The sequence below is a fragment of the Sarcophilus harrisii genome, chromosome 6 (genome assembly GCF_902635505.1).
Source record: "Sarcophilus harrisii chromosome 6, mSarHar1.11, whole genome shotgun sequence".
Classification (NCBI taxonomy): Eukaryota; Metazoa; Chordata; class Mammalia; order Dasyuromorphia; family Dasyuridae; genus Sarcophilus; species Sarcophilus harrisii.
In genome coordinates, this window is record NC_045431.1 from 104,782,639 (window position 1) to 104,845,388 (window position 62,750).

Below are 62,750 nucleotides of genomic sequence, written 5' to 3' on the forward strand. Positions count from 1 at the left end.
AAAAAAATCTGAAGTTTTATAATCAATGTTTCACCCTCATAAGCCCTCACCTCTGTGAAAAAGGGGTTGGGAAAGCACCTTCTCATATCAGCTTTTTGAAGGCCAGTCTTGGTTATTATAATTTCCCCATGTTCCATTTTGGTAGTTTTGTGCTTGGTTTTTCCAGTTGCATTATCATAGGCATCATGAATCTTGTTTTCCTGGCTGTCTTCAAACTTTTCTTTTCAAAGCTTGGTATTAGTGGATTTGGATTGAGAGGACTTAAGTTTGAATTCTGGCTTAATAGCTATATATATGATATTGGATGGTCACTTAATCCTTTTGGATTTATTTCCTCATCAGTAAAGTGAAGGGGTTGGAAGATATTGTTCTTATGGTTCCTTCTTGCTTCTTTTAGTCCTGTGAACCTCTTTACAGAAACTCTTGGTTTGCTGGACTAGAGAATTTGAACTTCAAACTCTCAATTAAAGGGAGAATCTCTTTAAGAAAACAGCATTGTTCTAAAAAGCCAGTGTGTTGGACATGCACCACTCACTTGCTAGTAAGATAGCATGCTTTTCTTTGTCTATCTCTGACCATAGAATCTGCAAGAGTGGAAAGCAGAGACAAAACCTTGCTTTCTCATGTAATTTCTCCCCAGAGCAGATCAGGATGAGAACATCTTCAAAGAGGGAATGGAGTTGCTATAAGAACAGAAGGATTGATGAGAGAATGCCTGGTTAGTTCTAAAAATTTGAGCAGGAAGCATGTAAAGGTAAAAAGCAGCATGTAGGCTGATAGACTTAAGTATTCCATTTGATTGTTTAAGGGAGGAGTTCTTACCCTGGGGTCTGAGAACTTAAAAAAAAAAAAGATAACTATATTTCTCTATGTGTAACTATGTAGAATTGTTTTTCTTTGTAACCCTATATATTTTATTTCATGCATTTAGAATCATGATTCTGAGAAAGAGTCCATAGTCTTCAACAAAATGACAAAAAAGAACCATGATGCAGAACAGATTAATAATCCCTGGTTTAGAGTGAGCCCTGTCAACAACTCAAAAGTTCAAATTCCTAGAAACTGTGAATATAATTTGAAGAGAGTATTCACAGTTTGACTGAAAAGCTGGGTCCACAGTGTTTGCTACACAGTTATAAGCAGAAAATGAAATTCTGAATTTATCAGAATTGATTTTTTAAAAAGTCTTCTATACTCTAATACTTCAGGAATGAACTCTAATTTGACATTAGGTTTTCAAGTGAAAATTTTATTTCCTTTTTAACAGTCCAATGATCTTCCTCCTAGGCTCCCTTCCCGAGTCTTACTAGCCCTTATGCTTCCATTTACTGGAAATACTGGTGGTATTAGTCAATTCCTCTTAGGGCTTCTGTACCTAGCTGAATCCTTGACTCATTTTAATAAAGAATGGCAGTGCGTCATGTTGATAGGGATCAGAAGCACATTAACCCAGGCATAGCTATCTGGCAAAATTGCCTTATATCTATTGCTACCGCTATTAAGCAAATGTTGTCACTGTTCCATTTTGAGTCTTCCAAACATTTTCCTCTTGCCACTTCAAAATCACTCTAGAGTAAGGTATTCTGATGGTTGATTTTTTTCTGGAGAACTACTGGTTTTAATTACTGTAATAACTAACATTTCTATAGAGCTTTAAGAGTTGCAAAGTATTGTGCATCAGAATCATTAGATCCTCACAACAACCCTGTAGGGTAGATGTTTTTATTATCCCTATTTTATAGAGATAGATAAATGATAGATCGATAGATGATAGATACATTTTTAAGCACTTACCATATATCAGGCCCATGATAAGTACCACAGATATTATTACAAAGAAGTCTTTGTCCTCAAGAGCTTATATTTTAGATGGGGAGGGGTAAAGAACACATAAAGAACAAGGCAGCAAGGGAGTTAATCTACCCTTCTTTATGAAAGTTGTCCAAATCTGTTTATTGTTTATCTTCATTCAGATACTTAGCTACTTCTTTAAGTTTAAATGTGAGAGATATTTGACTCGTTATCCTTTGGAGGGTGTAGCTGACTTTATGGAATGCATATTGGGTTATTTTCAGCCACCTTTAAAATTATCCAAATATGCTAATATGTCACTGCTCATAGAATAACTACAGTTTTTGCCCAAAGAGCAAGGAAGAGGAACATGGTGGGTGCGAGTAGACTGAATCATATTACCAAAAAAAGTCTTCATTAGGAAAATGGATATGAAAATTATCAAATAAATACACGCCTACAAAAAAAAATGAACCTGTTTTATAGAGAAAAAGGGCTGAAATGGAGAGTTTAAATGCTCTATTAGTACTCTTGAAGTAGGAAGGGATGCAAAGGAAGATCCCCATCATATTGTAGTATATTTTCTATGAATGGTTTATAAGAAGACAGAGTATCACATGGAATGAAAAGGTATAGTTGGGGTACAATTTACAGAGTAGGAACATGGATTAGATTCATTAAAAAATTTAGATGACAATCTTATGATCCCAGCAAAATGTAAAACTCATTGAGGTTGAGAATTGTTTTGTTTTGGTCTTTATGCTTATCCCACTATCTGGTACATTGTCCCCTCATTTTCTTTATCTCTCTTTTCAGAATTTAAACACACACACACACACACACACACACACACACACACACACAGAATATTTCCATAGACACAACAGAAGAAACAAAAAATGATCCTATGGGAAATAGCAAATCTCCATTTCATAGGACTTACACACACATACACACACAATGCAAATTATACAGGGAGAGTTTTTCCTTATTACAATTGTGAAAGGTGAACTACTACATGTGATAGTCAAAAGGAAGCATTGGGCTGATAAGCAAAAGTGACATAATCAATCAATCAGTAATGATTGATTAATCAATACTTGAGGATCTTTGCTGGATTTTCTTGTCATACTCCCTGACTATGGGTATCACTCATGGCTCTTTCCTGAGCCTCCTCTTTCCATACTCTCTCACTTGGTGATCTCTTCAATTTCCACAAATCAATTATTAGCTCTATGCAGAGGCTACTTTTGCTTTCCTTTATATCCCCCAGGTTGCTACAGTGCTTGACATTTAAAGAATTACTGATGCCTGAATAAATGACCAACACTCTATTTAGCAGTTCCTACCAAGCTTAAAAGGCTAATTAATAATTCTGTTCAAAGACTTTTGTGAGTTCAATGCAAAGACTCATTGCCAGAAGGCTGGATACTATGAGGACAACTTTAATTTTCCCTTTTCAGACAAACTGAAAAATATAGGGAGGTGATTTGAGACCAAAGACCCAGTTATGGAAAAATGGATCTTTTAAATATCAGGATATATTTAGAAGATGGATACTTTAAATTAGAGGTAGTGAGTCACCAGACTTACTATAGTTTAAGTTTAAGTTTAGGTGATATCCAAGAAGATAAAAACAATCTCTGTACCCAAGGAATTCATATTCTGCTAGGGAAAAAAACCTGATAACTATATAAAAGAAGTTTACACATAAAATAATCTTAGAAGGAAGATATTACTGGTATAGCAGAAAGGCATGGTGGGTAGTTGCTGATCATGTTTGATCTGTGTTTAAGTCTTTACACATTTTCTTTGTGGAACTCTAGTCAGATCCTTTAATCTCTCTGTGTCCCAAGCAGCTCTCTAAAATTCTTAAAGTGGAAAAGGTTTTGACATGTATTCATGATGAAAAGTCCTTGCCAGGAGCTCCCTATTCAGATATAATTACAGGTTCAGTCTAAAGAGAAACTGCTCACATGCAAATGCAAACACATATAATTTTTGCATATTCCCCAACCTAAATGAATACCAGCTAGGGAAGGAATGGTTGATAGGGAAATTAAGTTAAAACACACACACACACACACACACACACACACACACACAGACACAGACACAGACACATACACACACACCCTATATCTGAGGCTAATTTCAAAATTGTTGACTTTTTTTTACATGTGTATATACTGAGGCAGAAATACCCTGCAATAGAATTTAAAAGATGTTCTGTAGTCATAGCTTGTCCTCAATAGTAAATTAAGAATGCTGATGCTGTAATATCTTGGAGCTTGTGTTGATCAGAAACATTTAGAAATTGAAGCCATTTTTGTTCAATTCAATTTAATTCAATACAGCAATACAGAATGGAAATCTTTACTTCATAGTGGAGCTACAAATGCAAAGCCATATTTAAATCATTAGTTAGGCAATACAATTAACTTCTATGTAACTTTTTGCCTATTTTTCTAATCTCATTGGTTATTATTACCCTCCTGCAACCAGTGATCTAGCCAAACTTATCTTTCTGTTCCTCAATCTATCTCCCATTACTGCTCATCCCCTATACATTGCCATTCTTTAGGCCTGGAATGCACTTTCTCCTTACCTCTGCCTTAGAGTTTCTTTCCTATAGATGAAATTCAAGTGACTTTTTTTTTTTTTGCATGAAATCTTTCTTGATCTCCCAAATTGCTGCTGTTTTCCTTCATAAACTGCCTTATCGTTTATTTATTTTGCATACATTTGCTAATTTGTTTGATATATTATATATATATTTATCTCTCTCATTAGAAGTTTCCTACAAACAGGGATATTTCATTCTTTGTACTTATATTAGCTTACTGCTTATCCTTGGTAAATCACTTAACCTTTCTCAGCCTTGGTTTCCTTTCATACCAAATAAGTACATTTGTGATACACTCTAATGCTCCAGATTTGTTTCCTCCCAAATTAATAAGCAAACTGATAAAGTTTAAGTGATTTTCTCAAAATCATACAATAAGAAGAATTAGCTTCAGGACTTACACCTCAGCCAGGAATCTTGTTACCTCTTGTTTTCCCTGTTATACTCTATGTTTGGTTTTCCTTTTTATAAGTGCCATTACATTTATTCATTCAGTGCATTCAATAAATATTAACTTTACCTTTGTATAAAGCTCCATGCTTCAAGATAGGAGTACAAAGACTTACCTGCTGTAAAGGAATTTCAAATAAAATGAGAGAGAAAAGTAAATGGAGTGGTAGGGACAAATACAAAAATAACTAGGTCACAGACCAGAGAAGAAGTGTAAAGAACATGTTTAGGCAGTATGCCATGAGAAATTTAAAGAGAGAGCACTTTCAGTTGGGGTTTGGGTTGGGGAAGTTGGGAGGTGGGGTGCTGTAAGAGAGTAAGTAGGAAAGGCTTCCTTTTAATTTCTTATTTTTGGAAAAAATTCTTGAAACCAGATACAGTATATTAATTCCACTAAATTTTATTCAAAATTTACATCTTTAATCCACTTCAGTTTTTAATATTCATTCAGCAACAAAAGAAAAATTCTAAATACTTAAGATGAACAAATTTCCATTTTGATCTTTTCCCCATCCAACCTATATAGTCAGGTTAGTTACACAGAGAAAAAATTAGGTTGCTTGGATCCTTTGTAACTTGGAAGTAGGAAGAGGATCTGAGAATTTGGAAGAAAGTCCTGTATTCACAGAAGAAAAGAGAAACAGGGGAAACACTTATCTATATTGGAATCATCACTGGCAATATAAAAAATAAGAGGCAACCGTATTTAGAATATACAGGTTGGGGTTTTCCCAACATAGTAAGCTATTTCTTTCCCCTATTCATAGGCTCACATAGTATATCAGTTGCAGGATTATGAACACTATTTACATACTTTTTTTTAAAGGTGAACAGACTTTTCTTAATATATACACTCACATTTTTATTTGGTGCTGCTCAAATATTGCTTCTTAATACCTGCTATGGATAGTTCTTTGTCTTGAGAGTATTTCCATCACAGAGTATATTTGCTGAGAGCTGCCAGGATGCATGCATGGTAGGTCTAACACATTTCACACATACACACATTTCAAAATATGACTTCATGTCACAGGGAGAAAATGAAAAAGGACAAAAATAAAATATGGTTTACAATAGTGACATTCAATGAATGTTGTGGAAAGGCCTATACCTAGATGTGACATAGCTTATTCCCAATTTATCTCCAGCAAATCGAATTTTCTTCCACTGGAGTTCTGCATTGCTGAGGCTGTCTGTCCCAATGGCTTCCTTGAAGAGTTCCACAAAATAGCAGGAATTTAACTACACAGAATTTTAGTCCCAACATATATGGGACCCTATGGATGAAAACCCTCCTAATCTTTATCTGCTGTCCTTTAGAAGATACATCAATCATTTGCTTCACAGTCCAGAGAACCTGACTCAATGGAGACCTATAGGTCTCATTCATCAGGCAAAGTAGATTCACTGGCTTCCAGATGTCAGTGACTAAGTTAGGAATCTTGGGCTTTCACCATTGAGTGGTAGTGGAGTATGGATTACTTTAACTTAGTGCAACAGAAAACATTTTTGTACACCTCAGGTAAGGTAGCCAGTTCTTCCCTTCACTGTATCCTTTACTGGCCCTGGAGAGTGTAGTTATGCTAGTAACGAAAGGGACACTGTTTCATAGCAGTTTTTATTATTGTATTTTGTAGCTTTTTGCTATAGCTATTGACAAATCAGCTCCTGAATAGTGAAACAAATGATTAATTATCCAATTTGAGAGTAATTAGTAATATCTTAGAGATCTGAATCAAACGATTTCAGTGAAAGCCAGGCAATTTTGAAATCCATGAAATTAACATGAAAATTGAATCTGAAATACATATTTCAGTTACACTTAAAAAATAGTATATAAAGTAAAATTTTTAGGGGGAAGGTTTCTTTTTTTATTATTTTTGCTCCATGTCACTTCTAAAAGCTGAATTGCCAATACTAAAAGCACTGCCACTAAAATCTAATATTAAAGCTTCTGAAGTTAAAGTTCAGAATTTTGAATTCAAGTGGACTGACTAATCAATAAGAAACTAAAATTTGTGACTGACAAATGGGAAGGCCGTGTATCTCCTATGACAGGAATCTGAGCTGAGAAATCAACAGTTCCAAGTTCTATTTTTAGTCAACAACTTTAGTCCTCTCTGTACTAAGTATATCAATTGCAGTTGATTCTTATACTTCCTACAAGGGTATGCTGTCATAATAAATACACTAAAAATTTTAAGAATAGGAGTTACTCAGATCAAAGAGTATATATTAAGTATTAAAAGTATTATGATTGGTCATTTGCTATTTCATGTAGCTTTACTCATTTAAACCAATCATGAACACAAATACATTTTTTATAACATATCTCTATCAGCCTTGAAAGAGCAATTCAAGTATTGAAAAAAAATCAAACAAAACATGATGGATGTGAAAAAAATGTATCATTTGTGCACTGATGACTTAATTAGATTTTTGAAAATGCATATTAGTATTTCAACACCATTCTGCATTTCTCATAGCTTAGGTTTTCATGTCCATCTTTTGGTTCATGCTATGTATCAAAATTGCTTTAACTATTAATCACAAGTTTAATATACCACAAGGAAAAATGGCATTAACACATTAACCTTTTCCCATACAAATACAATTATTCTTCACTATAGATTTTCTCATGAAAGGACTTAAAATTGTAAAAGATCTTTAAAACAGATAGCTTCTATATTATGAATCAAATCCAGAAATGTGTGTATCCATCAACTGTATTTCTATTCAAATGTTGTCAATTCATGAAATGTTTACTGAGTTTTAGACTGATAAGGAATTGTATCATAGTTTTGAAAGTGAATTCCCTGAGATGTTGTGATCTTCATAATTGCACCATTTAAAGTGTCATCTTCTATAATGGTTATCAATCCTTTGGCAATGATTGATGTGCTAAAAAACATAAATGAGAGATGAATTTTAGAAGTTAGGATGACTTTTCTTTTTTTTTTTTTTAGTGATTTCTAAAGTACTCACTTATTTCTAGGCTCCAGCATTCTATTATATGAGAGAAGAGTAGCAAATGTCAAATTTAATTAATAAGGGGAGTTTCTTCATCTGAGGGTGTTCTAAACCAATGAACATAGATTCAGTTCTGTTTGGTTCTTTCTCCATCTTCAGAGATAATCAATCAATTAATCATAGAGAAGACCCTTAGATTATATTTATTTTAAAAAATATATACTGATGATATTCCCTTTTCGCAGCTGGTTACCAGGTAAGATATTAAACAGTTCTATTTTGGAAGATAGCTGACTTCTTTCTCTCAAATAAAATTTTAACATTAAAAAACTCAGATGTCATCCCTGGCTTCATAGGTAGAGCCAAACACAGTCATTTAGGCCCCAAATTGTCTGCTTATTTAATTATTTATAAGCTAATATTATTTAATTAAAATGAATTAATAACTAATTATTCAGTGATATATTATTAAATAACTTAGAAGAGAAAATATGAAGATCTCTACTTACTCTAATATTCCATAAATTTTCATCATATCTTTGATACAATCCTTGTATTCATAATATTGTCCCATGTTTTCTTCTTTATCGATGGACTGGAGGATTGGTGTATTAACAAATCCTGGACAAATGGCATTTAATCTCACTCCAGTCTTCATATTGTGAGCTGCAATCTACAAGAGAAAAAAAAAATAATTGATTTTTTAAAAAAATAATTAATTTCCAAAACTACTATCATTTTGAATAGAATTAGTATACAATAACATCTGCAAAATATCACAAGAGATATCATGGTTTCATATAGAGTGAGCTAACTTCAGAATTCAAATCCTTTCGCATATACTTACTGTTAATCGGACCCAGGGCAAATACTAAACTTCTCTGCAATAATAATTGCATGAAGGCACAAGGACAAAACAAAAGTGTTCCTGCCTTCAAGACCTTCAAAATAATCCACCAGATTATGTTTCTAGAATAATGCTCTATTAAAGCACTCTAAGTCCAACCCGACTGTCAAGCTAATGCTCAATGTTTCAAGAAGCCTTCCATAATTCCTCCCATAATTAAGTGTTTTCTTCTCTATTTATGTTGTATATTTGTGAAGCCAAACTTCCAGAGAAGAGGATAAGAGCTATTTCATTTTTGGATTTGTATCCCTAAAGGTCATATAGTAATTAAAAACATGTTGATTAATTGGAAACTAATATTTCAAACTATGAGAAAAGGACTCTGTTCTTCTTTTAAGAATAGGAGTTACTCAGATCAAAGAGTCTATATTAAGTATTAAAAGTATTATGATTGGTCATTTGCTATTTCATGTAGCTTGTACAGATGTAGCAGAGAGTCCTGGAAAACAGTAAGATAGTCTGCCACTGTCTTTATTCTCCCAATGAGAGCAATTCAAATGCTTCAAATGAAAATACAACCAAAAGTGGTTGCCTTAAGTGTCAGGGTTTCAGATTTCACATCTGTAAAATAAGGCTGGATTTAAATCAGAGCTTCTTAACTTTTTTGTATGTCATAAAATATTTGGCAATCTTAGCTTATGAACTCTTTCTCAGAGGAATTTTTTAAAATGCATAAAGACATAGAATTACATAATCAATATTAGAGAATTGAAGTCAAACCAATTTTATTGAAATAGCTATCAAAATAAGAAAAAAACATGTTTATAAACCCCATGTTAAAAACTCTTGGATTATATTTGTATCTGAGGTGCTTTCTCATATATCTCTAAGGTTTCTGATCTTCTGTTTCCCATAAATACTTTTTTGGCTTTATGGGGAAACAAGTTGGATGTGTTAGTTATGGCTAGAAAAAAATTCTCAGATGTTGCTCTTCAATAAGACTGACTCAATTTAGGCCACTAATCCCTCTTGCTTATGAAGTCAGCGTTCCACAAAGCTTCTTAAACTGTGGGTTTTGACCTCATATGGAGTTATGTAACAATGTAGGGGCCACAAAATTATTATTTATTCTCAGTATCAATATAAATTTGATGTATATATTTACATGCTTGGGGTTACATAAAATTGGGGGGGGGGCAAAAAGAGGCATGGTCAGACAAAGTTTAATAAGCTTGTTTTATATTATTAGAAACTACACCTAACATCAGGGGATGAGGAAGGATGATCCCAGTTAGTATAAATGTACATTAATTTGTTGAACTGAATAAAATAAAGCTCTTATGAAGTTCATTTGGTAGTTTGATACCTGGACTAATTACAACTTTGCATAGAGAAAAAAAATTCTGTTTTTTGATTTCAGACTACACCCTTCATATACTATTTATTGGTCATCACGGGAAATGATGAGAATGATTTGGGCTGAGTCATATACACTAACAGTCACAATGGAAAAATAATTCAAATCACATGTCCTACTGATGGGAGGGCAATAGCATCAATTTCCCATAGGAAGGGCAACATGTTGAATATCCAAAGATGAAACATTAGTAGCTTTTTTTTTTAATGCCCTAGTCTAATCTTGTTTGTTTTAGTGCAATCATTCTATATCATTTGCAAAATATATTGATTGTGCTAGCTTTGAGCTTTTCAGAAAAAGTGTCATTTTTTTAAAGTTCTTATGTCATAGTGCTTTTTCATGTTGGGATTTTCAGTTATGTAAATTATAAATTGATAATTTTCAAAGCAGATTATTTGGCACACACATGTGGTGACAAATATTAAACAACTCAAGGATAGATGTCAAAAACTATTAAGTCATTCTATTAATTGTAATTAAAGAGATACTGGTTTATAAATAAGGCAAAAAGTAGAAAAGAAATATATTTGGTAGAATTGGTCTGAAGATAAATTATCTAATAATTAACAAATAACTTAGCAGAAAACAAAACAAAACTTAGCTGATTTCAAAAGTTCCAATTTCTTTATCCTAGCTACTATTACCATCCTGAATTTACAACAGATGAGAAAAATGAAAAAAAAAAGCAGAATATTAGGGACTTGTTCAGGGTCAGGTGTCACACACCTAATAAGTGTCTGAGACAGAATTCAAACTCTTCTCTTCCCAGCTCAAGGCCAGTGGTTTGTCTATTACGACATTTAGTTACCTTTTTTCTCATGTAACTTTATTAAAATTCAGAAAGGAAGCTAGAAAGAGAGGGAGAAGGAGAGAGAGAGAAATAAATCCCTATATTAAGTAGTGGTAAGTTTGAGGGCAGTAGTATATTTACTCACAGCAGCAGATCGTGTGAATCCAATTATTCCATGCTTGGAAGCACAGTATACAGGCTGGTGTTCAGCAGGCATAAGTCCTTTAAAAAAGAAAAGCCAAGGGAGGAAAAATTAAATAAACAAAGTTTTACTAGACAATGATTAAGTGCAACCAATCTGTACAAGCTATAGCTAAGAGAATTTTTTTCTTTTTGGTAAATCTTTTAAATAAGAAAAAATATCCACTTGAATTAACAATTTAGATAAATTTACCAATTTATCTTCTATTGCTCTTCCTCACCCAAATACACAAATACACACATCCTAATGGCGAGGGCCCTGAGCAGCCTATAGGTCTAATTAAATGTTCAAGAGATTAAGTAAAGGGTGAGACTCTAGCTTCTTCACTGACAAAATGAGGATAATAATATAATAATGTTTACCCTATCTATGGTGATGAGGAAAATAGAGTTCATGTAGGAAATTACTCTGTAAGAAACCCCATGAATCATTTTATGAACTAAAACCAAAGTATCAATTTATTATTCTGCAAATCTTCTTCTCCATCCTCTTTTTAAGGAATGCTTGAGTGTTAATCCTAGAGAGTAGAGCCAAGGAGAGATTCAGCACCAACTCCTCAAACAAAAACCTAGTTTGGATGTGGTTCTCATTACCAACCATATATGCAGTCCATTTGTCAACATTATGTTTTTCAACAATTTCAACTCCATATCCCCATTAAAATTTCACATCTAACAAAGAAAAACAGAGAAGAGGGAAGCCCTATATTTGGGAGCAGAGTTGGGACCCTTCTAACTTCCTCTAACCAAGTTACCCTATGTTTCTCCTCCTCACACAAATACACACATTCTACTGACCAGGATCTGGGACATCCTATAGATGTCACTGAATGCCTAAGAGATACAGTGAAAGATGAGACACAAGCTGCTTCACTTACAAAATGAAAATAGTAATTGCCCTTTCCCCTCCACCAGCTCTGCCTATCACCATTAGCAGGAATCTGAGGCCAGTTCCCTTAGGGAAACTGGCTATCCCCCATTTCTAGAATGTCCCTTTTCCTCATTTCTTCCTAGTTTCTTCTCTGGTTTTCTTCAAATCTCAACTAGTATTCTATTTTCTGCAAAAGCCTTTCATACATCTAAGAAAAAACTAGATTATGAAAAAAAAAGTTAATCAATTAGAAAAGGAGATAGAGTTTTAAAGAAGAAAATGAATGTGAAACATAAGAAAAGGAACAGATCTCAAGAAAAGAAAATATAAGAATAACTGGACTACCTGAAAACTATGATCAAAAAAAGAATCCTGACACAATAATGCAAGAAATAATCATTTCTGGAGTGACAAAATAGAAAGGAACATAGAAATAGAAAAAAAAAAAACCCTGTCAATCAACACCTCCAAGAGATCTTTTATGAAAAACAAATAAAAACAGTATTGCCAAATTTTCAAACCTCCCAAGTCAAAGAGAAAAATTTCCAAGAAATAAAAAAATTCAAATTTGCTGGAGCCAAAAATATCATATCCTGGAAAATTATAACTAATTTTGAATGAAAAGAAAGGCTATTCAACAAACTTACAGATTTTCATGACTTTGATCTTAACCAAATCTGAACTTAATAGAAAATTTAACATATAAGAACTAATAGTAAAGATTAATTTCAAGGAATTCAACATGAACCAATTGTTTTCATGTTGTGCATGGAAATGTATACCATGGGAGGATTCTGGGAAGACAGTGGAGTAGGTTGGTAAATTTCATGTTCTCCAATTTTTGCCCAAATATAGAACAAATTTGCACCTCTGGGGGAACAGACTGGTAAATAATAAGGAAGACTTGGGGCAGAACAGAGATCTTCCAGGTACAACCCAAAAAGATCTGAAGAAAGATCCCCAGCCAGGATTAACCTGTGTGAAGTGCAAATACCTTCAGTTCAGCTCCATAGAAACATCAAGTAGGGACAACCTTGTGAATACTAGGCCCAGATATGCCACTGAGAAAGAACCAGCACCTGGTGAGTGCAGAAGCAGTGGGGCAGGGATCCTGCTGGCTATGGGCACTTGCAGGAGGATGGAGCTCTTGGTTTGGGTTCCTGATCAGAGGAGAGAATTGAAGTAAAGCCAGAGGCATCATTCTCCCACCCCAGATTAAAAGAGTTTATATTGATCCTTTTATTTCAAAAAAATTGAACCAGTAAAGAAGTACCCAACCATAGAAACCTATTATGAGAACAGGAAGACTAGGGTTAATCTTGAGGAAAACACTGAAACAAAAAAAGTTTCTACCCCAAACAGTAAGATGAAATGACTCCCTTCCCAGAGAGAATTTATAGAACAACTTAAAAGAAAAAGAATTTAAAAATAAAATGTGAGACATTGAAGAAAAACTAAATAAAACTATCAAGAAAAACAAAAAGATTATTATTAAAAAAGCTAACCAACTAGAAAAGGAGATACAGAGTCTCAAAGATGAAAATAATTCTTTAAAATTAGAATTGGGGAAGGAGAAGCCAGTGAAGCTATGAGAGACCAAAAAATAAAACAGAGTGTAAAAAATGAGAAAGAACAAAATGTGAAACATCTTATAAGAAAAATGACAGATCTGGAGAACAGATCAAGAAGATGAAATACAAGAATAGTTGGATTGCCTGAAAGTTGTGACCAAAAAAGAACCTTGACACAATAACGCAGGAAATAATCCTAGAAAATTGTTCTGAAGTAATAGAACATGAGGGGAAAGTAGAAATAGAAAAAAGTCCACTGACCATCATCTCAAGGAGATTCTTTGTGGAAAACACATAGAAATATTACTGCCAAATTTTGAAACCCCCAAATCAAAGAGAAAATTTTTCAGGAAACAAACAAAAAATAAAATAAAATGTGCTGGAGTTGCAATTAGAATTGTACAAGTCTTAGCAGTTACAATAGAAGACTACAGGTCCTGGAATCATATCCACTGATAATTAAAAGAACTAGGGTAGCTGAAAATATATCCAGCAAAATTATCCATAATATTGAATGAAAAAAAATGGGACATTCAACAAACTTTCAGATTTTCACGACTTTCTATCAACCAAACTTGAACACAAAAGAAAATTAAACATATAAAAGATCAATTTCAAGTAACTCAACATGGACAAATTGTTAAAAAATTTTTTATATGGGAAATGATACTATACTTTTTGTATAATACATACTAAATCTATAAAGAAATGGGGAGAGGGAATAAGATAAGGTAGGGTATAAAAGGATGTATAGATTTATGATACGGAACAAGATGTGTAGATAAAGAGGGAAGGAAAAGATGGAGGGAGAAGATAAGGGAGAAATCCAAGAGTGGAGGAAGGTTAAATTAAGCTTAAGACAAGTAAGAGGAACAGAATTAAATATATATTATATTTTTAAGGGTAGCTCAAAAGAAAGATTGGCAGAGTTAAGATAAAAAATAGTAATTATGCTATACAAATGAGGTGCAGAGGAAGAGTAGACACAGAGGCATCAGAGAGTGGAAGGCTTGTAGTTCTGAAAACTTACATCTGGAATGTGTTTAATAGGCAACACTACATATATACCATGAAAAGTATAGCACCCTCCAAAATCTATAAAGAAATAAGGGAAGAGGGATGGGTGGATGGGAAGCCAAAGGAGAGATCCTTGGATGGGGGGAGGTTAAGTAATAGCAAAGCAAGTTAAGGAACAGAATTAAGCAGAGTCAGGAATAGAAAAGATATATATGTGTATGTATGTGAGGTGTTTGTGCATATATGTACATATATATCTATAAATACATATTTTCTTAACTAAAGCTTGCTTGGGGATAGGAGGATTAAAGAGGGGGGAAAGAATATAGTAAATAAGGTATATAGCAGAGAACAAAAGAGAAATTTATAAGGAAGTAAAAAATACATATTCATAAATATAGTTTTCTCTATTTATATACTTTCTTGATTTGGTAATTTGTTGTTATATAATTTGAATCCTCCCTGATTTGAATCTATGGGCACATGACAATGTTCTCTTTTTATTTGTTTTCCTTTTCTGGGTTTTTTTTCTTATTCTGTTTTTAAAGTAAAATAAATTTAAAGAAAAACAAAAAAGAAATGTATACCATATATTTAAGATTGATATCAGTAACTGGGTAGCTTAAAAGAGACTGGGGCAGAGTTAAATATGATCCAATTCTAAAAAGCAATACTGTCTAGAAATAAAAACAGTAAAAATAGTCATTATGTCATACAAATGCAAAGATGCAGAAGAAGAACCAATCCAGAGACATTACAGAGAAGATGGCTTGGAGTTCTGAAAATCTATTCACATTGGAAAGGTTAAATAGGGAACACTACATATATGTAACATAAAGGGTATAGCACTCTCCAAAATCTATAAAGAAATAGAGGGGAAGGAATAGGATAAGGTAGGATAAAGAAGGATGTGTAGATTAATGATATGGGACAAGATGTTTAGATAAAGAGGGAAGGAAAGAGTAGTGGGGAGAAGATAAGGAAGAGATTCAGGGTAGGGAGAGGTTAAATTAAGTTTAAGGCAAGTTAAGGAGCAGAAGAATTAAAGTAGAAATAAGAGATACAGAAACACTGTAACAAGGATCAGGAGTAGAATTTATTAGAAAAAAAGGTAGAGCTAGTGATCATTTATCTTAGACAGAGTCAAAGTTAAAGATTCAACCAAAAGACAAATCTATATTGTATGTCAGCCACATTAATATTGTTTTAGATGCATGTTTACATATGAGTAAAAATGCATGTATGTGTGTGTGTATACATACACACATATATATGCATAGAGGTTTTTGTATAGGTGTGTGGGTCTGTAGATAGATGTGCAATATACATGTGTACCTGTGCTTAATTGTAGCCTGCTTCAGTATGGTGGTGGGATGACAGCGGAATAAAAGAATAAAGTAAAAAGTGCACAATACAGAACAAAAGAATAACCTACAAGGAAGTAAAGATGGCTACTCATGAATATAAGTTCTTGTATATTATATACACTTTCTTGAAATGAGATACTTATTGTTATTTTGTATTTAGTTTAATAAATATTTTTTTAAAAAGAAGTATTTCCCAATACATCTCAATCTTAGTGCCTTACCTCTGAAATTATCTCTAAGTTATCCTATTTTCATCTTGTTCGGACATAATCATTTACTTGTTGTCTCTTATTAGACTGGGAACTCATTGAGGATAGGGACTGTTTTTGTCTTCTTTGTCAATGACTTGCACCATGTTCAGCACACAATAAGAACTGAAAATGTTTTTTGACTTAAGTAAAAGTCAGATTTTTGACCCAGTAGTATTTGTTATATTATGTTTTTACAGTCTCCCATCTTTGTTTTGAGAAGAGAGAAGTGTGTTAGTTTTATCATCTGTTCTTTGGTCTCAATGTTCTACAACCACTTATACTTTCAACAAAATAGAAAAATGTAACGGGAGTTTGAAGCTTATAGGATTTTTAGAACTAGTAGGTTTCTTAAGAAATCAAACTTTTTTTTTATAAAAAGGAAGATTATTCCAAGTTGTCTTAATAAAATAGTGTAAAAACAACTTTCTAAGAATGGATGTATGCTTTTTAGAAGCTACATCCAGAAACTTCATCTAGTCTCTTTGATATGATGGTAGCAAAAACCCAAACTCACAAAGTAATACTCCAAAGTCAAAACTCTATAAGTGGAAGTGGAAGGATACTTTAGATCATCATATCCAATCTCTTTGTTTTTCAGAAGAACCTGAGGTTCAGAAATAGAAAATAATTTGCCCCAATATCATTTAAATAGTATCTATTAAAGTCAGTATTTGAACCCATTTCTAGTGGTTCTAACACTACTACTCTGTTCAGTGGGTTAACTAATATTTATTCAGTGCAGCCTCAGAATCAAAAAGCAGAGGATTTCTGTTTAATCCAGTGGCTTTATCCATCGTTTCTGAGGCAATCTCTTTAGGTCTGAGAACTGCCATTAACCCAAAAAATGCAAAGACGAGTTTATACAGAAATAAACTAGTTGATACAGCCACAAAATATACAATAAATCAGAATGTTCTCCCAACTGAAAAAAGAAAGTAATCTAAAGACCAGCAGAAATGCCTTTCAAAGAGCGATTTGGAATTAATTTCTACTGTCATAAGGCTGAACTTCTGAACTCACCTCATTCAATATTTAAGTAAGTAGTGAGTGAAATAAAGTATTCCAAAACAAGTTTTATTGGCTTTCTCAAGAGGCTAGAGACAAACCCTTTTCTTCCTATGGTATAATTTTAAGGCATCCCTGGTTTCTTAGGAAACTTTTTTAATTAGTGGAGGAGGATTTTATTTATTCCAAATATGATGAGGTGTAGAAGGTCATAACCCAGAGAATCTGAGACAGAGCTGGGAGGGACCTTATCTTGAAAATCATTTTATTCAACCCTCTTAATTTTTTATTTTGAAGGAAACAGAGAGGTGTGATTTAAAAAATTTTGGTTATAGATGTACACTCATTTTTTTCATATTTCCATGAGTCATACATATTGTAAGAGAAAAGCAGGACAAAAGGTAAAAGCCATGAGAAAAAAAAAAAAAAAACAGAAGAAAAAGAAAGGTGAAAATAGTGTGCTTTGATCCACATTCAGTCTTCACGGTTCTCTCTTTGGATGTGTATGGCATTTTCCATCCAAAGTTTATTGGAATTGTCTTAGATCACTAAATTGCTGAGAAGAGCTGAATGTGCTATAATTGGATCATCACACAACCTTGCTGTTGCTTATAGTTTTTCCTGGTTCTGCTCTCTTTTCAACATCATTTCATGTAAATCTTTCTAAGCTTTTCTAAGATCAGCCTGTTCATTACTTTGTATAAAATAATAATATTCCATTACTTTCTCTTTTTTTGATTACTTTCAAATATCATAACTTATTCAGCCATTTCCCAATTGATGAGCATCCACTCATTTCCAATTCTTTTGACACCACAAAGTGCATGTGGGTTCTTTTTCCTCTTTTATGATCTCTTTGGGATACAGACCCAGTAGTGGCACTCTTGGATCAAACTAAACCCCTTTTCCCCTTTATTTTTTAAGAGAACTAAAATTTTCCCAAGTGCTTGGTAGAGTCATGAATCATACTCAACTCTATACTATATTTCCATGGCTCTTTTCATTATACCATATTTTAATTCAGTTCTTTAACAAGATGGATTCATGGCTAAACATGGTATTTTAATAGATTGTATGAAGCAACTATAATATGGTAGCTAAAGGAATTAATATGATCTGGAACCATATTAAGAAGAGAACAGCTGCCCTGCCCAGAATAATGAGCGTATTCTGCCCTGGTCAAAGACTATGGCTGGATCTCTGGGAGCCACAGTTCAGGAAGGATAACCTGAGGAGTGTCCAAAAGGAAGACAATGAGAATGGTGAAAGTCTAGAGTCTATGCTATATGCTTATATAACTGAAGAAACAAAGATACTAGCGGGGAAGAAATTCAATGGAGTCAGGATAGTATTTTTCAAATATCTGAAGGGCCCTGATATTGTCTTAATTCTGCCTGGCCACAAAGAACAGGTCTATTAGCAATGGGCAAAAGTTGTAAAGAGATAAGATGAGGATAAAATTGCAGGTAATATTTCCTAATACTTAGCATTATCTCAAAGTGGAATATCCTCCTTTGGAAAATACTGGTTTCCCTTACATCTCAGATCTTTTACCAGAGACTGAATAACAATTTTTCAAGTAATCAAGATTTGCAATGCATTGTGGTGAAGTAATCAAGTTACAAACCCAAATAGGTCATCATTTACACTCAAAGGATGTTTTATGTAAAAAGGTCAAAATAAAAAGAGTTTTTTTTTTTTTTTTTTTTTTTTTTTTTTTTTAGTGTTTTCTGATATTAATTCAAGGGTTCTTAATCTCGAATCCATGAACTTTTTAAAAAAAAAATCCATTATTATATTGATTACTACATATGAACTGCTAGCAGGGCAGTGCTTAGAGCAAAGGGGTGGAGTAAGTATTCCAGGTATGAGGACAATCAGAGAAAATGTCCAGAGCTGAGAGATAGGGGAATCTTGTTTGTGGGACAACTGCAAAACTGGGAATATTTCATTTCAACAAATACTTGTTTTTCTCCTTTTATTTTTTAGTACATTAAGAAGGTATTGAATTTATAGTCCTAACTGATAACAAATATTACTATCTTGCCCTTTGAACATCTGATGCAAAGTTAAAAGGGAAAACACAAGAAACTCAGCACCATTAAGTATGGTACCACAGACTGGCATCTAGCACAGTTCTGAGAATATGATCCCCAAATGCTTCTTGATATGATTTAAACTTCAAAATCTTTTACTTGTGCTGTGCAAATAAAAAGAGTGCTAATAATATAAAGCACAATGCCACTTTCTAAAACAGAATATGTTATCAGGAATATCCTGTAGGGCTTTTTTTCATCCCTTTTTGGTAAAGCTTTTTACTTTCACTAATAAGCTAAGATAATCTCCCCATTTTTACAGGAATTAACAAAATTGCAGAGGTTTTAGAAAATCCAAATTCATTTCTGAGATGAATTTACAGGTCTGGTCCTGTAATCTTTACATAGGCAAAACTCCCAGTAAAGTCTAGATGGAAAGATTTGGCTGTTAAACCAACACAGTTCAGTGTAACAACAGCAGCATTATTCTAAGTGTTTTTAGTTTTGAGTTGCTTTTTTTTATTTTTTTAACAAGATTAAAAATCTGTTAAAGGAACGGTTTAGTAAGGCCCTTCAGGAAAATGTTACTCTGAAGTTCCAAGAGGTTATTACTAGGGTCCTTAAAGGCCATGCCAGCAGGAACACAACTTTTACAGATCTTCCAAGGTTATAAATATTTCAAGTGGAGTTCAGTGTTTTACAGTCTACCTGAGGAACCAGCTGAGGCAAGTTCCAGGAGGCTCTTGACCAAAAGTTGGTAAAGAATATCATAGCCATAGTAGCTAGCATTCTGTTTATTAAGGTATGCTGGGGATGGCAATCTATCTTAGTGAAGGCAGTATCATATCAATAAAAAGACCATCAATCTTTTGAAGTAGTAAAGAACTGTCAAATTTAAAAATTAGGTAATTATTTATACTCAAAAGGATGCTGATTCAAAAGCTCAAAAGATGTTTTATGTAAAAAGTTTAAAATGAAAAGTTTTTTTTTATAGTTTTCAGACCTTAAATTCTTAAAGCTAGGGTTCAGTTTTTTTAAAACTATATTTCAGTATACCTGAACAGTGAGAGTGATAAATAGTTTAAAAAGAGCTTAAATTCTGCTTCAGATACTTATTAGTTAAAACATACTGGTCACTTGATCATCTTCCTTGGTTTCTTCATCTATATAATAAAGATAATAATAGGACCTATTTCTCAGGGCTGTTCTGAGGATCAAATATTCTATTTGTAAAGTTTTTTACAAACCCTAAAGAGCTATATAAATGTTAGTTGAATTCTTTGTTATCATCATCATCATCATCATCATCACTATCATCATCATCATTTGGTTACTTTGTAATACTATGGATTCCATTTTATACCTGAATTGACAGGACTTTTAATCTAAGTCCAGTGATATATTGTGTATCTGTTTGTCTTCTGAGTCCTAGTATAACTAATTTTGCAAGCTCTTCAACAGAAAGTTGGTTATCAAGCAGTTGAGATTACAAGTAATAATGGAAAATGGATAATGTCATCTTTGGACTGATTTTCTATTAAATCCCTTTTATTTTTAAGCTCTTTTCATTATTAATGTGAAATGGTATGTCACTAATTTTATGCTGTTAGCATGAAAATTAGGTCTAAGTTGTTTTTTAAATGTTTCTAAAGATTTGCCTTCTCTCTTTAGTGTGTGGATAGAGAAGACCTGGATTCAAGTCCTATTGCTATCCTATAATAAATAGCTACATGATCTTTGGTAAGTCATAGAATCTCTCTGTTATAGGCAACTTTCAGCATTGCACCTGAAATCTAGAAACTATAGAAATGGTGTTGCAGGGTTTTAGTGGAAGGAATGGTTGGTTAGATCTCTGTACCAATGAAATCACAGACCTACTCCCCATTCTCATACTTAACAGAGAAGGAGAATCTTCAGAAGTATTAAAAAATAAAACCCAAACCTAATTTTCATGCTATCAGTATAAATTTAGTACCACAGAATTTCACATCATAATTAATGAAAAGAGTTTAAAAAAACCAAAAGTCCACAATTCAGTAGAGCAGAATGTAATAAGCATTAAGATGAAATGGTCCATTTTCCTTTATTGCTTTTCATAACTTTAATCTCCTTTCTAGATTCTGCATTTTTAAGTCCTTTTCATTTTCTATGTTCTCAAGGATTACAAGTCACAAAGTATTTAGTTCAGTCAAAAAAAAATACACAAAACCTCTATTTCCCCCCAATAGGAGCATTTGTTTTGATTCCAAGAGGATGATTATTTTCTCTCAGAAGCATTATTATTAATAATAACTTATAGAATGCTTTAAAATTTGCAAAGCAGTTTATCTATGTTAACTCATTTGATCTTCACCAAAGTGCTGTTATTTCCCCCATTTTACAAATAAGGAAACTGGAGTGGATAAGAGACTTACTCAGGTGAGTTTCAGGATTTGAACTCAGGTCTTCCAAGTCCAATAGCTGCTCTATGGATTATCCCTTTTCCACCACATTTTACAATTTGCATATACTCTAACTTTATTGAATTCAATTTATTGGTTTGCCTAAATAGGAATGATTATGTTAGGTATTCTTCATATAGTTACACATACATAGATATGTGACATTCAACATCTACATTATCTACAAAGTGAACATCTGCAAATAAATGAAGCTTCAGAGCATAACTCACTGGATCTCATCATAATTGCTCTCCAACTGGAGTACCTTGCCTCTCCAATACATCCATTTCATAGCTACCATATAATGTTATATATTTATATTACAATATTGTACTATAATAATTATAATATTCCTAAAACACAGAGAAACTGCTGTTGTTTTGTCATTCTTCAGTCATATCTGACTCTTCATGACACTTTTTGGGTTTTATTGACAAAGAAACTGAAGTGGTTTGATATTTCATTTTCCAACTCATTTTACGGATGAGGAAACTGAGGCAAACAGGGGTAAGGGACTTGCCCAGGGTCACTCAGATAGTAAGTATCTGAGGCCAGAGCTGAACTCAGAAAGATGTTTTCCTGACTGGAGGCTCTATGCACTATGGGACTATCTAGCAGCCCTCAGTAAGCTTGAATGACTCCCAATGCCTTCAATATAAAATTCTCTGATTTTTAAAGCACTCCATAGTGTGGATCCAGGCTCCTTTTCCAAAGTTTTGCACATTCCTCTTCTTAATCCAGTGTGTTTCAGTCAAACTGGTCCACTTTCTGTGGTTTTCTATTTCCTCTCTCATGCTTTGTATAGGCTTTTCCCCGGTCTGCTTAGCACTTTTCTTTCCTACTCATAACATCAGAAGTCTCATCAAGGATCTTCTTTCTAAGCTAATTTCATGTGCCACCTGCTACATGAGGCTTGTTCTGATCCCACCATTGCACCCCTTGTGCCTTCCTTCACTGAAATGACTTTAAATATATCATATAGTTAAGGCAACACAACTTGTTTTTTGTTGGTTTGTCCCTAACACCTATCACTACGGAATGTAACAGTTTGGCTGATAAATACATCTTGAATTAAATTTCATAGAATAGGAATTACTCCTATAAATGTTGAGCATTTTTAGCTACAGAACTTTCAAGAGGGGGATGGGTTAGATCTTTCCCCAACAATTGTCTTTCTATCAATAGTAAACAACAAGTAATGTCTCCCTATGGCACAAGTGATCTCCACATAATCCAAACCAGTTTTTCCCTTATGATATAACTGATACATAGAGGGATTGAAAGTTGGCAAGGCACTTTATGTACATGACCTCATTTGAGCTCCACAGCAATCTTGTGGAACTAGTACTACAAATGTTATCTTCATGTTATTAATGGGGCATCTTTAGATTTTAACTGTTTAAACAGTTTGCTGATATCAAGGTCAATGATGTCCTAGAAAATGAGCATGGGCTGGTATCAGGAAGACCTTGGGTTCAAATACTCTCTAACTTATGATCCTGGGCTTTTGACCTCTGTATGGTACTTATGGTACTTAACCTCTGCCTGTCTCAGTTTCCTCAACTGTGAAATGAGGATAATAATAGCACTTATCTTCCAGGGTTGTGATGAGGATCAAATAAGAAAATATTTGTAAAGCACCTAGCACAGTTCCAGGAACACAGTAAGTGCCTGATAAGTATTTATTTTCTTCTTCCTTTTCTTTCCTTCTTTCCTTCTTCCCTTCCTTTCTTTACTTATTCCTTTCTTCTCTCCCCTCTTTTCTTCTTTCCTTCCTTCTTTTCTTCATTTCCTCCCTTTCTCCCCTTCCTTTCCTCACTTATTTCCTTCCTCCCTCCCTTATTTTTCTCACATTCCTTCCTTCCCTTCTTTTCTTTCTTCCTCCCTTCCCTTCTCTTTCGCCTTCCCTCTCTCATTCCTTCTTTCCTTTGTTCCTTCATTCCTTCCATCTATCCTCCCTTCCTTCCTTCTTTACCTTCTTTGTCATACAGCTACTCACTTTCATAGGTGATATATAAGCCCAAATCTTCTTGCCTCCAAGTTCAGGATTCTGTGTTCTTAGTCTACCTGGCCTCCATCAGAGAACCAAAAACTACATGACCCGAATGAATGTTTAGATATCATATATTGTTGACAAGAAGTCTGTATGGAAGTTTTTGTGTCTGGCAAATTATCAGTATGATTTCCAGGTCTCCAGACTTGAGCACACCCTTCCCTCAGCACGCTGAGTAACCAACTACTCAGTCCCTGTTGGTTAAGATCCTTAATTGCATTCCATACTCTCTCTACGTCACTGACCATTACTCATTAATCTTCCAGCCCAACCCAGCTGTCTAAACCAACCTATTAACTGGGATACTAAAGGACTCTGCTATGTACCAGGATTAATTAAGATAGACTCTGGCAGAATTGAAGACAACCATAGATATCCATGACAATCAGATGAAGAGGGAAAAAATTGAGGTTAAATGAGAAAAGATGGGGGAGGGAGAGAAGAAGGGCAACACTGAACATGGGCACAAACTTAAAATCTCTAAAGAGCTCTTTTCAATTCATATTATCAAGAATACCCTAGCAGAGGGAGAGTAGACTGCCACGTACAAATTGTGATTTAAGAGATACATCAAGATCCCTTGGCTCTGTATTATAGAGTCTATAATCTTTCCTTTTATGGAATATTCCTTTCAGTCTTCACAGACTGAAATTACTGTCATCATAGGTACTGTTTTGCTTTATGGGGAATTAGGGAGTATGAAGGAAAAACATGAGTACATAAAGAAAGCTATTGCCATATTGTATGTAAGAGAGAAGGTATAGTCAAGGACAGGTTTGGAGACCAGAGATAACTGCCCAGCTTTCTCCTATTATTTCACTCTCAGATTTATCCATTAAATCAGGGAGCTGTCACCAGTTGTAAGCAAGAACCTGATCCTAAGGAAATAAGACACAGTATTGCTGAATTTCACTAGAGTGTGGCAAGGAGGGAGATTGATTAGAGGAGGCAATCACGGGGTTTTAAGTACCAAGATCTCCATAGAAGCCGAGATATTGTGAATAAAGATATCATGTGAGGTGGAATTGAGGGCTCCCAAAATAGGAAACAGAGGACAATGACAAACCTGGACTACTTTGCAGTTTTATTGGGATCTGCTTTGTGACTCATAATTAATGGAGCACTAGCATTTATCAGATCACACACACACACACACAAAACCACCTTAAAAGGAAACAACACAATAGAGAAGTGAATGCCAAATTTCAAATAATGTGCATTATTTGTGAAAGCTCATTCCCCAGATGCTTTTCAAACACTGAATCTTTGGGATGGAAGAAGAGGACTTTATTATTCAAGAGCTCTCATGGTGATAGAGGTTTCGCTTTGGAGGCAGAACAACCTGAGTTGAGTGCCATATTCTTTGTCACGTACCAGTTCTATGACTGGTATCACGAAGCACTCTCATTGCTCCAGGCAATTGTCAACACTATAAGCTTCAGAAACATGAAGATCTGCATTTCAAGAGGGGACTCATCCTGAATTCTTTATGCTGAACAAATCAGGGCCCAGTTTTATATATATATTCACATTATCCACTATCATTATAATGATGTCGATATGAAAAGATATATATTGGTAAGGGAGAAAAATGCTTTATCATTAAGGAATTGTTACAAACATAAGCAGACAAAAACATCCATTGACTTAGAGGTAGAAAATATAATGTAGTCTTAACTCTCTAATTTTGCAGATGAGAGATTGATTAATTATTAATCATTCATCTAGGTCATACATCTAGTCATGGGAAAGGCAGAATTTTAACCCAGGACCTCTCTGCTTTCTCTCCTATACCATATGTATACACACAGAAGCACATACACACAGACCCACATAATTAAATTGGTGTTTATCTAATATCTTCTTTACTAAAGTCATTATGATATTTTTGCACTGTACCACATGTGTATGTATATATAAATATATAATATATATATATATATATATGTATACACACACACACACACACACACACACACACACATACTTATGTACATATAAAGTTACACATAAAAATATATGAGAGGGCAATTAAGAGTCCAGAGGATAAAGTGGTGGGTCTGGAGTCAGTCAGACTCCTTTTCCCAAGTTCAAATCTGACCTCAGGCTCTTATTAGTTGTACAACCCTGTGTAAGTGATTCAACCCCTTTTGTCTCAGTTTTCTCATTTGTAAAATGGGCTAGAGAAGGAAATGGCAAACCTCTCCAGTATCTTTGTCAAGAAAACCCATGAAGAGTCAGATATGATTGAAATGACTGAACAATAACAAAACATTTATATGTGTGTCTGTGTGTGTATATATGTATTATCTATCTATATGTATATATACATATATAGATATAGATATATAGACATGCATATGAGTAGTATCTTCAGTAAATTTACTCTGTGGTTTGAAGGTAATTTGGAGTTCATAGATTCTCAAGGACAGTGGAACATATGATCTGGCAGTGTCTAATCATTTGGAGTCTAGTTTAACCAAACATGAAAAATTATCACCATCACCAAAAGATTAAGGAATGGTAGGTGATTGATTAGTTTTGATCATAGCAACTAATGAAGGTTACTTTAATAAAGTATTGGAATTTATATTGCTCAAGAAAGTATCTATCTTGACAAAATCCAAGATTAGTGAAGTATTTATAATATATATTACACAGATATATTTTTCATACATACACACATATATGTATTTATATATGTAGAATATATAGACGTGTAGATATATGCAGATATACATATATGTGAATAAATATTTGTAAGTGTACATAAGTGATATTTACATATCTTTGAATTATATAGATATAAATATATTGAGACAGAAATAATCTTTTATATGTTGGTAATACTGCAATATGGCAATAATATCAATGCCATATTGTCACATTATACCATATATGAAATATGACATTCTTTATAATCCCATGTACATATGTATATATACATACATATGCACACACACCCATCTATGACTAAATGACTCCTCAGTAAAGAAACAATTGTGAATAGCTTAGCTTCCTCATTCTTATTTGTAAATGCTTATCTTGATATTTGACTACAGGTAAAAAACACCAAATAATTCCCATGCTTCAGCATATTTATTACACTAGGCTTTATTTATACCTAAGATCTTTGTCAAAATATAATGTAGTTTTGGGAATAAGCCCCACATTTATAGTACCCAAATTTCTCTGTGCTATTACTTCTGCAACTAGAATACATTTTCATTGACTTCCAGATGCATCTATCAGCAGGCAATGTAATAGACCAGAACACATTTCTGATTAATTGAATCTTTTAACTTTAAAGCTAAAAGAGAACTTACAGACCATCTGGACCACTGCTTCTGAAACTTTTTTCCTTGCAGCACAATTTTTTTTTTTGGTAGGATGAGTTACAAACATTGACAGTTTTTAATTGTTAATGCTAGAGGAGATTTGGAAGATTTTTGATGTACTCCTTCCCCTTGGGAAAGATAATGATTTTGTGGAGCTCTCTGAAGAATTCAGGGTCTGATATGTTTAAGGTTAGGGTTATATGTAATAGAAAAGATTTATTGATTTTGCGAGTGCAATTCTTTCTATACTGTATGTGCTGGGTAAAAGTTTTATTAATCAAACATCATTTATAATTTTTTAAAGTTCCAAAAATATGATATGGAAATTTCCCAGCATACCTTTTGAAATTTGCGGCACATTAATGTACTGTGTCATATCCTTTGAGAACCATTGCTAATAAGTTTAACCCTTTGTTTTATAGATGAGGAAATTCAGTCCTGAAGGAAGTTAATGACTTTCCAAAGAAGGCAAGAGGAACTGTTTGGTTCCAAGGCTATGAATGATCTTTCCTTTGGGGTCAGATAGATAAAAATCTTGTCTCCTTTTAAAGACCTAAAAAGGAAATAAATGGGATTTCTGATGTCAAGATAAAGAAATGAGGAAGTAAACCTCTGAGACTCTCCCAAATTCCCCTCCAAATAAACAGAAAACTGCCTCAGAATTGACTTAGGAGTGTGGAAGCAGCTTAGAACTGGGCAGGAAAACTTTCACTGGTATAGGAGGAGATAGAGTCCAAGAGCGGCTTGGTCCCAGCTGCCTCTCAGCAGAGGCCCCAGGGATCCCAACACCAGCACAGACCATCAGCCAGGCCTTGACTCCAATACTGACCAATAGTGTAGCCCCACCTTGGGACTGGCCAATAAGGAGATTCTGTCCCTGGGGTCTGCTTGCAGAGAGAATCCTATTTCCACAAAAAACAGTGACACCCCCATCCCAGGGGCAGACCACAACAAGGTCCTTCACTGTTCCTTCAGGTCTACACTGAAAGCCACAGCAACCCTAGAGCAGGTCAGCAGTAAACCCCATGCCCAGGGGAGGCCAAAAGGGAGCTCTTACCCCACCAGTGCAAGACAGAAGGGAAGCCTGCCAGAGAAAGTAAACAGCTAAGCCCTGAAGCCCAGTGAAAGCCAGCAGTAAGATCCTGAGCCCCAGAAAAAACAGCTTGGGACAGTATAGGATCAGAGATCAACTCTTCAAAAAAAAAAAAAAACTCACAAAAAAGGCAAGAAAAAAGAGCAATAATTTTTTTTTTTTAAAAGGGCTTGACTATAGAAAGTTACTATTGTGATAGGAAAGATAGAGACATAAAATTAGAAGAGGACAACATTGTCAAAATGGTTACATGTGAAGCCTCAAAGATAAATCTAATCTGGTCTCAGGCCCAAAAGAATTCTTGGAAAAACATTTAAAAATGATTTTTAAAAAATAACTCCCTAAAAAAATAGTCGAAAAGAAATTTCAAAAACTCACTGAATAATTCTTTAAAAATTAGAAAGCAACAAATAGAACCTAATGAATCTATGATATATGAAGATAACAAAATCCAAAAAGTTGAAAAAAAAAGTGTAATTTCTCATTGGAAAAACAATTGACCTAGGAAATAGATCCAGGAGAGATAATATAAGAATGACTGGGAAAAAAAAAAAGAATGACTGGACTACCTGAAAGCCAAGATCCCCCCCACCAAAAACATCTAGATAACATCTTTTAAGAAACTATCAAAGAAAACTGCCATGATGTTAGAACAGAGGGCAAAATAGAAATTGAAAGAAACCAATGATCAATGCCTGAAAGAGATCCCAAAATAAAAACTCCCAGGAACATCACGTCAAATTTCTAATCTCACAAATCAAGCAGAAAGTATTGCAAGCAATCAAAAAGAAACAATTTAAGTCTCATGGAGTACCAGTTAGGATTACACAGATTTTGACAGCTTCCAAATTAAAGAACTAAAAGCCTTGGACTATAATATACTAGAAGGCAAAGGAGTTAGGACTACAACCAACAATCACATATGCAACAAAATCGAATCTAATCTTTTGGGAGAGAAAACAAAATAGAGGATTTTCAATTATTCTAATTAAAAGCCCCAAGCAGAATTAAAACAAAACAAAACAAAACAAAACAAAACAAAAAAAAAGACCTCCAAATACAAAACTCAAGGGAAGCATAAGAAAGGGGAAAAAAAGGAAAAAGAAATAGAAAATAAAAGAAATTCAGTAAGATTAAACTGTTTATATTATATATGGGAAGATAATCTTAAGAACTTTATTACTCTAAGAGCAATTAGAAGGAATATATGTAGACAGAGGGTGTGAATATAAGCAAACTTTTATGGGATGATATCACAAAAAACAAATAAAGGGGTGAAGAAAATTGCACTCAAAGGAGGAGGGAAGATTGGGGTAAATTATCCCACATAAAAGAAAAAAGTTATTATAATGGAGAGGAAAATAATGAAATAGGGGGCGGAAAGTTGGTAGTTAAAACTAAAATTTTACTCTCATTAAAATAGGCTCAAAGAGAATAATATATACACTCAGTTGGATATAGAAATCTATCTTACCCTATAATGAAGCAAAAAGGGATGGGATAATAGAAGGGGGAGGGGGACTGATAAAAGGGAGGGTAAATTGGGCAAGGCAGTGATCATAAGTAAAACTCTTGTGAGCAGGGGAAAAGGGAGGGGGGGTAAAAGAAAGAGAGACAAAAACAAGAGGGAAATAACATGGAGGGAAACACAGTTAGCATAGCTATAAATTTGAATGGAATGAATTCACCCACAAAATGAAATAGATAGTAGAATACCTTAAAAAAATACACAATAATATGTTGTTTGCAAGGAACACTTGAAGCAGAGAGATACACACAGGGTAAAGGTAAGGGGCTAGGGCAAATCATATGCTTCAGCTGAAACAAAGAAAACAGGGGCAGCAATCGAGAGCTCAGACAAAGCAAAAGCCAAAAAAAAAAAAAAAAAAAGTAGAATTAAGAGAAATAAAAGAGGAAACTATATCTTGCTGAAAGATGCCATAGACAATGAAACCATATCGATACTAAACATATATGCACCAAATAGTATGGCATTCACATTTTTGAAGTTGAATGTATTATAGGAGTTAATAGGCAACAGGACTATACTAATGGGGGACCTCAACTTTCACTTCTCAGAACTGAATAAAGTTAACCAAAAAAATAAACAAGAAAGTTAAGGAAGTAAACAAAATTCTGCAAAAGTTAGATATGATAAATCTCTGGAGAAAACTGAATGGGACAAGAAAGAAATATACCTTTTCTTAACAATACATGGCACCTTCACAAAATCTGACCATATTGGGGCATAAAAACTTCACAATCCAATTCAGAAAGGCAAAAATATTAAATGTATCCTTTTCAGATAATGATGCCATAAAAGTTACATGTTGTAAAGGGCCATGGATAAATAGACAAAAAAATTAATCAGAAACTAAATAATCTAATTCTAAAAAATGAATGGATCAAACAACAAATCATAGAAATGTTGATTAATTTCATCCAAGAAAATGCTACTAAATGAGACAACAAAACAAACATTATTACTTAGGGGAAATTTATATCTCTAAATACTTACATGAATAAAATAGGAAAAGTCAATGAATTGGTCTTACAATTTAAAAAGTTAAAAAAGGAACAAATTAATAATCTTCAATTAAACATCAAATTAGAAATTTTGAAAATCAAAGGAGAGATTAATAAAATTGAAACTTAAAAAAACCAGTAAGCAAAACAAAAAGCTAGTTTTATGAAAGAAAAGAAAGAAAACCAAATTACCAGTCCCAAAAATGAAAAGGTTAACTACACCACCAATGAAGAGGAAATTAAAGCAATAATTAGGGGTTATTTTGCCCAAATGTATGCCAATAAATCAGACAATCTAATTGAAATGAATGAATATTTACTGAAGTATAAAATGCCCAGAGGAAATAAAGTACTTAACCCCATTTCAAAAAAAAAAAAAAATTGAACAAGCCATCAATGAACCTCCTAAAAAAATCTCCAGGGCTAGATGGATTTACAAATGAATTTTACCAAACATTTAAAGAACAATTAATTCTATTCTACTCTATTCTATTTATTCATTTTTGCTGAGGCAATTGGGGCTAAGTGACTTGCCCAAGATCACACAGCTAGGAAGTATTAAGTGTCTTAGGCCAGATTTGAACTTGGGTCCTCCTGACTTCAGGGCTGGTGCTCTAGACACCGAAACATTTAGTTGCTCCAAAAACAATTAATTCTAATACTGTATATGCTAGGTGGAAAAACAGATGAAGAAGGAGTCCGATCAAATTCCCTTTATGACATAAATATGGTGCTGATATCTAAACTAAGAAGAGCCAAAACAGAGGCAGAAAAATATAGACCAATTTTCCTAATTGATATTGATGCAAAAATATTTTAAATAAAATATTAGCAAAGAGATTTCAGCAATTTATCACCAGGCTAATACATATGATGAGATAGGATTTATATCAGGAATGCAGGGCTGGTTTATTATCAGAAAAACTATCAGCATAACAGACCACATCATTAACAAAGCCAATAGAAATCATATGACTTTGGCTGATTTTGCTACAACTCATAGTAGATGTTTAAGTTTCCACCTTATAGGAGTTCTAATGATCTGAGAAGAAAAATCCAACACAAATACTAGACATAAAATAAGTAAATTGAAATAGTATTAAGGGAGTCATCTAAATTATTAAAGTGCCAGCTTTACTTTTACCACTCAACAAAATCAAAGAAAATGATGAAAAAAATTAAGTGCAAATAGTATTTGGGAGCCTGAAATTTCTAGGTTGTCTAGAATAATCTATTCAAATTTTAATTTCACATTAACAAATGTAGCTGTGTAAAATCACATATCTGGAACTAAAAAGAACACAAAAAAGACCAGAGTTCATCCCCCTTGTTTTCAAATATGAAGAAACTGAATCTAGTAAGCCTAAGTGATTTCCAAAGTAAATAGTAGATAGCATCAGTGCAGTATTTGATCTCAGACATTCTTGCTCCAGAGTCAACACCTTCTCCTATATCACATTGCCTCCATACAACTGAAATATATAAAATCAGTTGGAATTGACTGAGTAATTTCTACCACAAGTTCATAATTGCTATGGAATTGATCAAGTAGAAATCCATCCACTAAATGGTAACCCAGTGATTCCCAATTTGTAAACAGATAGGAAAGGAAAAAAGATGGTTTATAATTCATGAATCAAGCAAGCATTGTGCTATTGATCTTTATTTAGCTTCAACAAAATATGCACCATGACTCAAATGTAATAAATCAGCTTCTGTAGACTGACTAATATCTTGCAAACACATATGTATGAGGGTAGATAAAAAGGAAACTTTCAAATTAAGACATTTCCTTACCAATGCACATGTACACTGGTTCTGCAACACAGAGTCTTAGAGAATTGTTTACTACAACAAGAGATTACATCTTTTGCCCAAGGTTATACAGTCAGTATATATGAGAAGTACTTGAACCTTGCTCTTTCTGACTCCCCAACTCACTATCTGACTTTCACTGCCTGTTTTTTTGGGGTGTGTCTATAGATGAAGATTAATTATGAAGCATAAATTCATTTAAAAATGCTACTGGAGCTATAGAGGTTTTCTCCTTAGAATTCTGTTTTTTTTTTTTTAATTCAATAGATATTGATTTTATAGCTGTCATCATGTGGGAAATCTGCAAATATTTTTACTATAGAAAAAATTATCATACCAGCAAAATTTTGTGCTACATTAGTGGTTTCCAAAATAGAGTTTGTGGAACTAAGGCTTACCTCTCGCTATTGGCCTCCCATGTAGCTGCTTTCTTAGCCATGTGGAAGCCTTAAACCCATCCAACCCCAGGCATCCACAACCATGATGGCAAAATCTGATTTCACTACATCTTTCCTCTATGTTCTCTATTTTCTGTTTATACATGCATAACTCCAATTCAGACCCTCATCACTTCCTATCTTTTGTCATTTTTGATGATTAATGAAATAAGTCTTGTAATTGTCCTTCCTGTTTCTCATCTTGGGGCAGCTAATGTTGCTTAGTGGATAAAGTACCATGAGGCAAGGAAAATTCATCTTCATGAGTCCAAATCTGAGCTCAGACACCTACTAGCTGTGTGACCCTGGACAAGTCACTTGTTTGCCTCAGTTTCCTCATCTTAAGGAAATGGCATATTACTCCATTATCTCTGCCAAGAAAATCCCAAATGGGGCCACAGAATCAGACACTACTGAACAACATAAATAATCCCTAAATCTGCCCCCAATCCTATCTTCTAAAAATTGCCAAAATGATTTTTGTACCACACCAACCCTACTCCATACTTCCAGTGTCTCTGTTAATACTAGGATCAATTTCATCATTATCTCATCCTACATTTCTGCCCTGCATTACAAATATAATTTTAAAATAGGTAAACATACGTATGTTTGTGGTTTGTGTTCAAATATTTTTTGTTGACAAGGAAGGGCATGCAGTAACCACTTCTGACTCTAAAGAACTTATTATTAAATTTTCAGAGGAATATAGGTAAAATTTACAAATCCAGGCTTTGTTTTATTGTTGATTTCTGAATGTAAAATGATGAAGCAAATGTTTAAAATGCAGAATAAACTTTAAAGTATGTCATGTGCATTTTTTTCTTTTCTGTTTCCCCCCAGAGATCTGGTTGTTAAAACATTTGCCAGCTGTGTTATGCAACCAAAAAAGTTTATTCTGAACAATCCTATAGCTAGGATTAAGGATCGAGTTTAACACCATCTGTCAACTCTTAACTTTACACAGAAATCTTGATGGTCTGTCAACCCACTGATCATTTCATCAAGATTTCTGTTTTAATGTTTTCCCCATAATTTTACACATAAAACTAAGGCTACTACTCCTAATAGCCCTTGAAATGAATATGTAGTAAGGGCTTTTCAACTGGAATCCATAAATGGATTTCAGGAGGTCTTGTGAACTTGATGTGGGAAAAAAAAATTACACCTTTATTCTTACTAACCTCTGACAAAAAATTAACATTTTCTTCAAATATGAATGTAGGCAAAACATTCTTCTGAGGAGGAAGCTACAGATTTCCATAGACTGTTAAAGGATTACTGACATGGGCAAGGTCAAGAATTCCTGCCCTTGATAAAACTGCATTTCAAGTGTTTATAAGCAGAGATGGGAACACAAAGCTCAAATTACAAAAACAAGTACAGTCTAAAACAAGGATATAATGCAAATACATCAATGCACAAGAACATTAGGAAAATACAAATGCAAATTTTTGTTCTTTTTCAGACAGATGGCTCTTTTTTGGAAATGCAAGTAAAAGCATGCATGTGGCTAACTTTTGGGAAAAATACACTATTATACTATCTGGGAAGAAAAAAATGTATTTATATCTTTTATGGCATTTCTTACCTGCCAGAGATGACATGTTGATAATGACTCCTCCATCACCTCCATTTTGTTTGCTCATATAGTCTAGTCCAAGATATGTTCCACTAATCACAGAGACCTGATAGAGAGAAAGGAAAAAGAAGAAATTAATGTACAGGCAGATTTTGCCAGTTGTTGTTGTTTAGACAGGACTAGTAAAGTAGGTAATATACTTTCATATTTCAAGAGGTCTTTGAACATTCCTTGAAACAGAAGAAAAGCAATCATTTTTGAACCTGAACTTTAAGTATGACAAATAATTACAGTACTTACCATGATAATGTAAATCTTAGGATTTTCCGAAAAAGCCTGCTGATGTCATTCACATGTTATTAATTTGTTAAAATGAAAATTATTTGTAAAGTATTTTGCAAGCCCTAACATACCATATAAATGCTGCCCATTTATTATGATCATTCAGTTCACTTATTTTTGCAAAAGAGGAAACTTAGACTTAGTTAAATGACTTGGCTATGTCACATGGTATGGCAGACCTAAGATTTGAACTCAGGACCTTTGATTCCAAATTGCTGTATGAAATATCACTTAAAATACTTTTTTCCCCCTGAAAATACTATTGCATTTTACCTAATCTTGCCAGGGAGATCAGTTATGTAATGGACTTTAAATCATGCTTAGTTTGAGAATCAAAAAATATCAAGTGGCCTTATATGTTTTTGCTTTTTTTTTTTTTTTTTTCCTGAAGCAATTGGGATTAAGTGATTTGCCCAGGGTCACATAGCTAGGAAATGTTAAGTGTCTGAGAACAGATTTGAACTCAGGTCCTCCTGACTTCAGGAGTGGTGCTCTATCCACTGAACCAACTAAATGCCCCCCTTATTTGGTTTTTCCCCCCTAAATTTTATTGCTGCCTCTCGATTATCTGCAACCATAATGCCATATAATTATATACCTATCTCCTGAGTATTTCTTGGGTTCCATTATTCTTGTATTCCTTATCTATGGATCAGGAACTGTCCATTCATTCATTTGCTCATTTTCAGGTAATCGCTATACTCTTTTTGACCTATGGCTAGAATTTAATATTTCACCAAAATCAATAAACAACTTGTGAAATCAAATTTATGCCTTAAATATATTCATTTTCCCCTTCTGTTTGGGGCATTTTCATACCTGTGACTTAGTTTTGGGGAGACCAAAATATATTTAAGAATTCATTGTTCCTGACTTTCAAAGACTGAATTAAGAAGAAAATTATCTTTAATGAGTCTGAGGAGGTGAGGATTTGCTTTCCTATCTGACATGGCTCTTGTTTAAAAAACCTTTTGGGGATTCCCAAACAAGCACTCAGAGAGGCTTATCTTACACAGTAGTAGTTTTGTAACACAAAATTAAATTGCTGTCCTATTCGTTTGAGCAATAAATCAATTTGACATTAAGCTGACTGTAGGGTAAATGAGCAAACCCTGAGGGCCTTTCCATCTCCCCACTACCCCAAGCCAAAACATACAACTTAATTGTTTATATAAGAGTAAAGAAAAAAAAAAAAAGAAGGAAGGATAGAATTACCAAAGTCTGTTATATTCTGCTGGTTTCTGCCCAAGCCTCCTACATGCCTGAACAACATCTAGGTAATATGTATTAGCACTTTGCCTCTTACCTATAACTGTTTTTATGGATTTATAACTTGGTTGAGAGATAACTTCAATATTTTCAATATACATGGGTACACACGTATATATTCAGAATATGTCAAAGGTGGTACTTGAATCCAGGTTTTTCAGGCTTCAGGAACAAGTCTCTCCATCCATGATTTCATGCTGTCTTTGCCCCTCAACAATCATTTTGTTGTTGTTCAAACAGGAGTTATATCTGACTCTTCTTGACCCCATTTGGAGTTTTCTTGAAAAAGTACTGCAGTGGTTTGCCATTTCCTTCTCCAGCTCATTCTGCAAATGAGAAACCTGAAGCAAGGAAAGTTCAGTGACTTGCCCAGGGTCACACAGCTAAGTAAATGTATGAGGCTGAATTTGAATTCAGGTCTTCCTGAGTCCAGGCTTGGCACTCTATTGTGCCACCTACCTCCCTAAACAATCATTAGCAGACTTCCAAGTGTCTTTAAAACGAACATTTGCTATGGTTTGACTAACTGGAACCCTTTCTAGAAATTGAATAGAATTCTGGTCATGGAATTAGAGAAACCTGGATTCAAATGTGACTATGTGACTATGACTAAATCACTTAACCTCTTCAAGTTTCAGTTTTTCATCATCTAGCTCTATTATTTTGTTGTCATGGAGACTACTTTGGACATGAATAAGTTTTAGAAGTCATATATGCACAGCATTAAAATTTGATTTAGGATAGTTCCTAATAAGCAATTTTTTTCCTCTTTAAGTAAAATATTATAAGTATCATTAGGTATTATAACCTCTCCATTTCTCTCACTGTTCTGCACATGGTAAACAATTATTCCAAAAGTGCCCTAAGGTAAATGAATGCTCTCAATATAATTCCTAACATTTTTGTCTTAGAAGAAATCTCAGATGCCATTCTCTCCAACATATTGCCTGAAGTATTTCCCTCCAGCATTCTAATATGTGACTTTTCAATCTCTACTTGAAGATATCTCCACATTGTTGTCTTGAGACTTTCTATTCCATTTTTTGGGTATAGTTCTAAAGGTTAAAAATTTTTTTTTTTCTTAGTGTTCATAAAAATGTTCCATGGGGGAACAGCCAGTATTTAAGTCCAGAATTTTATAAAAATACAAAGAACTTTTTTCTCTGAGCTAAAATCATCTCCCTTCTAAAAAAAATCCCAGCTGTCTCCATTCAAATTGTTTTCCACTTAACTTAAATGTTTAACAAAAGACTGGAGGTGTTTAACCTACATTTAGTAACATTTTCTCTATCCATTTCCTAAGTCTGGACAATCAATAAAATAACAAATGGAGCCTCTGATATATAGAACTGATTTCCAAGAGGCATAAAAATTCACACTGAAAATTTCAGAATTACTCTCCTGAGGTTATACAACCAGACTCCAACATAGTCCTGCCTCTTTTTTTCCTATCTATATCCACTGCTATAATCTCCCAATTTACCATTTCCCTTTTTTAATATAAACACGATACATAGGTATTTTCTTTTACATTGTCCAAACCTTATTTCTCAACTTTCTTGGCTTATCTTCTCAGTTGTTGAAAATATTGCTTTTATTCAGATATGTATTACCCTTTGCTTCGTTTCCCCCTTCCTGGCTTCCCATTTCAACTTCTCATTAGAATTTATAACATCACTCTATATCTTGCACTTTTTGCCTGGAGCTGCCTATAATTTAGTGGGTCTTCTTGATCTCACAAAGGCTCAGGATAGTTTCAGGAACTGTGTACACACTAAATGATAATGTATCTTCATGCAAGGTATCTATCCTTTCTAGGACACATTTGGGAGAGTTTATGTAGCTTCCCTGTAGCATGGTGCAATGGAGGAAACAAAAAGAGAAAAATGCAGTGGGAGTCAAAGATATTTGGGTTTCAGTATTGATTCAACCACTCAATAGCTGATATCATCAGACAAGATTGTTTTCTCATCTGTGTAATGGGGACACCCACCTGTCTCACAGAGTTGTGAGAAAAGTCCTCAGTGGAATTGTAAAGTACATTATCAACGAACTATTTATCAATTCATTTTCTTGACTTGTCCTACTTACTCCATTACCTGCTTGGGCTGGTTCTCCATTCCTCTGGTAATTACATCAATCTGTCTCTCTAATTAGTTATCTCAGACTGACTCTATTGATTAGCTCTAATAACATTTCTTTCCTTATAAGTCCTTAATAGCAAAAATTTCATTTTTGCACTTTAAATTTAGTGAGGCAGATAGGAAAGATCCGTTGATGCTGCTCAGATTTTCATACAGGGGTAGAACTGATTTTGGCTTTGGCTTATTTACATGCAAACAGGTCAAAACAGAATACAAAGGGTTTTCTTGGGAAAATATAATATTTTTGTTGTAAATTGTAAAATATATTGTATATGTTGTATATTGTAAAATATAAAAATTTTACATTTTTTCTCCCAGATCATTTAACACATCAGGAAATGAGGCAAACATGGTTAAGTGACTTACTCAGAATCACCCAGCTTGTGTCTCAGGCCAGATTTGAACTTCAAGTTGTTGGGCTAGAGTAGATGCCTTTTATATCTTTTTTTTTGGGGGGGGGATGAAAAATAAATATTTCTCAAGATTATTTCAGACACAGAGTAACAGAGTTACTAGATTAAATCTAGATTCAAACTCTTACAAATCATTTAACCTCTTAGTGTTCTAAACTAAAAGTATCCAACTAAAGAATGCCTAACAAAATATACAACAACAACAAAAAAATGCTTAACAAATATACAACATAATGTTAATTTATTTTTCTCAAATCAAATATGCCCTCATGGATTCATTTCTATTTGAGTTTGGTAGAAATGCTTGGTTAAGCATTTCTCTAAGATTTTAAGTGGTTGTGATGTTAACTTGCATTGGTAGAAATTTTCTCACACTGAATTCCCTAAGCTAATAAAATCACAAATCCAGTCCTTTTCTTCTCTCCTTCTCATGATCATTTTGTCAATATAAAAATTAAGTCCAGATGCCAACATCTGCCTGATAGTTATCTTATAACTAAGTAACTAAGGGGAGGGCCCACTCTAATCAACTCATATTTATGAATATATTCACAACTGAATATATTCAACTCATATTATGAGTTCTGATTACTTTGGCTACACTTCTTTCTAATATGCATATTACAATTCACTGATTAGTTTCTGACCCATTTCATTTAATCGAATTCTCAGAATCATTTTAGTTCCTAGTTCATGTTTGATTGATTTAAAGTATAATTTACTTAGAATTATTGAACAATAATAGTATCACAGCTGAGATTTTGATGCTATCTAGTTTAATCTCCTAATTTCAAAGATAAGGAGATATGGGCCCAGAGAAGTTAAATGCCCTGCCACAAAGTCATATAGGTACTATCAGAGGGAGAATTTGAATCCAGGTCCTCTGATTGAAAAGCCAGTCTTTTCATTGTGCCTTCCTACTTCCGCGACTAAGAGAGCATCATGGTATAACCACAAAAAGGTGAACCTCATAGAAGTTCTAAACTCTGTAAGGTTTGGTACACTGGCTGCTTTGGAGAAGGGACCTCTGATTTGTCCTTTTCTTCATGAAGTTGACTTGAGACACTGGTTTATCCCCAAAAGAATTTAAAGGAGAGCCTTTGGATTTTAAAGAATCATTGGGAATTATGTTTAATTCTCTCCTCAAGGAGCCCTCCTCAGGGCTCCTGAGTCCCTATTTCTATATTTGTAAAATGGGTATTAGGGGAAGGGAATTAGGTGACTTTTGGGGTTCCCAGAAAAAAACATGAAGCAATTAAATGACCGTGAATAAAGCATTACATTTGGATTTAAGAGGACCTGAGTTTAAATGCTACCTCAGACATTTATGAGCTCTGGGACACTGGGCAAGTTACCAAACTTCTTAACCTCAATTCTCTCAATTGTAAAACTGGAATATTAATACCTACCTCAAATGAGGATATATATATATATATATATATATATATATATATATACATATATATATATATATATATATATATATATATATATATATATATAAGAGAAAAAATATATAAGCCTTTGCAAGTCTTGAAGCACTATATGCTAGTTAGTATAGTTTTATTATTGTTGTTATTATCATCATCATTATCATTATTCCCTCTGGCTCTAAACTTTGTAACACTATAAAACTATTTAGGTATCTTCTATTGCAGTTAACGGTGAAGAGATTCTGGTAAAAGGACAGATGTTTGGTCTTAGCATAAATCAAGTAAAATCTACTCTGAACTGCAGGAAGTAGAAGATGGTGGAATAAGAAAAAGCTACTCAAGGTGTGGCAGAGATAAGAGGCAAGATTTTCTTTTTTTCTGCTGAGACCTTTGCACCATAAAGAGCCTAAGTGCCAAGGATTGTTCATGCTGAGCTTATTAATAGCATGAATGAATAACAGCAGCATAAAAGAACTACAGATATCACTGGAAAAAGTCTGTATGTAGAGGGAAAGAGAGAATGATGGTTATGGATGGACTATACTGGCAACATCCAGAGCTATTTAAATATTATACAGTCTTAACTTTTCATAGAGTTGTATAAAACCATGTATTTGATAGAGTTTCTACCCCGGAGAAGTATAGTCTCAAGTGGGCACTAATAACATGGTAGAGCTGGAGGAGGAAATGGCCATGTCTTTGCCAAAAAAATACCAAATAGGATCATGAAGAGTCATACAGGACTGAAAGAACAAAATAGTACAGCACAATATACCTGTTTATACCACAAAATGAAACAAGAAAAAAAAGAGGAGGAACTAAAAAAACAGAATTATTATAAATATTACTCATGAGTCCAGAGTCCTCCATTCTAGTCATTCAGAGAAGTTTGTGGAAAGTAGAATGAGCAATGGACTCTCAAAGATCTGTACTATGAGTGGACTTAAGGAGCAATATCTCTGAACAACAAAGGTCATGTCCTGTTCCCTTTATACAAAATTAAACAAATACTTTATTCATATCTTGGCCAGATAGCCTATAAGCAGGAGGGCCCTAAGAAAAATAAAGGAAGACTTTACTTTAGTGAGGAAGGAGAAGGGCAGTTGGCTGAGGCCAGTGGGGATACAGAAAATCCCCTTTGCTATTCCAGAGTTTCCTATTTACAAAGAACTCATTGAGGTTCTTTCCTGAAGGGAGCAGGTGTTTATTCAACCAAGAATTTTTTTTTTTAAAGCCAACGTGCCTTCTTTGCTGGACAGAGATTTGAGACCCTATTCAATCTCTATAGTCTTCTCAACCCTTTTTTCTATTTCCTGTTCTTATGTCAATGTAGCAACTGACAGTTTTGAAGGGCATGAATATAGATACTTGCCCAGTGCTATTTTAGAAAAATAAACCTCTATGTTATTAAAATATCTTTTAAAAAATTCATGACTATGGCTGAGTAGTCTCTAAAGAATGGCATCAAAGATTCTAAATGGGGGTGTGGTGGGATGAGGTTGGGGGGGTAGGAATGGCATTAATATAATCCTATGATTCTTTGGGTAATAGTCCTCCCTCTTGGTGAATCTTACTCAGATCATCTTCATGTTATATAGCTTGGGAGGAAGCTGCTATCTTAGAAAATCTTTTTCTTGAAAGGTCCTACAAAAGGCAAGTTAGTATTTGAAACAATTGAATAATGAAATGCACAGGATTCTTTTTATCTGAGGGAAGGGTGATTTCTGAACTTATTTGGTATCACAGAAATCTTTGGCAATCTAATGAAGCCTATGAATCCTTTCTCAGAATAATGTATAAAGCAAAGTGCACAGAATTACAAAGAAAACCAGTAATAGATATGTGGCAGAATTAAGGTGCAGAACAAGCTATTTTATATACACCCATTGAGAGAATTTGTTACAAGATATTTGTTTTCCTCTTAACCAATAGAGGAAGGGATGAGAAGAAATATGTAAATGATTATAATGTAAAAACAAAACACATCAAAAAATGGAAGTTGATTTTTTAAATACTTATCCAAAAATTTAAAAACAAGTTTATGAATTCTAGGCTAAGAATTACCTGTTATAAAAGAATCAGAAATTCAAGTCAACACTACCAAGTTATTAGTTTTTTGTTCAGGAAAATTTAAAGTTCTTTTATAGTCAAACTAAACACGGGAAGCTGAGTAAATTTTCAAAAGAGCCATTTGGTGATCTTAAAATTTAAATTAAATCTCACAGTAACTACATGATTTCACATATATAATTAATATATTGCTAGCCTTCTAATGGGTTGGAAGAGAATTTGGAGTTCAAAATTTTAAAAGTTGCATGGTAAAAAAAAAAATTAAGTATAACTAAGAAATATTTGATAAAATAGATTATTTAAAAAGTAAAATAAAAACAGTCTCAAAGTAAATAAGGTTTTAAACATCACAGAACACAGACCTTTAATCAAAGTCATTGATTTTTGCTTCAGACTTGTGATTATTGTTATGGGGACTTCTCACTGAAGAAACTCTATTACAGTAATTCAACTCCTACTTTGTAGGTTATCTGTAGGTTAGAGGGTTGTAAAAGTTGAGAGGATTGCATATTAAGTCATTGGGAGACTAGGCACTCTGTAGCATAGGTGGGACTTTAACCTGGGTCAGCTCTGGCTACCATCCCAAGGTCCCTTGAGGTGTAATCATCAATGATAGTTTTTAGAACATTCAATTTTCTACCAAAGCTCTTAACATTATCAGCTAAGGAGTATATTTCCAAAATCCCTACATTGTCAAGTCACATGTTCACCTTTGTAGGTAACTGAAGAATGAATCCAAAGAATAAATCTTGAATCCTCTGTTTTGGCTTGCACCCAGTTATTGTCATCATCAGGTTTTTGGCTAAGGCATTTGGATATCATGTCATCCACACTGAAATTCTAACTTCTACATTATCTCCTTTTTTTCCCCCCTGAGGCAATTGGGGTTAAGTGACACCCAGGATCACACAGCTGGAAAGTGTTAAATGTCTGAGACCAGATTTGAACTTAAGTCCTCCTGACTTCAGCACTGATGTTCTACATACTGTGCCACCTAGCTGTCTCTAATTTGTACATTTTCAATGTCAATCCTTCCAATATATTTTCCTGGTTTTTGTAAATGCTGACATTTCCAATACTGTTGATTTTTTTTTTTTAAGAGAGGGAAAAGAAAATGAATCCAAGAATTTAGAAATACAGATCCACCACACTCACTTGGCTACATGTTTGCTGAATGGAATTGGCTAGGTTTAACTTGACCAAGAAATAAATCCATTTGATTCTTCATTTATTTTAGAGGCATCATCACTCATATTGCCTATGCCATCAGTCTGGTTCTTTCCTTGGAAACCCAAAGAGCTAAAGAAATTTAATTCTCTACCTTTTGGGAGAAACTATTACCAAAGGAGCTATTGCCATTAATCTTCACCGAATTTCCCTCTACCAACTTATGAAAAGGAATGGGGGAAAAACCCCTTCCCTAGAATTGCATTGTCACCATGAAAGAGCACTTTAAGATCACGGAAACACGTTTACATAGTTCTCACTGACAGTGCTGGGCATAACAGCAATAGCATCCTTGCTGTTTTCTTGCTACTATTTTATTTCATTCTTAAAGTGATTTAGAAACCAGGGGTCATCAACTGTTTTAAATGATATTTTACTAGAACTGGGCATAAATTCAGAACAACAGAAGCATTTTAGTTAGAAGATGTCAATTCCATGAGAAAAAAAATCTCATGTTGAGCAAGGGAAAAAACAAACAAAAAATGAATGGATAGTTTTTTTTCAAAGTTAGGAAATCATCATGCAATTTTCATTTACACATTTGCAAATCTGTCATGCTAAGAGTGAGAACTAACCCCAAGAAGAATGTCTATTAATTCTTAGGACCCAGCATATTGTTGGACACTTAGTAAAAACTAAAATACTTGTAGATTAATTTTAGAAAGCTTAAAGGCAGTGATCACTGGTTCCTTATTTATTGTTTTCAGTTTAAACCAATTCTTTGTGACCTTCTTTCGAGTTTTCTTGGCAAAGATACTGGAGTTGTTTGCCATTTCCTTTTCTGGTTCATTTTACAGATGAGAAAACTGAAGCAAAGAGGGTTAAGTGACTTGCCCAGGATCACCCAGCCAGGTTGGGTACTCTATTTATTGCTACTTAGCTGCTCTCCTTATTGGTAACCGACTATTTTGTCCTAAGAGACCAACTATGCCAGATGTACTATCCTTCTTTGGAACTCCCCCCTTCCTATTCTTCCTGGCTGACAGCATGACTGTCTCTGTGGTCACAGCTGTTCCCTGGCTACTTTCTCACATAAAATCTAAAAGTTATTTAGAAATGGAAGACCACCAACTGCTTTCAATAATTATTTATGAACCAGAAATGGGTTCAGTTTGAATAGAAAATGTTTTTCAGCCCTCCCATTTAGATCATCCAACCAAGAGAAGCAAGCAGCATCCAAAAAAAGGGGATAAGAGAGAAAAGAGCCCATTCTAGTTACTGACTGCTCATGAGAATACCAGAACTGATATAACCAGATAACAATATCAATTACAATTGAATCCATAGTGTTGAGCCCCCCACAGAAGTATACTTCTGGTGCCTCATTTTAATGATGACCTTGGGTCTTTCCAGACCATACCAATGGATCTCAAGCTCTGACAGGCCCCAATAAGTTGGAAAGAATCTAAGAACAGAGCTGGTGACAGACTTTTGGCCAAGGATCAGACACCCTCATCACCAGCAGGTTGGCCACTAGGCAACAAATGTACTTTTGGCAATAGCAAATCATGAAGCTTTCTGTTCTCTTTATCAACGGAGAGATTATGCATAAGGATTTTATGAATTAATATTAAGCCTAGTTTTCTAAGCCCTACAGAATAAAGGGACTTCATTTGCAGAAATGATAGAACTGAATCTCTTTGTATACTTTAGACTATTAGACCAAATGGCTGGTGTTTATATAATTGTTCATGCTATGTGGGAAAGCATGACATTTTTTATGGTTGGTGAAAAAAAAATCTGTTTTACCTCAACTGTAGAAATAATTACATAAACAAAACAAGCAAAACCAGGCCCACACAGAACAGGCATTAATTGTTTTATTGTTTTAGTCACCACCATTTCCTGGCACTTGTTACAGTCCTAAAGTTTACTACAAAATTAAAAGGGGGTATTCAGGAAAGAACAGCAAATTTAGCAACACCCTTTCAAAGACTTCCTGCTAGCCTTTTGGTTCTCACCTTTGCTGACAGAACTACTCATATAACATTAGAATTTGAAGAGATCTTAGAAGTCATAGAGCCCACTCTTTTTATTTTATAGAGAGGAAACTGAAGGTCAGAAAGGTTTTAGATTTGAAGCCAAGAGAAACTTCCTAATGATGAGGAAGTAAAACAGGCTGTTTGAGGAGGTTGAATGATGTCCTTGATTGAGAATGTCCAAAGAAAGGCTGTATAACCTCATAGGAGAAGGTTGTTCAATGGTTAGAGTACTGGGCTTGGAGTTAGGAAGACTCAAATACTTAATGTCTAGGTCCACATTTGAAAGCAGGACTTCCTGACTCCATTGTACCATTTAGCTAAGCTATCTCTACTTTGATTTTTTAAGGTTCAGTATCTTGTTTTAAATTTCCTAGCTAGTTAAGCACAAAACTGGAACTAGAACTTAGGTTTTCTTATTCAACATTCTTTCTGGGCCCTACTGTATACTATTTCAATTTAGCTAAGCAAGAACCATGTTGAAGAGGGGACCCCAAAACTCTGAAAATCCTTGAAGGATATAATCTCCTTCAACTCTGCCTCAGTGAGGGGACTCCACCCCAAAGCACAAACAATTTCATCTTTATTATCTGGGTGGGGTCAGCTCAGTCCTGAAACCCATTGAATTCAATTCAAACTTTAGCCCTAGCTGAAACCCAGCTAGGAGCCAACTTGGGACTCCATTCATGAGCCCCCTTTAGCTTGTAGCCAAAGCCCCTATTATAAAAGAGCCAAACTAAAACCTTCTCTTTGCAGAGGTTCCAAACATGTCATGCTATGCTATGCTTGGCACACCAAGGGCCTCTGCCCACTGGAATACTGTTTCCAGTGCTACCTTCTCTTTACCCTCACCTATTTCCTTACTTCCAATACCCCTAATAAACTTCGTTTATCAATCTGGGTTTTGGAGTCTGTAAATTCCTTTACAAAGGATCTCTGTGCTGCCAGAAGGGAATGCCCAGAACTCCCTAACCTTGTGCCACCACTAGATCTTATTTAACTCCCTGACCACCAGAAACCCTAATTTTATTTGGGTTCCCCAAATCTAAACCTCATCATTTTCCCCAAATCTAAACCTCATCAATGTCAGCTTAAAGAACTAACAAAGTAAGTCACTATTTTCTAAGGGGCTTGATGAATGCCTGAAATTCTGGTACTAGAACTTCTTTTCCTTTTAACTTAAGGCTTTGACCCCTATTAAAATACCAGTAATGCTTAGGTGAGAACACTATTTTAAGATGGAACCAACCATTTATACCTTACTGTGAAAGAAGAATCCTAAGATTAAATTTTACTAATGGGGTCAAGCTTGGGGAAAGAGGTTATTAAAATACTGACTGATTCATCTGTAGTATCTTAAATCACTTTCTAGCCTTATCTCTTGTGATCATCTCCACAGCTCTGTGGGGTAAAAACCAAACCAACCAAACAACAACAACAACAACAACAACAAAAAAAAAAGGTGGTAAGATAGTTCTGGGAGCAGAAAAGGCAAAAAAAGAAATAAGGAGAAATTTGATCTTGTTAACGCTGAATAGAACTATTAGTTATATATATGCATTTGCCTAAAATGTTCAGTCTAGAAATTTGATCCATATTATTCAAGAGTTCTTCTTTGATGGATTTGGATGCTTTGTTTTGTTTTAATGTGAATATATATATATATATATATATATATATATATATATATATATAACTTGTTGGTTGGAAGTCAGAAAAAGAAAAACAAAACCACCTAATTTGGGCAAAATCCATAGGTGAAAATGATGTGATTCCTACTAATTTGAATTCAGCTGCTAACTGAGATCAAGATTACATTGGCTTTGCATCTTCAATTTTTTTGTTCCCTCTCTCCTTTGATGTCATAGTACCTTCTTGCTCTCTTACTCTTATTAAAATTTACTCACTGGAAAGAATCAGAAATCCTCATTTGCCATATAAAATGAAGCTGTTCAGTGTATTGTCTACCTCACCCTATACTTAGGAGAATTACTCAAAATTAGAGAGATTTGCATTTCAAACGACATTTGAAGAGTTCATAATGAGCTAATTGAGATTACATATCAAAAGATAACTACAGAGACATAGCTTGGTAGTGGATTCCTTTATAAATAAGGAAGAAATAGTAATCCCAAATTATATTTGCCCCATCTGGTTTCTTATTTTAAATACAATAATAAGGGAATGCCTGATTTTTTTTTTCAACACACTTTAAGTGACATTTTCAGAAAAATTAGAAGCTCTAAAGCCCAAACAGTAATTGATGTAATGTAGCTTCTAGGAGAGACAACAATAATTTAAGGTTCCCTGACCTTAGGTAGGGCTTCTGTTCTAACAATAAATCAGTAATCCAAATCTTCTGGTTTTAGAGTTTGCCTCAGGAAATTTCTACACCCAATCTAACTGTCTGATTCTGAACTGCCGCACTTTAGTCAGATAATTTCTGGCCTCAGGATAGTCCCAAGGACCAAACTCCTGGGACAATAATGATAATCTGGTCAATGAGAACCAAATTCTGGAGATGACCATTTCCTGGCCCTGCTCCTGTGTCATAGAATTAGCATGTCAATGACAGAAAATTGGATAAAGCTGTCTTCTCTCTCTTAGCATTTTGCTAGATTCTTTTGGAATTTTAGCCTGCTTTGATTGGTGTTACAATTACAAATAAACTTTGCCTCATTACCAGAAAATGGGTTGAAGCCTGCAAATTCTTTTGAGACACCTCACAATATCAGTCTGTGACCCCAACTTTTGGGGTCCTTTTCCCAAACTCAACAGTAATGGTAATTAAAATGAATAAAAAAACTCTCCAATACAATGTTAAGCTTTTATCTCTCACAGAAATAAGAAGAATGGACTCTTTGTAAATAGAATAATATATCATTTGATATTTAGCAGTGCTAATATACTGACTGCTTAATCTTTAGATCACCCAGTTTCCATTCTGACAAGAGTTTTTTTTCTGTTTGAAAATGATTTGTCTATTATGAATCAAATAGTTGTTTCCATGGCCTTATTCTAGAGCCAGTTAAGCTAGGCAGTGCTCAGTAGCAGGGGAGGGTCTCTAGATAAATTGTGTGATCACATGCAGGAAGGTGTGGCCTATGGCAGGGCAGGATAATATTTCTCACAGCATGGTCTGGGCACAGCTTTAAACATAGTTAATCTCTTCTGATAAGTCTATTTATAAATGATAGGAATGAAAACTATATAAAGTCAATAGAAGAACTTCAGAGATAATAGTATTTTACCTGATTTAGAGTTGAAGGGAATTTAGAAGTCATATTGATATGAGTGAACTCTGAAAAATTATGTAAAATCATAAAAACCATGTCCCCCTTTGATCTATAGATTCCAAATGGTCTCACATCCTCTCAGAGTGAGATAAGCTGTATCATTCAAGATCAAATCAAACTTCTATTGATCTTTCAGGAAGTCACAATCCCAGAAAAGATTTTACATTCAATTGAGAATTATAAAACTTCCCCTAGACTCACTCATAAAATAGGTCTTCTGGAAACTGATTCTTTGCAGATTTTTCTCCATTGAGAAAATATGCCCACCAAGAGAATGCCTCTTGGTATTTTTCAATAAAACTACTATTTTTGCCATAGCCTCTGAGGTTAGTGAATTTGCTTCCGAATTTGCATCTCTAGGAGCAGAAGGAACCTAACTCATTCATTAACACACCTCATCAATATGGCCTAATATTCTCATTTTTACAGATAAACTGAGACCAAAAATGATTAAGTAGCCATCTAAAGGATTAAAAGTATTAACTGGCAGAGCCAGAGATGAACTCAGATACTTTTACTCCAAATCCAAGGAACTTTATTTATATAACAGAAGTAACAGAATCATAATGGAAAATCAGCATCGCTCTCATCAACAAAGTATCTTCAGATCAAAATCCCAAAGTTCAATTTCAGCTTAGCTTTGCTTCTTATGTGCCTGGACTTCATTTAAATGTTCCTTTTTGTTTTCCTTTGTTATCACTTTTAAAAAGATGAGTTAAGAAATAACCTTTTTTTTTTTTTAAATATATTTCCTTTTGGTATTTTTAAGACAGTCATCTCTGTCAATGCCCAGAATGCCTTCCTGTTTTTCAGAGAGAAATATCTCTCTCTAGCATTCTGTAACTTCCCCCTCCTCCCCCAGACATATACTATTGTATTCATAGTTCATGTATTCATGTGAATGAAAGCTCTTTCAGAAATAGACTAAACACATCCCTTCCCCCCAACATAGTTTGCTAAATATACTTTAGAGAAAAGTAAAAGACTCAGATAATAATACTTACCAAATTAATCTGGACAGTTTTTTCCCAATGTTTTTCATTATTCACTCCGGCATTATTGACTAAAATATCCAATCTTCCAAAATGCTGAACTACTTTTCGAAAAGTATCTAATTTCAAGAGGAAAAATAGAACATATATTCAGCTACCTTTTTATAAACCAAACAGTTCTTATAAAATGTATTTTCAGATCTTTGCTACTTTGGCAGAAGCTATTTTCCAGGTTCTGTCACAAAATACTAGATTCTAGAAAAAGGAAGAAGACAACTACTAGCCTGCTTGTGCTTTCCAATAACTTTCTATATGTGCAAGGAATTAATTACTAGAGGCCTGTAATTTAGGTTAAAACAATATGTACCTATTGTTTATGTTATTAACTATCAGCTGAAAATCAATGTTCATTAGGTATGACATTAACAAAATATTATTGTGTAAATCAGGTCAAAAACTGTAACAATCAAATTGACATTCTGATAATATCTATCTCTATTATCAAACAAAGTCAGAGCAGGTATTCTCAGGCAGTTTTTGAATTTAGAATTTGATTTCTGTCAAGAAAGTTGATATTTCTTTTCTCCTACTTGATTTCAATTTCCTGTATCAGAAATATTTAGGAAAGGCACAGAGAGAAGCAGTTCATAAGGATAACAGGCATTAGGAAATATGGTGTTGGTCGAAACCATACACTACTGGAGACATTTGTGGGTTCCATAATCTTCCAGAGGACAAATATAATTTGTCATTAATTTTGGCAAATCATTGATGTAACCCAAAAGAACTTCAACACTGGCCTCCCTACTTCCATTCATGGCATGATCTCACGAATAATGAAATTGTTTCTCTCACCTAACATTCAAATCCTATTATCTTTCCTTTCTTTCTGAAAACCAACCAATCCCATAATTGCAGAAAAAAAAAAAAATCTTTGCTTAGTGGTATCTGACATGATTACCTATCTATTTCTTATCCTCTGACTTTCCAAATCTATATGTAAATGAGAAAAATCACATTTCAATTCAAGTCTAGTATTTATCAAATATACTATAAGTTAGGAATCTTTGAGTTAGAAACCTTTGTATCTTAGAGATACAAAGACAAAAATCCTCTCCTTCAAGGAGTTAGCATTATTGGGAGGGGAGAAAATTGATTGATTGGAAGAAAAGTTCATACCATTGGGAGGAATAAAGAATCACATTTAAATAGCACTTTCTAAGGATTTAAGAGTACCAACAGTAGACAGCTTGTATATAACTTTTTAAAGTTTACAGAACTCTTGTTTTATACATTATATCACTCAGATATAATTCTCTTATTTCCTGATTCATACATCACTTATGGTACATAATAAGTGGGTCTTTGCCATATTGTGTGTAGCTATTTATATAGTCCTTCAGACTTGCAAAGCACTTTACTAATATTATCTCATTTTAATCACACAACAACCTTGGGAGGTAAGTGTTACTGTTATTTTCATTTTTAAAATGAGGAAACTAAGGCAGACAGGATGGAAATGTTTTGAAAGAAATACCAAACTTGGATATTATAGGAGCCAAGTTTGAATCCTGTCTCTGACATTTATTCTCTGTGATTTTGGGATAAGTCATTTTCCCTCTTTGGGTCAGAGTTTCCTTATCTGTAAAATGAAGGAGTTGGATTCCTCTATCTCTAGATCTGTGAATCTATAACTCTACAGAAAGGAAGTAAGAGAGTTAGATTCCAGACCTAGATAAAGTCTTTGACACTCATTGGCTACGTGACTTTGGGTTCTTTATCTGTAATATAAAGTTATTTTCCTAAATAATTTCTTTAGTCCTGTCCAGCTTTAAAACTCTGTGCTTCCAATGAAGTTCCAAAAAACTGTCCTGGGAAGCATAAAAAACAAAACAGAACCAAATTCTTTACATCATTATACTCTTCCAGTGCCTTTTTTGGGGGGGAGGGTTGGGGGGCAGTGAGTGGAAGAGGGAATAGGAAAGCAAATCCCATGACATGTTTTTCTTAGATAAAAGGTTGATGCATCGTCAACATTTTACATATAGCTTACCTACATCCAGGAAACTGTCCTCTTCTACTCAGCATATAATCTGGCTACCTCCCCTACCCAACACTTGTGCCCTCTGACTGGTAAACTAATTTTAAATATTGGCACAAGTCATTATTACAAGGAAAAGGTTCAAGACTGTATATCCATTCTGAAGTCAAGTCAAATGGTTTTTTGTTAACCACAATGCTGACTGTATTTACTATATACTGAGATGCCTATTGCCTACCAGGGCTCCAAATAAGCAAACATTATGCATTGTCACAATGTCATCATGCCTAAGAAGAATAAGTATTGTTTTTGACTTATACATCCATCTCATTTCTCTCTGCTGCACCCCCTACCTCTATTCCCAAGTGAATCACTAGTTCCTCATTTTGTAACTTGTTAGCATTTTCAGAATACAACTCCAAGACTTCTTTAAAACTACTTCCCCTTAGTGTGAACACTTTCATTTATATCACATGTTTTTGTCATTTTTTTCATAACAGAATGGAACATCTTCTATTTTTATCTGCCAGACAAATGACCAGCCCAATCCAAAATTTTGACAACAGCAAAGAGAATAAAACATGGGGCTATGCTGCTTTCCATGACAAAATCCTCCCATGTTACAAATGGCATTCTAGAAAACCACCTTTCTTCTGTCATCACCTATTGTGGAACTACAATTGATGTTTCCTTAAGGCAAATAAAGTTTGTTTTTCAAATTCTTCCTCTTGGGATTCCTTCACCACTTTTCTATAAGCAATCTATTCCCTTTAACCAAGTCCTAAGCTCTTATGGGGTCTCCCCCCAGTCCCCTGGTGAGGTACTTGGTCCTGAACCTTTAACTCACCTCCATTTAAAAACATCTCTATGCCACATCCCTTTTAAGCCCTTGGATGGTTATTTAAATAAATGACTAACTTCTTGGTAATGTCCTAGCTTGCTAAGGATATCCCTTCTTAAGATAACACAATGCTTTAGTTTGGATAAAATGCTTGCTTAGCCACTAAGTGAGATGATTTTAAGCAGGTAAGTGACCTTGTAAAAGCATGCTTACAGAGGCAGTTCTCTTGAATTGTAAAGTGCCATAAAAATGTCAGCAGCTAGGAATAATAAAGCAGATGGCTAGCTGGCTGGAGGTTTATGTAAGTTTTCCTCAAAGTTGTTATTTGTGTCCCATAAAACTTCTTGGGATAACTAGCTGCACGTGCTTACTTTCCATTGTGTGAAGTACATAAAGTCTCTTTTATATTCTAAATTTGTTCTGTTACTTATGAATTAAATTCAATTTTTAAAAGTTTGTCCAGACCACATCACAGGAAATCAGTAAGAGAAGTTAGTCTACATAATCTGTTTTTTTTTTTAAATCATATTTAGGTATATATACATATACACACATATAAAATATCTGATGGATTTTTGATGTCCAATCTAGCCTGACAACTCCTGAGTGAGCCTGAGTAAATTACTTAACCCCTGCGACCCTGAATTCCTACCTGTAAAATGAAGACTGGGGCAGAGCGGATTAGATAGACTTTGAGGTTCCTTTCAGTACTCTGTATATAACCCACCTCCCTTCCTCTCCCTTCCAATGTTCCTGTCTCCTTGGTGTATAATCCAATACTGCCACTGACTTTTCACAAGTAGATTGGCCTATTTTAAGTTGAACAGACGGAAACAGGAAAGCTTTAAGAAAAGCCCGATAAGGAAAAAAAAAAATTTTTTTAGCCCACAAATGATATAAATGTAACAAGGACAGAGAACATCTGGTTTAAAGTACATTGCACGTAACTGACAATGATCCTTGAACTCATATTTTAACATATGGGGATGGAGGGAGAGAACAATACTTGGATCCTACCTTAGTTCTGTATTAAGTATTTTGGAATTTTTTCCCTGAAATTAATTTGATGCTTCCTTCTAAGAGTAACTTAAGGATTTCTATTTTTAAGACTTACTGAACGAGGACATCAAAAACACACTCACCAAATTCTTTAATATACAAATTAATAAAATAAAGAAAAAAAGACTTGTCCACGTTCTTTTCTTTTCCCAAGTAATGCAATATTGATCAGAACTTCTTTAGTGGAAGAGACTCGGGCTCCAAAGCTTAGTTTCCTGGTGATCAGCAGTGGGCTGAAGTCCAGGAGGCTGCTGAATTGCACACATGTTGGCTCACTAACACCGAGCTGGCTCCTGATTGTGGTTGATTATGATTGCCTTTCTTGTTGACAGATTCACTCCCCTCCGCACTGCACACTCCTCCTCCTCCTCTCCTTCCGTCCCCCCCCCCCCCCCCCCCCCCCCCCCAGTCTCTCTTTACCTCTCAGTTGTTCTTGATCTGCTACATCACACTGAAGAAACAGCGTCTTTTTAGGTTCGAACTGTTCGTCCAGGGCGGCTTTACATTTTTCACCTTCTTCCAGATTGAGATCCACTAGGGCTACCTGTTGAGAACGAAGAGAGTGTGTATGTTTGTTGGGACAGTTTATGAATCGAGCAAATAAATAGTAGAAGGGAAGGCGTCAGAGACAGAAATTTAAAAGTTCAATTCTGGAAGGTGATCTCAAGCTCTCTGCCCCTATTAAACACGAATGCTTCCAGCCCCAAGCAAGGGAACCCCTACTAGAGACTAATAGATGACATTAAGCAGCCCTTTAAGTTTGCAAAATGCTTTGGGGAAGACAATTTCTTTCCAATCATTCTAGTTGCACCCTGGGGCAACCGTGTGGCAAGGAGTGAGGGGAAGTAGTATGTGGTGATGGTACAAGTTCGTGAGGACCAAAAAAGGGGATGACTTGTCTCTCCTGATCTCTCCACTGCTTCTGAGACCTTCAGTGTTCTGTTTGCTTCCCTTTCCCGTCAACCTCAGTTTCCCCAGCTCTCCCTCCGCCCCCGAGACCCCCAGTTTCCGCAGCTGCCCTCTCAGTGCCCCGAACTCTAATTGTCTTCAGCATGCTCTCCTCCCAGCCTCTGGTTTCTCGCCTCCTCTTGCTGCACTCACCTTAGCGCCTTTGTGCAGAAGCTCCTCAACGAAGGCTTTGCCTATGCCCTGCGCAGCCCCCGTCACCAGCGCCACTTTGCCATTCACGTGCATGATGCCGGCTTCTCTGCAGAGGCGGTTTGAGTGTGCGCTCGATGGGCAAACTCTGAATCTTCTTCTTCCTCTCAGTGTTTACACAGCTTTTTATTTTGCTCTATAGCCAGTGGGCGGGGATGAAACTGTCAAACCCCAGGCCCCGAGAAATCTGCATCTGTGTCACCTGCCCTAGAGCGCGCTGGGAATAGGCTAAGCAACTCCAGTCTTCCTGCTTTGTTCTTGCCCGGTCTGTGAGCCGGTCTCTCCTCTTAACTGCACAGTTGTCTACGGGCTTGACAGCTAAGAGGGAGGAGGAGGAGGAGGAAGAGGAGGAGTGTACATGTGTGTGTACGTGTGTGTGCCTGCCTGGAGGCTTTTTATCCTGTGCCTTGATAACCAATAAAATGAGAGCAAAAGGGAGCCCCGGGCACTTGTAGTATTCACCAGAAAAGGATCGTTGGGGTGTTCCTGCAGTTCTCTTCTTTTCAGAAAGGGTCATGTTCGTTGGATTTTCACTTTCAATGCTCCTCTTGTAGAATTAGGCAACTAATCTTGAAATTATTCTTGTCCTTGGTCAGTGAAGTACATGCACAGCTCTGTTTCCCTGAGAAGGAAGGGTTTCCGTTTTTGGCAAATGCTTTTGCAGAGGTTTAAAGCCAAGCATGAAATGTGAAGAGAAGGGTGGTCCAAATGGGTTGCCTGGAATTACATTCCCCTAACTCTTAGATCTAAAAACACTTTTGGAAGCCTGGGGTCATTCTCCATTCAAAATGTTACCAGTTCAGGGTTTTCTCGAAAATAGGACAGCGGGAAAGAACCCAGAATTGTAAAAGTTGATTTTTGGAATCTAGTTCCTATTTATAGAGTCTGCCTACCTGGAGGAGCTATTAAGAACTGGACAAGGTCCCTGATCTGCAAATTGGAAACTTGAGATAAACATGAAGCAATTAGAGCCAGAACACAGAGTGCTTAATCAATGAATTCATCTAAAGCATTTATTAACCACAGGCTAAGGTCTGGGTGCTAATGTAAAATAGCTTATGTAAAAAAGCTTAAACCCCTCTGATTCTCATAGGTTGGTCACCAATAGGTCCCAGGTCCAGCCCCATTTGGTCATTGTTTGGGTCCTGATTGACTAAGATTGAATGAAATAGCAATTATTTCTGCTGGTGGCGAGAAACCAGGGAGTCTTTTTCCCTCCAGGATTTATTTATTTAGATTTTTTTTTTTTTTTGATTAGGTGAAAGAAGAAATTCTTTGCTTCAATCGCTTGCTAGCCTTAATCACTGAATGGGTGTGGCCTCAGTCAAATTGAGACCTGTTGAAGACCTTAGGTTAAAAAAGGCTATCCCTTTGCATCCAGGGCAGTCTCTAGTCCTATATCTGACTACTGGACCCAGATGGCTCTGGAGAGAAAAATGAGGTAGGTGACCTTGCACGGTCTTCTCTCTCTTAAATCCAATTCACTTGCATGTCATGGCATCATGTCCTTAATGTCATGGTCCTCTTCCAGAATGAAGGACAAGCAACCACAATCTACTCATCAATTCAGGTTAAATAGATCCCATACTGGGATGGCTTATTGCAGGAATTCTTAAATGAGGATCTGTAAACTTTTTTTTTAATATTTTGATAACTATTTTTATTCATTTTTTAAAAATAAAGATTTATACTGATAGCTTCAATACTGATATTGAATAGCCATATCGATACTACATTTACTAAATCTCTCTTTGTATCTCCCATGATAATTAAATTTAATATAATTGGTTTCCTTTACAATCCTATGTATTTGCTGAATTTAAAACTATTATTTTGAGGAGTTTGTAAGTTTCTCTAGACTGCCAAAGAAGTCCATTAGCTCCCCCCCCCCAAAAAAGTTTAAGAAACCTTGATTTATTGAAAGAAATGGGTCTTAAATTAAATAATCATTTATTAAGCACCTACTATTTGGGAGGCAAAGTGCTAGGAATACACACACAGTGTGCCAGTCACTTGCCTACTATGTGTCAGTCAAGGTTCTATGGATACAAAAACAAAGAAAGTATATAATGCCCGATCTCAAGAAGCTTGCTTACAATCTTCTTTAAAAAGCCAAAGTGGGGAGCAATGGATAGAGCCCCAGCCCTGAAGTCAGGAGGGCCTGAGTTCAAATCTGCCCTCAGACACTTAACACTTCCTAGCTGTGTGACCCTGGACAAGTCACCTAACCCCAGTTGCCTCAGTGCAAAAAAAAAAAAAAAAAAGTCAGTGATTTAGTTAATACTGGCATTTCAGTTGAAGGAAACAAGAAGTTGAATTGAACCTCAAAGATTATAGAAGGCAGTAATGAATTGAGATGGTGAGATCTCTCAAGACAGGTGTGAACATTGAGTAAGGCTTCACCTACTCCAGAGTTGAAATAGGAGTGAAGGTAGTCCTTGGGTGTTGACTCAAGACTCCTTCCTTTTCCTGCTATTCTTTCATGACATCTTTTCCTTCCTACCTCAACCCACTGTGGGCCACTATACTCTTGTTGATCAAAGTTCAATTTCCTGGGTAGTTCCCATGTTTAGAATGTAAGATCCTCAGCCAATGAAGATGAGAGCCAAAGGTGGGAGGGGTCTTTGAGTTAGGAACTATTTAAACTGCTGAGCTGTCTCTAAGGTACCTCCTTCCTTTAATGACTTACTTGACTGGAGTGACACCCGCTTCTTGCAATAATAATAATAATAATAAACTTTTGTTTTGCTCCTTGAGATAACTTCAGTTTTTTAATTCTATGGTGGTCACTCACCTCTCTGTGACACACAGTAAGAACTTTGAATTGACTAGAGTAAAAGAAAGACAGTTGGTGAGATTCATCTTGATTCCCAAATAAGGGAATTTGGTCACAACTGGTGGCAGTGGGAAGATGACATAATTTCTACCAGGAATACTCATTTTCTACAGAATGAATTAGAAAAAAAAAAAAAAAAAAAAGACTGGATGTAAGCAAGTTAGAAAGTTAATGCAGTAGTTCATCCATTAAGGGGTGGGAATCTGGTTTAGGCTGATGGGTAATATGGGGAGGATGAATCAAAGATGCTTTGATGGAAAGACTGGCAGGATTTGATTACTAAACAATGTAGGAATGAAGGTGAGAGTAGAAGACAATTACAGTTTTCAGGTCTGGGTGACTGGAAACCATCAATAGAAATTAGGAAGAGTAATTGTTTTAGGTTGGAATGTGCTCATTGTTCAATGTTCAGTGTTAGTGGCATATTTGAAGTTGCAGCAGAATATTGAAATGTTTGGAAATATAGGATTGGAGGAAAGATGAAATTGCATGGTTAGAGACACAGGTCATAGATTTAGAGCCAAAAATGGAACATAGAGAGAGAACAATCACCTTCTTTTACAAAAAAAGAAAAAGAGAGTTGGAAAAAATAAATGATTTCTACATCAACAGTAATTAGAAGAGATGGGATTTGAAGCTAAGTCCTCTGAAAATTTATCAATGGGAGACATGGATAGCTATAGAGAGGGAACTATTTTGAGCCAAAGAACCGGGTCTCAAATTCTAACTATGTTACTTATGAGTATTGATGGAACATCAACCTAGCTTGTCCTCTCCCTAAGACCTAAATTCCTCAGTCCACTCTGAGACCATCTCCCCAGTTCTTTCCTGATCTTGTTTCTCCAAATTTTCCCTGACTTTGTCCTTCAGGTATTCTTCCAGTTCTTCCCTTTATTCTTATTCTTTTTGCATTCTCCCCACTCCTCCCTGATCTTATCTTTATAACATCCTTCCTATACTCCTACCAGATGTCATCCTAATTCTTCAAGTATCTCTCTAGATCCTCTGGATTCTTTTGAAATATCTCCTATCTTCCCCAACTCACTCTCTCCTAGTTTGTCTTCCTTCCTACAATGTATAAAAATCACCCCTTCCCAAAGTATGGCACAAAATCGTATTTGGATTTTGTCCATGATTTTACTCATTAATAAAAATACCTTTTGGCAGGGAGAATACTTAATTAAGGAAGAAAGAAAGAGAAAGAGAGAGAGAGAGAGAGAGAAGGAAAAGAAGAAGGAGGAGAGAGGGAGGGAAGAAAGGAAAGAAGGAAGGAAGGAAGGAAGGAAGGAAAGAAAGAAGGAAGGAAGGAAGGAAGGAAGGAAGGAAGGAAGGAAGGAAGGAAGGAAAGAAGGAAAGAGGGGAGAAAAGAAAGGAAGAAGGAAAGAAAGAAAAGGAGAGAGGAAGGAAAAAAGGAAGGAAAAAAGAAAGAAAGAAAGATGGATGGATGACAAGGAGACCAAAGATACAGGAATATGCTGAGGGATTGTTGAGATTTTTTTCCAGTTGCTGAGGTTTTTCAGAAATATTCAAACACATATAGTCCTTATTTCATGTGAGTTTTCTCACATTGATACTGAACATTCATAGTTCCAGAGTATTTTTAATTTATTTTAATTTAAATTGTTTATTATTTTGGAGGCGATCAAAGTTAAGTAACTGATCCATGGCTAGATAGCTACAAAATATCTGAGGCCATACTTGAACTCAGAAACTGACCAGTTTGCCACCTAGCTTGCTCTTCCCAGTTTTTTAAGATTTACAATGGATTTTTTTTCCTTCTTACTACAATCCTGTGTAAAAGGGGAGTACATGATTATATATATTTTACAGATGAGAAATCTGTAAAGAAATCCTTGAAGTGATTCGCGCTCTAAATCTATGTTCGTACAATCCTTTGTGGTCATGCAGCTGGAAAATGTCACAAAAGGTAAGACACTGATTTCTATTGATTTCAAGTCCAATGCAGTTTCCTCTCTACCTTCCAAATGAATAATAATAGCTTCCAAGTACATAGATGTTTAGTCAATAAGAGTTGGAGAAATTCAGTACTAGAATATTGAAGTCTCTTTCTCTCCAAAGTATGCTTTCATTTCTTATCCCTTCTGTGATAATAAAATCTAAAATATTTGACATTTGTAACATATCCATTGGGGTTTGCATGTTGTGTAGCCTAAAGCAATAAAAATTAGAAGTTACTCATCCTGTAAAAATACACCCATCCACTACCCAGCTGCTTTTGATACATATCTCACTGCTTCTACTTGCAAAGATTTATTTGGCATTTAAATGCAGGTTGCATTTAGAGTCCCTCCTTCATAGTGATTCACTACTATCTTCACTGCAGTGACGTCAAGATGCATATTAATCCTCAAAAAATTAAAAAAAAAACCCCACAGTGGGTTGGTTATTTTATCCATAGAAGATTTCTGGTAAAACCTCCACAAAAATTTTATTGGATGAGAAAAAAGCAGATAGTTATCTCCCTCGGTCAAGAAAGGAGTGCTCAGATTATTGAAACTACAAAAAGATTGAAATTTTTGAGTAGATCCAATTTGATTTGATGAATTTTGATTTGATTTGATGAATATTTTAAATTTTAAAAATATTTTTGTAAATTAATTTTTAAAACATTCCACATTTTGAATGCTTTAAAATTTTACATATGGATTGTGAAATTTTCTAGCTGTGTGACCACAAAGACCTGTAGGAATCTGTGAACCTTAGATTTCTCATCTATAAAACTCAATGGATAGTAGTACAAAGAAGATCTGGCTTCAAGCTTCTACTCTGACAAATGGGGTTGTGTTATACTAGGCAAGTCACTTAACCTCTCATTTCTTTATGCCCCACCTTCTTAAATTGTGTGTCATGACCTCATTTGGGTCTCATAACAATGTACGATTCGTGAGGTTATGAAATATTAGTACATTGATTTATATACTTGCTTTATACCTGGGTCATGTAAAAATTTATCTGGCAAACAGGGCTCCTAAATGGAAAAGGTTTAAGAAGCCCTGTTCTTAGCAAGTCTCCTAAGATTGTAAATTGCAGAGGTGTTGGTCTCCATTGGTAGCTGGAATTCTTCATATCTATGGAATCACAAGTGATCTCAAACACATATAGATTAACACAGAATTAGGGTTTTATGGGGTTATAATTTAGTTGGAAGAGTAAGATTATCTAGTTTAAACTTCTCATTTTGCAAATGAGGAAACTGAGATCTTGAGAAGCTAAGTGTGGTACATTTCAAGAATTTTTTCCTGGATATATGGCTAGTTTAGTGTTTTACCTAAAAATTAGCTCTTCTAGTTATAAGAAATGGATCAGGAGTTTTTTGATTTCCACAGAATTATTATAAGTAAATTGGAAAAAATGAAACAAATTAGAAAATTGAAACCTAGAGCCCTCTGAGCTTTGCCTCCCTAAGAATGTAAGGTCTTTGGGGAGAGAGTTTGGCTTTTGTAATAGGGCATAGTGGCCTTCAATTTGAAAAATAATCCTTTCCCCTAAGCTTTTACAGTTATCTTCCCCTTTAAGAACGCAAGCTTCTTGGGGCAGGGACTGGCTATATAATGAGAGGTGGAGATTCATGTTCTGTAACTCTGTAACACCCAATTAATGGAGAATGGGGAAGGGACTTGCTCTTCAGGATAGGAAATAAAATACTGCCTCTGTGGTTCCAAAAGTGTGTCTACTAACACACTAAGGCCTTAGTGCCTAGATTTCTTGCATGAATGCATTCTTGCAAGAATGTGAAATAAATCTTTCTTGATTCATCAATGAGTCAGTGAAGTTCTTGGTAAGATATTTTGTTTCTTACAGAGTGAATAGGTGGCACAGTGGATAGAGTGTTGCAGTGCCTGAGGTCAACAAGAGAAATTTGTTATTTAAAATCTGGTCTCAGACACTTACTATCAATGTGACACTGGGAAAGTCATTCACCTTTGTTTGTTTCACTTCTCTTATCCCTAAAATGAGTTGGAGAAAGAAATGGCAAATCACTCCAGTAAGTTTGCCAAGAAATCCTCAAATGAAGTCACAAAGAGTTGGACATGGCCAAAAAACAGACAGAGAAGAATCGATGACATTCTAGGTATCTATCACCCTGTTATCTAAGTTGTTAGTATGTTCATTTTTAACTTGGAGATAGTAGTGGGAAGAGATATAGGCTTTTATTATGGGACATCAATGAGGAAGGGAATAAGATTATAAAGGAATGGAAGTGAAGAAATGAGTCTCTTAGATCTGTACTTGTTAATAAAAAGATTGATTTGTTTTTTTTCCTTTGTAAACTTGTGACTAGAGAGCAGTGCAATTCTCAATTAAAAAAATAACCAAACCCCAACCCCCCAAACCCCAACCAAAACAAAAACAATTTAGGCAATTATCAAAAATTTCTCACATTGATGAAGATATAGAGAAATGTGAGATCAAATTCTAGTTAGCAATGGTAGTCTGAGGAAATCACTACTTATTAGTTTGGAGTTCGAAGGAATATGGGAGAGTTAGGGGAGTGTAGAAAAGTAATAAGAAAGGGCTGAAGTCAGAAGGACATCATATCTCATGGTGGCTTTCTGTTAGGTTTGGTTGAGATAATCTTTCCTGTTTGTTGGCCATAGAAATTAATTAGCACTTCAAAATTAGCTCTCTCATCAAATGGCTTTCTTATGCTAGCAATACCTCTGCCCATGGCTTCTTTAATTGCTGAATAGAAATTCTCCCTTGGACCTCAATTTCAGGAAGTAACCATGGCAGCCATATCTACTTAAAACCTGGTTTACTTGTGATTCCCTTGACTATATTTTCACCACTGCTTCAGAAGTCTTCTCATTGGCAATGCCTCCATCTTTGCTGCTTCTTTTGATTGGTGAGTTCCTCAGTGGAACCCCCAGTTGAGGAAATGCTCATGCTAGCCTTTTGAGGGGATAGCTGTAGATAAAGTACCTGACACTATTCTAGTTCAAGTTTAGTCTCAGCTTCTTGGATGTATGATCCTGAGCAAGTCACTTAACTCTGTTTACCTCAATTTCCTCATCTATAAAATGAGGTGATGAAAAAAGTGATAAACTACTTTGATATGTTTGCCAAGAAAGCCACAAATGGAGTCACACAAAATTTGATACAATCGAAGAACAACAAAACCTTTCTGAAACTG

General features: G+C 34.9%; 1 protein-coding gene across 1 annotated transcript; it reads right to left on the minus strand.

Annotated features, from left to right (window-relative positions):
- Positions 1 to 6,750: 6,750 nt before the first annotated feature.
- HPGD (15-hydroxyprostaglandin dehydrogenase) lies at positions 6,751 to 55,086 on the minus strand. Its single transcript, XM_003773061.4, has 7 exons — positions 54,703 to 55,086; positions 54,022 to 54,145; positions 49,673 to 49,779; positions 34,505 to 34,601; positions 11,037 to 11,113; positions 8,347 to 8,510; positions 6,751 to 7,768 (listed from the first exon to the last, which is right to left on the minus strand). Exons 1-7 carry the CDS (start codon positions 54,793 to 54,795, stop codon positions 7,630 to 7,632), a joined length of 801 nt encoding a protein of 266 aa, XP_003773109.1. The 5' UTR covers positions 54,796 to 55,086; the 3' UTR covers positions 6,751 to 7,629.
- Positions 55,087 to 62,750: the final 7,664 nt, after the last annotated feature.

What these genes read in the sequence shown, in the direction of transcription:
- HPGD (XM_003773061.4), bottom strand. Translation starts at nt 54,795, where the DNA reads ATGCACGTGAATGGCAAAGTGGCGCTGGTGACGGGGGCTGCGCAGGGC. An exon ending in AGATCAAGAACAACTGAGAG is followed by an intron (nt 49,780 to 54,021) that starts GTAAAGAGAGAC and finishes TCTTGAAATTAG; the next exon opens with ATACTTTTCGAAAAGTAGTT. An exon ending in GATTCACACGATCTGCTGCT is followed by an intron (nt 8,511 to 11,036) that starts GTGAGTAAATAT and finishes TTTCTCTTGTAG; the next exon opens with ATTGCAGCTCACAATATGAA.